Below are 72,089 nucleotides of genomic sequence, written 5' to 3' on the forward strand. Positions count from 1 at the left end.
TGGGGAGCTCTGAGATTCACGGTGCATGCATTTCTGGATTCTGGTTTATCTGTGTTTTTACTATTTTTCAGCGGTTTGATCAGGCAATTGACTGCGTCTGGGGCGCTTCAGCGAAGAATGCTTTGCCCTGCAGCCTTCACTGGGCTAGCAGCCTGACGCAGAACTAAACTAAACGGAATACAACAGGACTCCTGGTTTGATATCTGATATTCTAAGTGTTGTTCGTTCACTTTTCGCTATTTGCGCAATTTGTTTTTTTTGTGCACTGGGTGTTTGATGTTTTCTTGATCGGGTTCCATGGTGTTTCTTTGTTTCATGGCCGCCTGCAGGAGGTCGAATCTCAGGGTTGTATACTTTGATAATAAATGCACTTTGAATCTTTGTATCTTTGATTCAAACACGTCACTGTACATTTCAGCGTTTTGATGCGCATGTGACAAATAAAGCTAATCTTTAGAAAACAATTTTCACATTATCTATGTCCGTGATTCTGATTTTGATTCTGTCTGCAAAGCTGAGTGAAACTGGCTGCAGAACACAGGGTTTCAAGATTGAGGCTGCATGATGTAATAGAAATGTGTTGCCAAATTGTTTTCAATCATGGCCTGTCTCTGTTCCAACTTCATAGCTGCACTGTTCCAAAACTGTTTGAAAATCTCAGTGCCTTCAAAGGAAATAGTTTGATTGCACCTGCAATTAGATTTATAATTAGCTAACTTTTTGGTTCTGTGGGTAACCTTTTGGTTAGAGTGGATCTCTTGAAAACTCTGTTTGAAGTGTGCATTAATAATTTGCTGAACTGATGTGCCCTCCAGTGGCCACACACTTCTTTACACCTTGACGTCATCAAATTAAACAGAATTACTGGTGAGGGAGGCTATTTAGCAGATTTTGATTCATCCTAGTTTTCTCCACCTCAATTAAACCTAAAACTGTTCCTTAAAATATCCACATGCGGTACCACCACTGTCTGCCTGGCAGTTCATTTCCTTCTTCTGCATTGGATCATCAATTGGTTCCGGTCTAGTTTGTTATTTGGAAAAATGGAGAATCTGGAGAATAGACTGGAATGGCTCCCTTTTGATGGATGTCAACCTGAGTCTGTTCTGTCCTCTCAGGTGCACAGAGAACACTAGGAGGGGATTTCTTCCCTGCACAGGCAGTGCCCGAGTTAAAACTGAGCTCTGTTCCTGAGAACTGTTTGTAATGTGAACTGTTCATAAGTTGGAAATGAATAAGGGGGGGTGTGGGACAACAGCGCAGAAACTGGCGTGAGGGGAGAGTGAGCAGGCGCTGGAAGAGAAGTAGCCAGCCAACATCATGGAGTGAGTGAGTGAGCATTCAGTGGTCCCAGCTGCACTTGGCTCGACAGGGCCCAGATTGTTGGTGCTTGTTGAAAGGGGCGGATACAGAAAGAGCAGAGATGAGGCATGTGAAAATGCCTAGTTCCCACCCAGCAGAAGATGCCCACAGGTCCACAGCAGCTAGCAAGTCCACCCCTTTGGTCTTCCAAACCTTTGTTCGTAAGTTTAGGGTGTCCATAAGTCATCCATTCATAACCTTAGGAGAGACAGTTATCTATCCCTCAACCAGCATCATTATCTTGTCATGGTTGATGCTGGGATACTGCTATGCATAGATTAGTTGATATTCCTCCTGCCTCATACTCTGACTGTTTGCATCACCACTTGGTAAGGAGATCAAATATGCAGGATTGAACGCGGATTCAAAGAGTTGTAAAATCCAGCAACTCTATCATGGGCCTCAGTCTCATTTCAGCGCCAAGCCAAGTAAACATCGTGGAGCAGCAAGCGGAACAGGACTGACCCTCACCTCTTGTCCCGATACCCTGCCTTTTCAATCCATATGGCCCAGTGTTCAAATCGTCCAAACATCAGTCATTCCTCGCACCAGGGCCCGGGCTCTGACTCATCAATGGTCTCTGGGCATGGACCCCACCACCACGTTTCGGCGCGCACCCAGCCTTTCCAAATCAGCCTGGTGCTTAGATCGGTCAAACCTCGCTCTCCGTCTGCCTGGACAGGCCTTGGATCGGCCTCTCCTCTGCTCCGCTCACCATGACCTCGCCTCCCTACACTAGTCTCTCCATCGTTTGCGGCGATTGTTTATCAAAAATTCTACAAGAAAAAGTGTTACTACTGAGGTCTTTAGTTGTATTCTTTGTTTTGTTTGCTACCAGTTAGTAGTCACTGGGCTTCAGCAGCACCATCTTAAACCAAAATCAAAGCCTCAAGAAAGGGCATCAATCAATCAGGGCCATCACCATCTTGGATCTGCCTTCTTCTCATTGCTACCATCAGGGAGAAGGTACAAGAGCCTGAAGATCAACACTCAATGTTTTAGGAGCAGCTTCTTCCCCTCCTCCATCAGATATCTGAATGGTCCCTGAATCCATTAGCACTACCCTCTGTTACTTGTTCAATTGATTGATTTATTGATTTTTGTGAATTTCAGTACATTTGACATCTTGCACTGTACTGCTGCTACAAAACAACACAGTTCATGACATATGTCAGTGATAATACACCTTGTTTTGCTTCTGGTCACAATTGTAATGACATTTCAAAGAATTTTAATGGGCTGTGAGGCTTTTTGAAATGTTAAAATGATTGAATATTCACCCAGTGGCCACTTTATTGGATAACTCCTACACCTAATTACATGGTCACTGAGTGTATGCTCATGGTCTTCAGCTACTGCAGACCGTCCACTTCAAGGTTCAATGTCTACTACAGTTAGAGATACTCTTCTTGTCATAATGCACGCTTATTTAATTTACTGTTGCCTTCCATCAACTTACACCAGTCTGGATATTGTTCTCTGACCTCTCTCATTAACAAGGCACAGTGCCCAAAGAAATGCCACCCACTGGGAGTTTTTAAAAAATTTTTTACACTATTCTGTCTGAACTCTACAGACTGTTGTGTTTGAAAATCCCAGGAGCTCAGCAGATTCTGAGGTACTCAAACCGCCCCATCTAACACCAACAATCACTTCACAATCAAAATCACTTGGATAGCATTTTTCCCCCATTCTGATGTTGGGTCTGAACAACAATTGAACCTCTTGATTATGTCTGTATGGTTTTATGCATTGAGCAGTAGCCACATGATTGGCTGATTAGATATTTGCACTAACAAGCAGGTATACAGGTGTACTTAATAAAGTGGACAGAGTGTAAGTGCCTTATTTTGTTTTCACATACTTTGTGAGAAGAATTCCCTGACATGTCTCACAAATGTCGTTTGCTACGTCGAATTAAAAATTCCATAATCCAACTCTAGTTGTTTAATTTGTAAATAAATATCTTTTAGACATTACATTTATTCATGACATGTACATTGAAAGATTGAAACATCTAGCAAAACGTGCAATTTGTGTCAAATCACTTTAGTGAGGATTGTGTTTGGAGAAGCCACAAGTGTTGCCACGCTTCCTGCACCAACATAGCATGCCCATAACTCACTAACCCCAACCGTATGTCTTTGGAATGTGGGAGGAAATTTGATCCAGTGATCTGCAATTGCCTGCTCAATTAATTATGCCAACCACAAAAGATAATACTGTTTGAAACAAGGCCAAAGCCATCAGGTGAGGACAGGCTCAGTCGGATGATTCATGGGTTGAAGGATTATCCTGTGGTTGAGCAGGTTTGGTCTACTCCTGTTGGAGTTTACAAGATTGAGAACTTCTTGCACTGAAACAAAAAGAGGGAGCTGGACACAGTGGATGCGGTTCTGATCGTTCTTCTGATGGGCTGGTTGAGAACTAGCGGATGTGCTCTCAGGACAAGACGGCCCTCAAGAATCATAGAGTCATAGTCATCGAGCACCGCCACACAGAAACAGGAGCTTTGGCCCATCAAGTCCACTCTGACCTGCCTTTCTGCCCAGTCCCATGTACCTGCCCCTGGGCCCTATCCCTCCATGCCCCTCTTACCCATGCACCTATCCAAGCTTCTCATAAGTGTCACAATTGAACCTACATCCACCACTTCTGCTGGCAGCTCATTCCACACTCAACCCATCCTCTGAATGAAGTAGTTTGCCATCAGATTCCCCTTAAGTACTTCACCTTTCACCCTAAATTTATTCACCCTAAATTTAGTTTTAGTTTCACCCGAGGGACGAAAAAGCCTGCATGTATTCATCCTACCTCTTACCTCTTCTGTTATCTGCCTATAGCCTCCCATACTGCCCATCCTCTTTCCCTTTCTCCCATGGTCCACTCTCCCCTCCTATCGGATACCTTCTTCTTCAACCCTGTGCCTTTTCCACCTATCAAATCCCAGCTTCTCACTTCATCCTCTCTCTGCTGTGAATTTAATATTTCAGTAATATTTGAGTAATATTGTAAATATATTGTTTGATTAAGAATTCTTTGTTGTAGACATAATTCATTATGGGTATATGTAAAAGTACACAAATGGCATGCGTCATCATGCCACTATGTCATAGGTACATATCTTGCTAAAAGTAAAACATAACTAAGACTCATTAGTCTCGGCTCTGTGTTTTTCTTACAATTAGTTTTATACCTTGGAGGGACAAACCATAACAAATAGTATAATCTTGGCAGAATTGCTGGGAATAAACTGGTTTGCAGAGGAAATTGGTGCTCGTTGTAGTGCAATCATTTGAGTAGAGTACAATATTCTCCCGAGGGGTTGCCTATTGATGGGTCGTCAGGTGACTGTAGAGGCTGATCCATATCTTCTGATGCAATGTGGACGAGAGCAAGACAGCTTGATTGGAGAACCGTCCTCTATTTGCACACCACATCCCCTGCAACAGAGTCAACTGAAAGCAAATTTAAAAAGTCACTGGATAATGCAACAACAATGTTCAAGGATGACATTGGAAGACTCAACCACATCAAGGATAAAATAGTGTTAAATGAAAATGCCACACCCAAGTTTTACAAAGCCCATCCAGTATCTTATACCATCCGTGATAAAGTAGCCAGTTAACTTGATCACGTGGAGGCTTAAGGAATTCTTTGCAAGGTTGAGTGGAGCCCGTGGACTATGCCAGTGATCCCAATAGCCAAGAAGAATGGATCTGTCAGGATCTGTGGTGATTATAAGGTCACCATCAACCGAGTGCCAAAATTAGATCAATACCCTCTTTGAGGATATCTTTGCAAACCTTTCTGGAGAGAAACACTTCATCAAAATGGACTTAGCTGAGGCCTGTCTAGAGGTGGATATGGAAGAAGAATCTAAAGTGTTTCTCACCATAAACAGTCACAAAGGGTTGTATTGGTATTTTAGACTTATTTTTGGAGTAATATCTACATCTGCACTCTGGCAGAAAGTAATGGAACAGGTGCTGCAAGGCTACACAGGTACGAAGGGTTACCTGGATAACATAATTGTTACTGGGAGGACGACAAGGAACATTTATAAAATCTCCAGACAGTGTTAAAAAAATCAGGAGATTATAGGCTCAGAGCATGAAGCAACAAGTGTGAATTCTTTAAACCAAGCATCACTTACTGTGTAACACCATCAGTGTGTTTACAAGGACTACAGTGTGCCGAGAAAATTCAAGCAGTGGTGGCTGCCCCAAGGCCAAAGGACATGGCACAGTTGAGGTCCTTTTTAGGATTTGTCAATTGTTATAACAGGCTCCTGCCAAACCTGGCAACTGCGCTCTACCCCTTGAACTCATTACTACAGATCAGAAAGAAATGGCAATGGACAAAGCAGTGAGAGCTGGCTTTTCAAAAGGTAAAGGAAATGGTGACATCAGGCACTATACTCGCACATTATGATCCAGAATGTCCAGTGAAGCTTGCCTGTGACACCTCGCCTCATGGTATGGATGGTGATTGAGGGTTGTTGTACCATCCAAGCTGAGAGCTGAAGAGTTGGAGGAGCTACAGGCCCAACATCTAGGCATGGTCAAAATGAATGCATTGTCTCAAAACGTTGTCTGGTAGCCTGGGATAGATCAGCAGATTAAGCAGCTTATCATTCACTGTTCAATATGCTAACATATCCAGAAGAAAGGTGACCAGAGTTGTCAGAACCACTTCCTGCAGTCCCAGAGTCAACGCCTACAACCACCGAGGAGGCCCCAGAACCTGAGAGTGTTTCATGGCCACAGTCTCACTTGCCAAGCGGAGTGTCGCTCCTTTATCAGGAAAGACGTTATCCCACAAGAATGAGAAATTCTCCACAGCATCTAAATCTTATGGCCTGAATTGGACAATTTAAAATTTGTAATCCTGTGGATGGATGTATAGTAGCTGTATCATATAGCATATAAGGTGCACTCTATATGGAGACGGAGCTTATAGCTAAGCAGGGAGGACTGTTCTTTACTTAATATGTCAGTAATATTTGAGTACTATTGTAAATATATTGTTTGATTAAGCATGCCCTGGGGTTTACATGATTTATTACAGGGTAAATGTAAAAGTACACGAATGCCATTTATCATCATGGCATCATGCCATAAGTGTGCGCCTCACTTGAAGTAAGAATGAAACTAAGACGTGTTATACCCGACTCCATGTTTTTCTTTTGATTGATTTCTGGAATTACAAAACATACACTCTCCCCCACCCACCTGGCTTCACCTGTCAGCTTCTAACTTGTACTGCTGCCCCTCCACCCACATCCTTCCTCTAACATCTTCCCCTTTCCTTTCTAGTTGAGATGAAGGCCCTCAACCTGAAACATCGGCAGTTGATTCATTTCGTTGATCTGCTGAGTTTCTCAGCATTTTGTGTGTGTATCTCCCAGCTTCTTACTTCATTCCCCCTCAACCAACCACCCAACTTCACCCTTACCAGGTTTCACCTATCACCTGCCAGCTTGTGTACACACACACACACACACACACACACACACACACACACACACACACACACACACACACACACACACACACACACACACACACACACACACACACACACACACACACACACACACACACACACACACCAGGCTTCAACTTCCTGCCTACTGATTGACCTTCCAGCTCCGCTCTTTGGATTCAACCTCGGTCTAGCCCAGGGGTCAGCAACGTTTACCACTGAAAGAGCCACTTGGACCCGTTTCCCACAGAAAAGAAAACACTGGGAGCCGCAAAACCCATTTGACATTTAAAATGAAATAACACTGCATACAACGTTTTGTTTTGCCTTTATGCTATGTATAAACAAACTATAATGTGTTGCATTTATGAAATTGATGAACTCCTGCAGAGAAAACGAAATTACATTTCTGCATGCAACAAAAATATTTTGAACTCCGAAAAAAAGACGTTGGGTTGAAGGTTACTTTTAAGTAAAATACTCAACGTCTATTTGAGTCCTTCTTGTATTTATGAAAAACGCCAAACTTAAATTTGCCGTCAGCAGCAAACCAAAAATAACGTCAGCCAGCTGTCAACCTGAAAAATAAAAGGACTATTTCACTGAACAATGAAAACATATGAATATACGTAAAATAATAGGCAATTAAAATATTTATCATACTTGTTCAGGTTGACTCACACCTGACAATGCAGTCGTATTCAGTAGGGATGGATCGATGCTTAGGGGAGTGACCGGGAAGGATAATGTGTTTTTTTCCTCTCTGAACTCACAGAAGCGTTTCCCAAACGATGTTTGCATTGCGATGATTGCAGAATGTAAATACTCCGAATTTATCATGTCGTGACCTTGTTTGAACTCTCTCAAATTGGGGAAGTGAGACAATGGGCCTTTCTGTAAATCTCTGGCAAGCACTGTCAGCTTGCGCTCGAATGCCAAAACATCCTCAAACATGTGCAGGGCTGTGCGTCCTTTCCCCGAAGAGCTGTGTTCGGCGTGTTCAGGTGCGCTGTCATGTCTACCATGAAGTGTAGCTTTTCCAGCCACTCTGGCTGTTCCAGCTCAGGAAAGGTGAGCCCTTTGCTGCCCAGACAAGCGACAAAGCGTTTCAGCACCTCCCCTCTGGACAGCCAGCGATAAAAACACGTTGTAGCGGTGTGCTACACGCAGTCAGTAAACTGCAGTCAAAGATAGCTTTATTCGAACTAAACAGCCTTGCTTTTAAGCCTCCCTCAACCCGCCCCCCATGGGCGCGGATGCTGCAAAAGACACGTACTCACAAACCCCCGTAGGCTATCTCCCTTAGCCTGAACGCTGGCTAATTGTGAGCCGGTTCGGATGTGTCAGGAAATGGGTCGCCACAACGTCTTATTTAGATTGTACAAGATCACCATAATCTTCAAATTTAGATTTACATTTCAAAAACTAACAAACTAACATAAAATACATTTTAATTAAATACTGACCATGTAGCGGTGTGCTACACGCAGCGCTAAAATTATGACACGGAGTCGGTAACTGCAGTCGAAGGAAAAAACTTTATTCGAAATCTTCAGCCTCACTTTTAAGCCTCCCTCAACCTGCCCCCCCATGGCGCAGAGGCTCCAAAGCTCTGTGCTCGCAAACCCCCGTAGGCTATCTAATTGTGAGTCAGTTCGGATGTGCCAGGAAAAGGGTCGCCACAACCAATTATTTCCCAAAGTAACAGGGAGCCGCAGCACAGACGTAAAAGAGCCACATGTGGCTCCGGAGCCGCGGGTTGCCGACCCCCGGTCTAGCCGATGACAGGACCTGAACCCTGGGCGTGCTATATACCCATGGTACAGAGTCAGCTGCTATTCAGTTTGCAGCACACTGTCAGAATGCTGTGTGTCCATTTCCACTGGAGGGACTGTGATGCTCGCTGAGAATTTGAAACAATGTTTGCTATGAAGAAAGATCTAGTGCTTTCCCGAAATTTATGACAAATAAACTCTTCTTGGGCTTCCAGCCTGGTACAAGTATCGATTTTAACCAAAGTTTCGATGACAAGCTCTGCCGTCTTCATCAGGGATGATGCCTGGGCATGTCTAGTCCATTGGTATTTATGCCCCCGTCATCTGTCCCTCCTGATTAGTTAGTCCTCATCCAATCAGGTTTCCATTGTCGTACTAACAACACACACAAAATGTTGGAGGAACTCAGCAGGCCAGGCAGAGTACAGTCAATGTTTTGGGCCGAAACCCTTCAGCAGGCCGACCTGGTTTACAGTCAAATTCCAGTTCTTCCTTAGAATGAGACCTTTGTCCTTGCTAAACATTTTTCCTCTAGTTTTAGTTCTATGGCTTCCTTCACCAGGCAGTCCCAAAAGCCATTGGTGTGGCAATGTAGCTTTGTGCCATTGAAGTCAATCTTATGGCCATTGCGAGTGCAATGTTCTGCTACCACCGATTTCTCGGGGTAGCCCACTAAGATACACCTATGTGCTCCTTAATACAGGTTTCCACCGTGCATCCCATCTGGCTGACGTACACTGCTCCACATTCACAGGGAATCCTGTAAATGCCAGCCGTTCTGCGTCCCAGGTCATCTTTGACCCGCATAAGCTATGATTTGATATCATCCACAAACACATAAGCAAACTGAAATTCTTTCCCTCTTAAGGGTCAGTGGGGATGATGTACTTTTTCAAGGAAGCTTTGAGCACATCCTTCAAAGTATCTCCGTGTCCACGTGGAAATTCCACTAAATTACGAAGCTCATGATAGAGAGTCTATTTCAGAAGTCATCCAGTAGGTTATCCAGAACTTAGGTTTGCTGTGGCAACATAAATGCAAATTGCACCAGAGTGAAGGCTGCCAGGAAATCCAGTACTGAACTGCGTTATTCACCACATCTACCCACACGCTCTTCAGATGTCCTGCAAAGCATGTGGGTCAATGTCATTTGCTGAGTGTTTTGCAATCAGTGCATAGCTATCTCTGTTTGCTGCTCTGTAGCAAGAGGATAGGAAATGTGGTTGACTCTTGTTAAGATAGAGAACTTCAGAGATTACCCACCCAACCCAGACGCAAAGTACCGGAAGTACAAAAGGTCAAGCCACGTCTGTAGAGAGGTAGTTAAGGTTTTAGATTAATAACCTCACGTCAGACCGACAAATCATTGCAATCATCTTCACATCCAATCTTCCTGCCGTCCGGAAGAAGGTACAGGGCCTCAGTACCCACACTCTCAGGTTCGGGAATAGTTATTACCTCTCAACAATCAAGGCTCTTAAACCAGAAGGGATAATTTCACTCAATCTATGGACTCACTTTTGAGAATCCTTCATCTCATGTTCTCAATATTTATTGCCTAATTATGCATTATTATTATTTAATTATTTTTTGTATTTGCACCGTTCATTGTCTTTTGCACACTGGTTGAACTCCCAAACTGGTGCAGTCCTTCATTGACTCTATTATGGTTATTATTCTACTGTGGATTTATTGAGTATGCCTGCAAGAAAATGAATCTCAGGCTTGTATACGGTGACATAAGTGTACTTTGATAATTAATCTACTTTGAACATTGGAAGGTTTCTTTGTCAGGGTCACTTGTACAGCTGTTGTCAAAGCTGTCCTTGCCCTGCTGTGAAAGCCGTGCAAAGCAAGGGTTAAAATAAGGATAGTTTACAGATCAACCAGGGCAAGTAAGGTTTCTGAGAGCATAAATTCCCTTTGCAGGGGATCGGAGACATTTGGCATCCCAAGACAAAATAGGGATGTAAAGAATTCCAGGTGGCATTTACTGTTAGTCTGGTATCTTACTAATTCTCAAATATTATTGGCTCTTAATGCACAGACTCTATTGTTTATTCACACTTGTATTATTGTAGTGTGATTGGTGATTAATTATGCGTATAAAGAATTTGACTATCCAGAAGTTTACTAATTTGTTGATATCTGTACTCAACTGGTCAATTTCTGTATAATAATGGTATTTCTTTGTTCTAACTTTAGAACCAAGTTTGCTGGCAGGGGCCATGCTATACACAAGTAAACAGAGTCTGATGAAGTAAATAAAGCAGGTACCACAAAAGCTACCTCCATCCCAGGTGAGCAGTTACGGCCTGTAACAGCAGCAGACCTGAGAAAAACTCTGCACTGTTTCTCTGGGCACACAGACAACGTTCCAGGCTGAGTCCTCGGGGAGTGTGCTCACCGATGTCTTCACAGACATCTTCAATCAGGTTGCTGCCCTACAGCGTTCAAATCAGCCACTATCATCCTTGTTCCAAAGAACTCTACACCTTCAAATTAAACGTTTACAGCCCACTGGCACCGACACCGGCACCAATGATCATGAAGTGCTTTGAATGTCTGGTAACGGCAGATATCAAAAACTCCACTTCTGCCTCACTAGACACTCTCCAATATGCTTATCAGCAGAACTCCTCTATGACTGATGCATCTGTCATGCACCTGACCCTGACGCACCTAGAAAACAAGGACACTTAAGTCAAAATGCTGTTTCTGGATTTCATTTCATCACTCAGCTTTATTGTCCCACAGACACGGATGAACAAACTCCTACTGGCCGGTCTAAATACACCAGTGTGCAACTGGGTGTTGGACTTCCTAACCAAACGATCTCAGGTAGTCAGGATGCACAATCGTTCCTCCCTCTCCATCATCCTCTACGTGGGTGGCTCCCAGCGCTGTGTGCTGAACCCTCTGCTCATACATGACTGCACAGCTGAACCCCGAGTGGTCACATTGTCAAGTTCTGCGATGAGACAACAATGGTGCGGCTCATCACCAACAACGATGAGACAGCCTACTGAGGTCAGGTAGAAGAACTCTCCTTCATGTTCACAAGACAAAAAAGATGGTTATCAACCTCAGGAAAACTCACAACACTCATCCCCCTCTTTATATCAGTGGCAGAGCAGTGGAAACTGCGAGGAGTTTCAAACTCCTGGGAGAGCACATCTCGCACAACCTCTCATGGCCCCAGAACACATCCTACACAATTTAAAACGCTCAACACCACCTTTACTCTTTGAGAATGCTGAAGAGAGCGGATCTTTGCACATCAATACCCATGTTCTTCTACAGATTTGCATTAGAGAGCACCCTAACTGGCTGCATGACTGCACAGTGCAGAAAATGCACTGCAGTAGACAGAAAGGCTCTACAACGGGCTGTCAAAACTGCCCGATGCATCACCAGCTCTGGCTTATCCACCATCAAGGACATACTGTACATAGAGAAAGGAGCTCGAAAAGGATGGGTAACATCATGAAGGATCCCACCCACTCTGCTAGCAGACTGTTAGTCTCTCTCCCATCAGGCTATGAAGCATCCGTGTCAGGACCACTAAACTCAAAAACAGTTCATTTCCGTAAGAAGTACGGCTGATCAACACCTCCACCTATTAATCCACTCTCACACCCCTCAGCACAACTACTTTATCATTTCCAGTCACCTTATAATATTTTTGTGTCTAGTTGCACCTTATGGATATAAAATTTATCAATGTATCTATGGGTAGCTATCTTATCTATTTATATTTATTGTTTTCTTTTATTATAGTGTTCTTTATCTTGTGTTTTTTTGTGCTGCATCATATCTGGAGTAACAATTATTTCGTTCCCCATCACACTTGCGAACTGGAAGTGACATTAAACAATCCTGAATCTTTCATCTTTGGCTCTTGATTGAGGAACAAGTTTTCTCAGTCCAGTTAATTGTTAACGACACTGGGCTGAGGTTAGAACTGTGAGAACAGGAGGACAATTTCTTTGATGGTGTCCTTATTCGCATGTATGGGTCTCACATATATACGGAAAAGGCAGGTAGGTGGAGATGAGTCCATGGTCAGATCAGCCATGATCTTATTGAATGGCGGAGCAGGCTCGATGGGCCAGATGGCCTACTCCTGCTCCTATTTCTTATACTCTTACACTCTTATTATTTTCCTCACTGAGTTACACATATCCACCTGCTGAGAACCACTCTCTGCCTTCCAGCAGATAGCCCTTCTCTGTATGTCCTCTGGTTGATCTCCAGTCCCAGGGAAACTTCTGGAAGGTGACAGGTGAAGCCAGGTGGATGGGGACAGTGTTGGTGGAAAAGGTAAAGGGCTGAAGAAGAAGGAATCTAATGGGCGAGGAGAGTGGACCATGAGAGAAAGGGAAGGAGGAGGGACACAAGAGGGAGGTAATGAGCAAGTGAGGAGAAGAGAAGAGGGGAGCCAGAGTTCGGAGTGAAAGAGAATGAAAGTGAAGGACACAGGTTTAAGGTGCTGGGGAGTAGGAACAGAAGAGATATCAGGGGTAAGTTTTTTACTCAGAGAGTGGTGAGTGCGTGGAATGGGCTGCCGGCAAAGGTGGTGGAGGCGGGTACAATAGGGTCTTTTAAGAGACTTTTGGATAGGTACAGCGACCGTAGAAAAATAGAGGGCTGTGGATAAGCCCAGTAATTTCTAAGGTAGGGACATGTTCAGCACAACTTTGTGGGCTAAAGGGCCTGTATTGTGCTGTAGGTTTTCTATGTTTCTATGTTCTATGTTTCTATGGAAAGGGAAAGAGGAAAAATTACTGCAAGGTAGAGAAATCAATGCTCATGTCATCAGGTTGGAGGCTACCCAGACGGAATACGAGATGTTGCTCTTCCAACCTGAAAGGTTGCCAGACCTGCTGAGTTCCGCCAGCATTTTGTATGTGCTACTCTGGATTTCCAACAGCTGCTGAAACTCTTGTGTTTATGATATGATGTCATATGCCTATGATGCTGCTGCAATTAAGTTCTTCATTCAGCTACTGTGCACACATGACAATAAACTCAACATTGAAAGCAACCTGATGATAAAGTAAACAGGAATTCAATAAATGGGTGTGTGCTGTATGGCACACAAACAAAGTCAATGAAGCAAGGAAAAACACAAAGTCAAATCTATGACAGAATTAATAAAAATCCCCAGCATGAAGCATCCTAGATTCCGAAAAGCATTGGCAGAGGAAGTGCCAGGAAACTAATTCTTCCTGCAAGAGGGTCAAAATAATCAGGGTGTGGCCTCTGGATCGAGAATCCACCATTGACATTAAGAATATTAAACATAAAAGCAGAATTGGGCTACTCAGAGGAATTTCTTTAGCTACAGAGTGGCAACTCTGTGAAATTCATTGCCATAGGCTGCTATAGAGACCAATGCATTGCGAATACTTAAATCGGAGGTTGGTCGGTTTGTGATTGATCAGGTTTTCAAGGGTTATGGGGTGAAGGCAAGACAATGGGGTACAGAGAGAAAATAAATCAGATATGATAAAATGATGGAGCAGGCTCGATGAACAGAATTAGGCCAATCAGCCCATCAACTCTGCTCTGATTCGTTGCATTTCTGCTCCTGTGCCTTGTGCAATCAGGAGTCACAGTACTGAAAGCAGAGCATTGAAACAGGACAAGTGTATAACAAGACTGGAGATGAGGTGGAGGCAGATGCAGACAGTATCACTATAGGGGCAGTACGTGATTACAGGATGGCACAGGCCACAAAGAACTACAGTCTACAAACCAGTGAACCTGAATGAAGTAAGGACAGTGGAAGCAGACAGACCAGTTGCCTTTGTTCTTGCCATGATGGAGGAGATGGAGGCTGCCATTTTATGAAGAGTTCTCCATTTTAAGCTAAAGTCGCTTGACTTGATCAGTGCTTTAAAGTCGACACAATGATGCCTCAGGTAATCTGCTGAAACAAGAATCATTTCCAAATAAGTTATTGGCGAGGTGTTCCTTGGTTGGATATAACATGAGGTTTTTGACTGTTGGGGTCCGTATCTGTTCTGTGTGATTTAAGCTGGTTGCTGATTGAGAACAAAGAACCATAAATGACCGATTATCACTTGCTGGGAAGAGAGCAATAAATGGATGCTGGCCTGGAGCAGAGCCAATACAAAGGCGTTAAGGGTCAGGCCCATGACCTACAGTCAATGACACTGGAATGAAATATTTGAATTGGTAAGCAGTCGCTTCAAGTGTGTTGGCAGCGGTAACTGGAGATCAACTATCGTGGATGTGAGGAGCCCCACGAACACGTGAAGAATCAAACAAGGAACATGTAGTCAGCACAGAAACTCTTTGTTTAACCAGTTTCTCACATTTCAGTTGAAGTTGGTTCATATGCACCAAATCCCTACTCCCCTGTCCCTATAGCTCAATAACATTTCCCTTAATGGTTTTCACTTCCTTCTCTAATCTACCCTGTTTCTCGCTGGTATTCTTGCATTTCCTGCTGTAATCTATCTCTCTCATAATTGGCTTTTTTGTCAATATCCCTTTAAATCCTCAACGAGGCCAGCCATTGCCATTGGCTTCAGTTGCTGCTTGAACCCTTAGTCTTTGTTTCCCTTTGGCAATTTAAAAAAAGCTTCGCTGCCTTCAAGGCTGGTGTGCCAGCATACTCCCCGTATTGTGGTCATTTCCCCAATACGTCCTTCTGGAGGAATCCCTCCAATCAAAACAATCCTAGTCCTCTGGACTTGCAGAATTCCCTGAATTCTTCTTCCTGGGTTGGTACTCGTAAATTACCCAGCCCAAGATCTCTCTGTTTCTCACCAACATGGTCCGACTCAAGTCTCCCCCGATGGAGAGATTTATTCTCGGGCCCACAATGGGGATGCTGATTGTGTCACAAGAATCACACCTCGTAAAGCTGATCAGGGAGGCTCAGTGAGAGCTGTAATTACCTGTAAAGACCTTAATGGAAGAACACAGGAACTTACACAAGCAAATACCTATGTACACATTTGCTAAGTTTTTTTTTGATCTTCTGTGAACAAAGAAGAGAAACTATAATACCAGTTAAAAGGAAGTTTCTGCTGCTGGCCACATGTTATTTGTGGTCCCATATCAAATCTCCACATGTCTGCGGAGTACCTCACGTCCACAATAGTTGGTCTACAGAGTTACTACTGCCGGCACATTTGAAGCGTCTGTTTTTATTTTCATTTCTTACCAATTCAAATATTGCTTTCCAGTGTTGCCGGCAGTACTACCAACAACCTACACCAGTGTCTAAATGTAGTGAGGCCCAGCATAACACAAATAGGGTAGGAACTGTGTTGGAAGGTACAGGGGAATTTGTTAGTTTGGTACCAGCATGCACGGGTCATTTTTAATCTCATGGTTATAGTGGTGCCTGAATGGTGCTCATCTACAATGGGACAATTACCGGCAGACAAATAAGCAAGAGTGAGCTTAAGCCAGTCAAAAATAGTAAAAGAGAGGACTGTTGGAATTAGTGGAAGTATGTTATGCATCAAGGTTCATGATGGTCAATACTTTAGATATAGCAGAGTTAGGAAACCAGATATAGCTCCTTCAGCAGAAAATGTGGAGAAAATGATTGGAATTACAGGCAGTCCCCAGGTTACGTACGAGTTCCGTTCCTGAGTCCGTCTTTAAGTCGGAACAAGTACGTCTAGTATTATTTATTGTCAGTTAGGCAAACGCTTGTCTTAGTATATAGTATATATTTTACCTTTCTATGCATATAAAACACTTAAGAAATGTAATTAAACCACTGCGTTGCTTAGTAATAATTGTAGCTTCCATCAGGGCAGGGCCTTTCACATGCTCCATTATTCTCACTTTATTCATTAAAATTGTTCAGATCGTTGACTGACTGTAGCCTAACGATTTTCCAATGACCTCTTTCCATTGTTACGTATCTGTGGGTATCTTGTACTTGTCACGTGACAGGGGTATTGAAGCTATACTGGACCTAAGGTAATGGTCTTGTGATGGTGAAGTGACGTCATTTTCCAACCAGTAGAGGTCATGTGATAGTTTTTTTTACAGGGTATAAAAGGAGGACCCCTCCCTGTGAGGAGGGGCAGTTTGTGGCTGGATTTGCCATTTTGACTCCATACTACTGCGTGGTCCAATATTATGACACAGTTTGGTTGAAAGGTGGAGTTTTATTTAATGCCTAAAGTTTAAAAGGTCATTGCCGGAAGTTTCTTTACAATACTGCCAGTTAAAAATCAGTGGAGAGTGAAGATCAGAGTTCGGAAGCTAAAAGATCGAGGAAAGTCGATTTCGACGGTGAAACAGGTTGGACCTTGTTTGATCCTCATTCGGAAGGAATTCGTTGGCTGTGCCCGTGTTAGCCCCTGCGATAAGAGCAGAAAGGGTTTGGTGCACAGTTTCGTCAAGGAAAGGTCAGTGCCTTTAAGCCGTTTCATTTTCATCTTCGTAAATTCTCCGGGAAAAGTATAGTTCGACTGGTAACCACAACAACACGACGTGAAAGAGAATTTAAATCGTCTAAAAAAGTCTCTCCTTTAATGGACTGTAAGCATTTTGAACTTTCGCAGTACTACTTTGAAGAATTGTTTTTGCAACATCGCTTTAAGAACTGTTTTCGCTTTATCCCTTTAAGAACTGTTTAAGTTGCCGCACAGCAGCTGACTTCTGGTTATGTTAGTCATTTGTTTACTTTTGGGGTTTGTTTTCTCAGTGTTTAATAAATGTTTTATTTGTTATAAAAAAACCCCTGCCTCACTTATATATTTATTGTTGCTGAATCCGTAACACCATTCAAAAGAGGTGAATGACTGATGGTGTTTCACCTCTTCCCAAACGCTTTATTATTTCCACTTTATTTTCAATTGCGATCACTTCCCGTCAATGGAACAGAAACACTGCGGGCGGCGGACCCCGAGCTCTGCCAGCTCCCGAGGTACGCTGGGTCCTAAACTCCACCAGACTGAGACAGGTTAAATGGGACAAATGGGGGCTGTGCTGGGTTTGGGTATTTGATCCTCCACAATATTCCGCGTGGGAATTTAAACTGGAGGTGGCAGTATTTTTTTTATGAGATCAAGTTGCGAGCTCGACATCAACCCGGCATGGATGGTACAGGAATCACTGGATCGACATCAACCCAGCACAGAAGCAGTCTGTCACTGGATCGAACTCGGGAACCTCCGTTCTCCAGCCAGGCGCTGATCTCACAGCACCACCGGCCAACCGGAATGGGGGGGGTGGGGTCCGGGTGGATCTTACTAAGAAAAATTTGAGCCAAATACAAAATTAAACACTCAACACAGTGTCAATGGCAACAATTTAAAATGGCAGATGGCATCGCGATCTGACTTAAAATGGCCGACAGCCTTCTCCTTCCTCGGTTCATAAGTATGAGTTGTCCATAAGTCGGATGTTCGTAACACAGGTACAGACTGATGAAATTGGTCAGAGTGAATCACAGGTAGCTCTGGATTCAGTTAAATTTCTGAAGCCCCTTTAAGATACCATGAATTTCATAACTGACCGCATATCTAAGGGAATGTGTAATGTGGAGATCAGTGCTACATATACTAGTTGTTTGCTTGCCATGATTGCTACAAACTTATTACAATGATGGACATCAATTACCAGATTGGGTATCAGATGAACAACTAAAATAAGGAGCTGTGGAAAAGTGCCTTGTGCCTTTTTAGAAGTCTTACACTAAACAACAGAGTACTGGGTATACGTGATGATAATAAAGGAAGTTTTTATGTTGGTGTGGTATTTCATATTTCCCGACATGGAAATAATTTAACCTACTTTTTAAAAAGAGTTCACAGTGTGGGCAAATATCATGAGAAGACTTATATTCTTAAGTAACCCACCAACAAATGCTATTCCTTGGAACAAATGCTATTGTTATGAATGGTACCAGGAAAGGGGTAGATTTATCAAAATGTCGTAAAAGGGAAAAACCACTGGGCTTATCCAGAAGTGATGAAGAAACAGGAAGTTCTGGATTGTGGTTTAATACTTACAATAATTGTTCATTGTCTATTCTTCCTGTAAATAATGAGTTTTTCTTATAATATGCACTGATGGGACAGACATATTATAGCAACAGCAACAAGAAGTTACATCAAGAGTGTTCTTTGGAAAGTCATTATGTTGCAATTGGGAGCCTGATTTTAGATTTGGCTATTGGAGGACAGACTTTGTCTCAGCCAGTAATAAATATGGTAATGAAGGAGAAGCTTTCAATCCAACAAACTGATAAAAATGATACTTGTGGGACTATTTTGTTACCAAATTGCCACTGATTTTTCATTTGAATGTAGACTGGACACGAGTTTTGGAGAAGACAAAGGAGATAATCCATCAATGAATTAAACACACTGAAGTTATTAGGACATGCTGATGACTTGCTGATAAAGCAAATAAAAGACTGAGTAAAGTGGCTCAGACTCATAGGATAAGTTTTGGAATTGGGGATCAAATGTTTAGATACATCCATGGGTGAGTACGGTATTGTATGCTGTGGTAATATAAATTTAATGTACGCCAATAATGGTTTTGTTTAGTGTGAATTACCTTAGGTGAAAGACTGAAGCTGTGCAAAAGGACGTGGATAATGGTTTTGCAATACAGAGAAGACAATTGTCTGTAAGCACAGTGTATGAATTCAGTAAGTAAATGGTACCTTTATCTTTGTATAATGTAAGTGTCGCTCACCTGCTTGGGGGTGGGTGTGAGGTTCATAGCTATCTTATGAGTACTCAATTGAATAGAGATGGACAGTAATCCTAAAATAAAAATCTTTGGATCAAGAGGAGAGAGATGTTGGTCAGAAAGAACTACAGTGTACGAACCAGTGAACTTGAAGTAAGTAAGGACAGTGGAAGCAGACAGACCAGTTGCCTTTGTTCTTGCCATGATGGAGGAGATGGAGGCTGCCATTTTATGAAGAGTTCTCCATTTTAAGCTACAGCGCTTGGCTTGATCAGTGTTTTAAAGTTGACACAATGATGCCTCATGTAATCTGGATTATGGATCGTCTCCAAATAAGAGGTCACTTATCAGGTGTTCTTTGGTTGGATATAACATGCAGGTTTTGATTGTTGGGGTCTGAATCTGTTCTGTGTGACTTAAGCTGGTTGCTGATTGAGAACAAAGAGCCATAAATTACCGATTGTCAGTTACAGGGAAGAGGGCAATAAATGGATGCTGGTCTGGAGCAGAGCCAATACAAAGGTGTTAAAGGCCAGGCCCATGACCTACAGTCAATGGCCCTGGAATGAAATATTTGGATTTATAAGAAAAGCAGATTCTTCAAGTGTGCTGGCAGTGGTAACTCTGCAGACCAGCTATCACGGATGTATCACAGACACACGGTTATTCAAAACTGGACTACGAGGAACATGTGGTCAGCAGTAGAAACTCCTTTTTAACTGGAATTATATTTTCAGTTCCTTAACTCTTCATGGAAGGTCAGGAAAACTTAGTAGGTGTGTACACAGGTATTTGGTTGTGTAAGGGCATTTGTTCCTCCATTGAGGGTAATTACTGATTCTCTGTGTCTCCCTGATCATTATCACAGGGGGTGATTTGAATAACATATGAAGGAAAATAGAACACTTAATACCACAAACTATCCAGTCAGTAATGGATGAGGCTGTGGAGTTTTGTGTCGGGGGGAATACAGTGGCTTTATGATCCTACAACATTCATGAAGAGGAAGTGCTGCTTTGGATATGTCAGACACCAAACACAGTCGATTATTTGGTGATGCTTATTCAATTAAAGGAGGAGGGTTAAAATCAATGGAAGGGATTCAACTCCAATGGTTCCATGAGGAAAACCACAAAGAAGGAAGAGGTTATGATTCTCAAGGTGAATGCAACAAAGCGGAATGGAGCAAGGATTGGGTCAGAAGCAATCTAATGCAGAACTCTTAATTATTTGAACCAAAAGTAATTATTTATTTAAAGTCTGCTATATTTATAGTCAAATACATACGACTGAAGGGGTCTCCAACCTTTTTTATGCCATGGACCAATACCATTAAGCAAGGAGCCCGTGGACCCCAGGTTGGAACTCCTGTTACACTGAATAATATACATTGCCAAATACAGATAATAAAAGATTTAAACAAACATCGCTACAAACAATACACTTAAAATGCCTGTCGTATCTTCTCTGGAATACAGAAAAGCAAAAGGCTGTCAAGTAACCCCAAACGCTTTCTACCCAATTAACATGCATTTCAGAACTATTAAATGCAACACGCAATGTTTTCCCCATCAAATACCCCAATTATTAATATTGCTACATGGTCTGATCAAAGCTGATGTAAACAATGCTGAGTTCTGTAACTTATTTGTTTAGAGACATGGCATTCCAGCCTAACGAGCCCATGCCAGCTGGTAACCCATGTACTCTCAGGAGAACTTACAATGACTAATTAACCTACCAACCAGTACGTCTTTACACCGTGGATGAAAACCGGAGCACCCGAAGGAAACACACGTGGTCATGGGTAGAATGTGCAAACTCCTTGCAGGCAGTGCCAGAATTGAAGACCGACCTTTGACATCCTGACCTGTAATAGAGTTGTGCAAACTGCTATGTTACCATGGCGCCCGCTTGTTTGCAACTGCTTGGTGTGAGGGGCCAGCCCACAGCACATTGAAAGAAAGGTTAATGCAGATAGTTGGGGGGGGGGGCTGGTTGGAATACTGAATGCAGGGAAATTATGGTAGTTATATAAAATTCTGGTTTTGTGATGCTCTTCTTGACTTTGCAAGAAAGATATATGATCCTCCTGAGGGTGTTGCAGAGTGCATTGTATCTTATGTTGATGGTTTTCTTGTGCGTCTGATGCGTACATGCCCATGACGCTGCTACAAGTAAGTATTCCATTGCACTTAGGCGTACATATAATGCTGAGGGTTCATAAGGCACTGGTGAGGCCCCGCTTGGTATTGTGAGCAGCTTTGGGCCCCTTATCTATGGAAGGATTGGGTAGAGTTCAAAGGAGGTTCATGAAAATGATTCTGGGATTGAAAGGCTTATCATACAAGGACTATTTGATGGCTCTGGTACTGTACTTGCTGGAATGCAAAGGAATGAGTGAGGGGGAGGGGGAGCTCATTGAAACCTATTGAATGCTGGAAGGCCTCAATAGAGTGGATGTTTCCCATAGTGTGGGAGTCTATAACCAGAGGGCACAACCTCAGAATAGAGGGACGTCCATTTACAATGGGGATAAGGCGGAATTTCTCCAGCTAGAGGATGATGAATCTGTGAAATTCAGTGGCACAGGCAGCTGTGGAGATCAGGATATTGAATGTGTTTAAGACAGAGGTTGATAGGTTCTTGGTAAATCTGGGAGTTATACAGCTCTCGTTACATGCTCATGCAGTTCAACTCTTTGAGTGATTATGCAGAAAGTTTGAAGTTAATAGCTCATCTCCTTCTACCTTAGGTCACGAACTTATCAGTCACCCCTGCTGTGGGCTACTTCTGGAGGTCCAAGACGCCAACTTCTACAAAGAAGGGATCCGGATGCTGCATGACCGCTGGACTAAGTGTGTAAATGTAGGAGGGGACTATGTTGAAAAATAAATGTGCTAGGTTTTCTAAAATTGGCTCCTCCTACTTTAGGCCACAAACTCATCAATCACCCCTCGTATATTCCGCACATTAACAATGATCATGACTTTGAATGACATAGAAGTTAAATTAATGCACATTGACCAAAGGCAATGTAGAGATCATCCAAAGAAAGCACAGATAATTTAACAATGAAGATAGAATCATTATTCTCAAACAAGAAGGCATGAAACTAAATAATCTATAAGCAAAATGAGCCAGAATTCTGAAATAAAGGCATACAATCCTAGGGATGTTCAGCATGTGAGAACTAGACAAGAGGGCATTGAACAGGTTAAAGAAGGTCTTGGCTCAAAACATTGGCTCTTTATTCCTCTCCATAAATTCTGGCTGTTCGGCTGAGTTCCTTCTGATTGTGTGTGTGTTACTCTAGATTTCCAGCATCTGTGGAATCTCCTGTCTACTTCTCCTCTCGCAGATGCGGCCCAATCTGCTGAATATTTCCAGCATTCCTGTTTTTGTTTCACACTTACAGTTTTAACAAGAGTTTCACTTCCACATCTACTTAAAAAGATTTTTAATACAAATTCCGCAAAATATAAACATCTTGGAACAAGTGATCCACCGTAGACAGAAAAATCCATAAAATAATTCATAAAAGCTGTATATAAAATTAAATCATGTAACAAGGATATATGTAAAGTTCTCCAATATTGAGCATATCCGTTATTAACAATCGTTTCAAGTGTAACAGATCTTTGCAGACATTCCCTCGTGAACCACTGAATGTTGCAGTCTGTATTTTCTATAGGAAGCAATCACTCAAAATCAAACTGGAGTGCTGACCTTAGGTCAGTTTCAAAAACACCAAAATGCCAGTGATTACGCCCGCAGAGAAGCCGACGAATGTTGGCCACGTTGCATTCCCGAAGTATGAAAAGATCGTCTCCTAAACAAGAAGAAAAGCAGCTGGTGAATGAATTGCAAAATTCTGAGCATAATGGACTTGGCCTTGCTTAATTCCGCCTGCCACTCCCCTACTAACTTCATGCGGACTCTTGTGCATTTAATGGTTCTTCAACTCCTGAATCCAGAAGTTTGGTTATGAGGGGTAGAGATACCTCACAACAAATCAATCTCTACTAACAGCCGTCACCAGAATGCCGTAACAGCCAATGACAGCCATTGCTGCCAAAGGTCTTTGAACTATTTTTAAACATTACTGACAGTCAAGAACCATACAAAGAAAATTCGATTAGATTTTAAATGAACTAAAAATACTGTGTGTAATAGAAAAATAATGAAATAATTTGTAATATTTATATCGTAAGACACAAGAGCAGAATTAGGCCATTTGGTCCATCAAGTCTGCTCTGTCATTCCATCATGGCTGATTTATTATCCCTCTCATCTCCATTCTCCTGCCTTCGCTCCATAACCTTTGACACCCTGACTAATCAAGAGCCTATCAATCCCCAGTTTACATATACTCAATGAATTGGCTTCCACAGCCATCTGTGACAAAGAATTCCACAGATTCACCACTCTCTGACTAAAGGAATTCCTTCTCATCTCTGTTCTAAATGGATACCTTCTTTTCTAAGGCTTTACCCTCTGCTCCTAGACTCACTTACTAAAGGAAAGATCCTCCCCAGATCCATTCTATCTGGGCTTTTTAATATTTGACAATTTCAATTAGATTTCACCCTCATTCTTCTAAACTCCAGCGAGTACAGGCTCAGAGTCATCGAACACTCCACGTACATTTACTCTTCATTCCTTCTCCAAGGTGCATGACTATACATTTCCCTACACTATATTCCATCTGCCACTTTACCCATCTTCCCAAGCTGTTTAAGTCCTTCTGAAGACTCCCTGCTTCATCAACGCTACCTGCCCCTCCACCTATCTTCATATCGTCTGCAAACCAGTCCATAAAGCCATCAATTCCTTTATTCAAATCATTGACGCATAACATATAAAGAAGCGGTCGCAACATGACCCCTGGGGGACACCACCAGTCAGCCAACAAGAAAAAGCCCCTTTTATTCCCACTCTTTGCCTCCTGAAAGTCAGCCAATATTCTATCCATGCTAGTACCTTTCCAGTAATACCATAGGCTCTTATGTTGTTACCTTTGGAATGCATCTATCCTGCACCTTGTAAATGACCCCCAGGAACTCCAGCCATTGCTGTTCTGTCATCCTTGTTAGTGTCCCCTTCCAATCTATTTTGGCCAGCTCCTCTCTCATGCCTCTATAACTCTCTTTACTCCACTGTAATACAAGTTTAACTTCTCCCTCTCAAACTGTAGGGCAAATTCTATCATATTATGATCACTGCCTCTAAGGGCTCATTTACCTTAAGCTCCTTAATCAAATCTAGTTCATTGCACAACACTCAATCCAGAATTGCCTTTCCCTTAGTGGGCTCAACCACAAGCTGTTCTAAAAAGCCATCTCATAGACATCACACAAATTCTTTCTCTCGGGATCCAGCACTAACCTAATATTTTCAGTCAACCATCATATTGAAATCCCCCATGACAACCATTACTTTACACTTTTTATGTGCTTTCTTTATCTCCCATTGTGATTTGTAACTCACTTCCTGGCTACTATTCAGAGGCCTGTATATAAATCCATTAGGGTCTTCATACCCTTGCATTTGCTTAACTCTTACCCACAATGATTTTACATCTTCCAATCTTTTGTTACCTATTTCTAAGGGTTTAATTTCTTTTTTTCAAACTAACAGAACCTCCCTCTGCCTACCTGCCTGTCCTTTTGATGGAGGGTGTATTCTTCCAATTCTGATCTTCTTTCAGCCATGACTCCTCGATGCTCACATCATACCTGTCAATCTCTAACTGTGCTACCTTATTCCGTTTACTCCCCATGTCACACTTCAATTCATCCCACTGACTGCAGCTGCAACTTTGCCCTATCATCTACCTGTCCTGCCTCACAAGCTCACTACACACTGCATCTAGTTGTATACCAACTGCCCAACCTCAGCCATATCAATTCAGTTGCCATCCAGATTGGAGAAGACAATCTGTTTCAGAGGTATAAATGGCTTAGATGAAAGCACAGAACATAAGATTGCTAAATTTAATTAATCTGGTTGAATGTTGCCATAGCAACAACCTCTCACTCAATGTGATCAAAACCAAACAGCTGATTATTGATTGACAGAGAAAACAACTGGGGTCCATGAGCTAGGCCTGAATATGGGATTGGAGGTGGAGAAGGTAATTTGCATTATCACATATGCAAATCTGTCCTGAGACCAGCACATACGTGCCATCACAAAGAAGGCACAACAGTGCCTCTACTTTCTTAGAAGTTTGCAGAAATTGGCACTTCATCTAAAACTCTGAAGAACTTCTATAGATGCACAATAGAGAGAATCCTGACTGATTGTATCATGGCCTGGTTTGGGAACACCAACTCCCAAGAATGGAAAATGATTCAAATAATGTAAATACAGACCAGACCATCACATGCAAAGCCCTATCCACCATTGAGCACATCTAAAAGGAGTACTGCCAGAAGATAGCAGCATCCACTATCAAGGACTTGCACCATCCAGGTGATGCTCTCTTCTAGCTGCTGCCATTGGGAAGAAGGTACAGGAGCCTTAGGTCCCACACCACCAGGTTCAGGAAGAGTTATTATCCTACAATCATCAGGGTCCTGAACCAGTGGGGATATCTTTACCCACCTCAATGCTGAACAGATTCCACAACCTATCAAGGACTCTAAAACTGTTTGCTATTTATTTACTTTTCTATTATTTACATGATTTGTCTTCCTTTGCAAATTGGCTGTTTATCAGTCAATTTCATAAATTCTATTGTATTTCTATATTGTCCTATAAATCCCTGCAAGAAACAAATCTCAAGGTAGTATATGTGATATATATGTACTTCGAAGTTCATACACATACTATACTGAGGATCATTTTCTTGTAGGCATTCACAGTAGAACAAAGAAACACAATAGAATCAATGAAAAACTACACAAAACAAAGACTGATAAACAACTGATGTACAAAAGAAGATAAACTGTGCAACTACAATATATAAAGAAATACATACTTACATATATATACCCCGACCATGGCAATTTATTTGCAAACATTTTGTTACCATACCAGGGGGCATCATCTCTGTGGTCTCACCCACCATTTTCCTTGAAGGTCTATGCAAACTATCAATGCATCAACTCACCCATCCACCCTGTTGCTCAATCCATGGGATCACACGGACTTGAATCAGATCTAAAGACCAGTTTATTATCTGTTGAATCAAGGCTTTCGCACTTTTTAGGGCCTGCAAAAGAGGGCAGAATTATAAAAAGTAGTATCAGAATCAGTAACAGGTTTAATATCAGCAGCATATGTTGTGAAATCGGCTGTCTTTGTGGCAGAAGTATATATAAAACAAATTAAGTATGTAGTGCAAAAGTAAAAATAAAAAAAAGGTAGTGAGGTAGTGTTCATGGGTTCAATGTCCATTCAGAAATCTGATGACAGAGGGACAGAAGCTGGTCCTGACTTATTGAGTGTTTGCCTTCAGACTTCTGGATCTCCTTCCTGATGGTGACAATGAGAACAAGGCATGCCCTGAATGTCTGGGATCCTTAATGATGGACACTGCCTTTTTTGAGTTATCACTCCTTGAAGATGTCCTGGATACTATGGAGCTGATTAAGTTTACAATTCTCTTTAGCTTACTTTAATCCTGTGCAGTAACCCTTCCATACCAGACTGTGATGCAGCCAGTTAGAATGCTCTCCATGGTACATCTGTAGAAATTCTCAAGTGTTTTTGATGATATACCAAATCTCCTCAAACTCCTAATGAAATATAACTTGTTCATCCCTCAATCTGTTTATCTGCTTCTGATTTTATTGGTTCCTTTTACTTGCTGATTTTGTGTGGGATATGACTCTGTTATCCTATGCATTATTCATAACATGGTGATCAGGTGCTAACAGGCTTTCGATTGGGGGATCACATCCGACACTAACTCTTCTTCTGTGCAATCTCTAACCGGAGCATTCCACATGGGTGGGAGGTAATGGAAGCAGCTGCAGGGGACAACATCATCATTTTGAGACCTGGCCTGGGTCTACAATTCTAAGGCTCTGCTAGATCTCACTAGCCTCCCTAGTATCCAAGACATTATCAAGGACCAGTGCCTCAGGAAGGAGACGTCCATTATTAAGGACCCTCATCATCCAGGGCATGCCTTGTTCCCATTGTTACAATCAGGGAGGTGATACAGAAGCCTGAAGGCATATGCTCAGTGATTCAGGAACAACTTCTTACCCTCTGTCAAGTGTTTTCTGAATGGCCATTGAATCTGTGAACACTACTTCACATTTTTAAATATACAGTATATTATTTGTTTTTCCACTATTTTAATCTATATATACACAAATACTTACTGTAATTGATTTAATTACTAATTTACTAATTCGTTTTTCTCTTTCTATATTATTGTGTATTATATTGAACTGCTGCTGCTGAGTTAACAAATTTCCTGACACATGCTGGTGATATTAACCAGATTCTGATTAATTGCATATGTAATGTAAATGCCTCCACCCTTCACTGGTGTATTGCAATCTGAATGTTAAGGCCCACAGAGAATGAGATGGTGAATATTTGGAATTTATTGATTCATTGCCGTGGAGGGCAAGTCATTGGATATACAGAGGATTCCAGTTAATCGAGTAATTGATTAATTGGGAAGCCATTTATTTGGGCCAACACTTTAAAGAACAAAAGCAAATCGAGAAAATGACTGGGATTCCCTTTGTTTATTTGGGACACTATGCCACTTAATTGGGGCAGGAGACTGCTGCCGAACAATTTCTAACTAGAATCATTCTTGTGCACTCATATGGCTGTTTCAGACACTACACCATGCTTGGAGCAGTTTTTAACTAGCATTAGTTGTGTGCATTTGTGTACAAAGCACAATGATTTTTTTGTCATTGATTGTTGGTGAGAAATAAGCAAGAAGACAATTCTGAACCTTTTTGCTCACCGTGTTTTCAAGAATTCAGGCTTGGAGATGCCAGAAATGGCTGGGAGTGAAAATAAAATAATTTCAATACTTCAACAAGTTAGGACCTATGAAGATTTTGAAAGTATCGACGATTACCTTGAATGTTAAAATGAAAATTTGCAGGATACAATCATCAAAAGGATTGTACAAAGGCACCCCATTATCTGCACTGATTTTGTTCATTTACAGTCAATCAAAAGAACATGGCAACAAACACTGTATTAATTCCTCCGTCAATAAATATTAGGAACTAATACAGTTTAATAGCACTGTAGCAGTACTCAGAGTGTTCTAATTTTTTGTTTTTGTCAGTTAATTACTCAAATGATGGTTTGTCTTTATGATACCTTTTTAATTATTTCCTTGAAACCTTGGCTAATTGGGGCAGCCACTTAATCAGGCCAAAATCAACTGGTCCTCATTAATTGGAATCTACATATTTAAAGTGGAGTATGATAGGTTCTTGTTTAGTAAGGGTGTCAAAGTTTACAGGGTTAAAGCAGGAGAACAGAGCTGAAAATAATAAATCAACTGTGATTGAATGGTGATGAAGCCGCATCAACTAAATTATAGAATCTATAATCTGGTGCCTGATACTTGTAATTAGCCAAAGAAGTATATATTATGTCATCAAATCATTATGTATTTTGCCCCAATGGAATGTACATTGGTGTTAGTAATGGTTTATAATTGCCATGTCAATGGGCTGAATGGACAACCTCTATTTCTATGCCTTATGATCTTATGGAATGAATTTAAAGTCTTACTTATCAGCTAAAAGCTTATTTATTCCATGATTTAGCATGCTTTGCAGTGATTTCAACTTACTTTAAAGACAAGCTTGCCAGCAAAATAGAGGAAGGTCACAATTCGTCCCCAGTTCAAGTCTTCTGCAGTTAATATCTTCACAGCTACTTGATGCAATACATCTCGGATGTCGTCAATGGGAATTACATCGATTACACTAGCATCAGAAAACATTAAAGAGAAGTGTAGTTAGTTAGGTAGATAACTAATCATACCTGCAGATGTAATTTTTAAATCAAAGCAGGAAACACATTGAAAACCTTTCAAAAAGTTTTTCTGCATTTGCAGTCTCAATTACCTGCTCAATTCCTTCAGATTAGATGGTTAAGAAGGGATAGAAGATCATTGCCATCTTTAGTTAGTTTAGACAATATACCAGCAAGGAGGTACGATACAAATGCAAATACATTTGTTAGGTTTCATTGGAATACTGTTCATGATTCTACTCAATACATAAGGAGAAAGTCTACTCAACACAGAATCGGGATCATGTTTATTGTCACTAACATATGTTGTGAAATCTGTTGTTTTGTAGCAGCAATACAGTGAAATACATAACATATAAATTACAGTATATAGTGTATTATTTCTGTTTTTACACTATTTTAATCTATTCAATATATATTATTGAATAGATTAAAATTCAATTCAATTATATATATTTACTAATGTATTTTATATATACTGTACATACATACACTTACTGTAATTGATTTACTTAATTTATTTTTCTCTTTCTATATTATTTGCCTGTCCATCCCTTAATATAAATCATGAACGTCATGTGCTGTTGATCACAACTTCTCCTTCCATCAATTTGTCCCGTCTCTGCAAGATGTTCGAGCTTCTCTTTCCTCAGTACATACGTCAGAAATTCCACCTGCCTTTTCCTGATTGATGATATCAGCTCTCTTCTTATTCCGGCTTTCTGCAACACTTCCTCATTTGGTACTCTGTCCTTCCACCATATTTTCATCATTCTTCTCAAGAACCACATTTCCACAGCTTCAAGCTCTCCCTCATTTTGCTTAGAAATTGTGTAACATTCGCTTCCATATGTCAGTGTGGAATGAACGTAGTGCTACAATACTGAGTTTCGTACCCATAGAAATTAGGTTATTCTTTAGTATCTTGCTCAAGAGCTTGAATGTGTATTTAACAATCCCAGTCATCCTCCTAACTTCAACATCAATCCTACCATCAGATATTATCGTGCTCCCTTAGTGTCTCATCTTATGTGTTTGTTTAATTGTTTCGTTGTCCACTTTCAGTTCCCATTTCTGTATTTCATGCTCCTTTGTGACAACCATACATTTGGTTTACTTGGAGTTGATGATCAATCCTCTCTTTGTACTTTCTTCGATGACTTTTCTACTATTTCTTGGAACCTCTCCTCAGAAGTAGCTGACAGCACTATGTCATCAACGTATCACGGATTGTTCGAATTGTATTCACAAATTATATGATGACACTTTGATAATAAATTTACTTCAAACTTTATTTTTAATTTTGCTTCCAGTCTGGTTCTGATAAGGCCACTGTACAACCTGAAGATTTTACCACAATTGAAACAGGATGTATTGGACTTGTTTGAGAGGTGCTTCCACTGTTTAGAGTGGGTATCTTTGTCCTCTCAACACAAATATATTGGTTTGTCAATGTATTAAAACCACCCTGATACATTCCTCCCACCATCTGTTGTATTCACATGAGGCACTACTTCAAGAAGACATGTATCATCAGAGATACCCACTGTCCAGGCCTTGCCATCTTTTTGCAACTATCATCAAGTAGAAAGTACTGCAGCCTGAAGCACCACATCACCAGATTCAGGAACAGCTACCAATTCATTTCTTGAACCAACTTGCACAATCCTAATCACTATCTCAGTACAGCAACACTATGATCACTTTGCACTGTAAAGCACCGTGTTTCTAATTATATTCTTTCTCACAAGAACTGTGCATAATTTTTATTTAATTTACATTTTTCTATCTGTTTTCTGAATCATTGCTGCTGCTACTACTTAGCTTTTCATTGCATCTGTGCTTACGTGTGCTTACGCACATGACAATAAACTTGAGAACTTTGATAAGTTCTCAATGCCACTGCCAATGCTCTTTATATACAGTTAAGAGTCACTGGCCAGACTTTCCTAGAAAATGTGCTGACCCTTTAACCTGCTCCAAGATCAATCTAACCCTTCCTTCCAACATAGATCTCCATTTTTTCATCCATGTGCCCATCTAAGAGTCTCTTAAATGCCCCTAATATATCTGCCTCTACCACCACCCCTGGTTGCAAGCTCACATATCTACAACTCTCTGAATAAAATACTTGCCTCTGATATCGCCCTATACTCTCCTCCAATCATTTTAGAATTATGCCCCCTTGTAGTAGCCATTTCTGCCCTGTGAAATAATCTCTGGCTGTCCATTTGACCAATGCCTCGTATCATCTTGTACACCTCTATTAAGTCACCAAATTCTAAAAACATACAGTTAGGGTTGGTAAGTAGTGGGAATGCTGTGTTGGTGCCCGAGCATAGAGAGACTTGTGTGCTGCTCAATGCAATCTTCATTAATTTGGTTTCAAAGTTGAAAATAAATCCATTATCAAAGTACATATTAGTCACCATGACTAACCCCAAGATTCATTTTGTTGCAGGCATGCTCAAGAAATCCATAATGGAATCCATAATAGAATCAATGAAAGACCATTTGTCTTTTGGTCAGACAACAAACTGTGCAATTACAAAAAAGAAAAAAATAATAATAAATAAGTAAGCAATAAATATCAAGATAATGAGATGAAGAGTTCTTGAAAACAAGTGAAGTTATCCCCTTTGGTTCACAGTCATAAGTGTAAAGCGAGTAGAGCAGGGAACTAAACAGACAGCCTTTTGGTGCACCTCTGCTGATGGGATCGTGGAGGAGAAGTTGTTGCCAACCCCAACTGACTGAGGTCTGCAAGTGAGGAACTCTAGGATCCAACTGCACAAGGCAATATTGAGGCCAACAGCCTAGAGCTTATTGATTACTTTTGAGGGGATGATGGTATTGAATAGAGCTGTAGTTGATAAAGAGCACCCTGATGTACATAATCTTTACTGTCCAGATGTTCCAGGGTTGAGTGAAGAGCCAATGAGATGGCATCTGCTGTGGACCTGTTGCTCCAGCAGGCAAATTGGAGCAGATCTAAGTCTCACCTCTGGCAGGAGTTGATATGTTTCATCACCAACCTCTCAAAACACTTAATCACTGTGAATGTAAGTGCTACCGGACGATAGTCATTGAGGCAGGTTACCTCGTTCTTCTTAGGCATCGGTATAGTGAAGTCTGCTGGAAGCAGGTGGGTAGCTCAGACTGCCAAAGCGTCACAAAATTACACATTTCCCTGCATGCTTCGATGCACGTGTGACAAATAAAGCAGATCTTATCTTTAAAAATGTGTTAAGTCAGTTACTACGAAGCAATAAAGTAAATGCATATGTCTACACTGTTGTTACTTACTGTTGAAGTTCAGTATTTTTGTCCAACTCATCACCAATTTTCTTTAAACTTTTACATATCTCCTTAATGCCCGGCTCATTAATTTCACTTGCGACCCCACCGACATCCTCTGGGCTTAGTTGCACTTCTGGATCCTCTTCCTGGATTGTCTCCAGAACAAACCTGCACAAAGATTTTTTTTAAAAATGAGCGAGGTGTTCTGTAAAATTCTAACACATTTGGTACATATGATGTCCCATTTTTTTCCATCCTCCTGCATTATTCCAGTAGCTATTTTGAAGGACACCGGGAAGTCTTCACTAGTGTGAGATGCATTTTTGAAATAGTTAATGCTGTAGCCCATCCACGCCAAGGTTAAACGTGTTGGGCATTCAGAGATGCTCCTCTCCATTCCACTGCTGTAACGTGTAGTTATTTGAGTTACTGTCGCCTTCCTGTCAGTTTGAACCAATTTGACCATTCTCCTCCGACCTCTTTCATTAACAAGGCACTTGTCACCCACAGAACTGCTGCTCACTGGATTTTTTCTTTTGCCTTTCACACCATTCTCTACAAATTCTAGAGACTGTTGTGAGCAAAAATCCCAGGAGATCAGCAGATTCTGAGATACTCAAACCATCCCATCTGGCACCAACAATCATCTACAATCTGTTTCCTTTGGCACTTTCTTCGTGAGAAGTAAAACAGTAGATACAACATATTAACACATTTCAATAAGATTCTGAAAATTTGAGCATGCTAGAACGTTTCTCTTCAGAGCAAAGGAGAATGAGAGGCAACTTGATTGAGGTGTATAAGATTATAAGAGGGACAGCCAGAGTGGACAGGTCAGCAATGCAGTAGACATTCTTTTAGGATGAGTGGAGGAAAGATCAGAGGAGATGTCACAAGTAGGTTTTTATTTTACACAGTGATAAGTGCCTGGTGGTAGAGCCTGATAGATTAGGGACATTTTAAGGGACTCTTAGATAGGTACATGGGTGAAAGTGGGTTGTGTAGGTGGGAAGGGCTAGATTTATCATGGAGTAGGTTAGAAGATCAGCAAAACATCATGGGCTGTACTGTTCTATGGTCCAGTGTTTTCTAACTCCCTCAGCTTGTTAAAACCTGAAGATTTGCATTTCAAAAAGAATTAAAGTTGGCGTTCTGCTTCATTAACTGATTAGCAAAAAAAAATCAAACTGTAAAATGAAGTTACACACCTTCGCATGATAGCTCCTGATTGTCTGCGTAAAGTTTCATTGTTCGAGCCTGAAAATAAACACACATAAGAACATTGCAATCTCTGCAGATAGATGACATGGGTTATATCACCAATGGTTATAGGAGTTAAAAGCAACTTATGGTGGGATTCCAAGGACAATATGAATATAAGTATGCCAAGACTCTTTTGTTTTTATGTTTTATCTTCTGTATTCTTTGCAATTTTTTTTGCCATTGGCATGATTTTTGTTTGCACATGGCGGGAGGTGGTGTTTGATGTTTTCCTTTGTACGGGTTCTAGGATTTTCGTTGCTTTGTGGCTGTCTGTGGAGAAGATGAATCTCAAGGTTATTTACTGCATACAAACTTTGCTAACATACGTACTTTGAACTTTGAACAATATTCATGGTGCAGGATACATCCCCATTCCTGGAGCTAGTGTGATTATTACCCTTAATGAGAATCATGTGCATTTGGATGCACAAGGTTCAGCAACACGTTGAAAAGCATCCAGTGAAATTCAACACCACTAATCTTGTGGTAATACAACACTGGGTGTCGCGCAGTGCTGACTGAAGCAGGGAATGATATCCTGAGTATGTACATCCATCCCGCACACCTCAAACATTCGCTCTTCTTCCCTTAGTCCCAGCAGACAGAAGATACAAAAGCATGAAAGCACATCCTAAGGCTGTCATAGGCTACTGAATAGTTCCTTAATACAATAAGATGGACTCTTGACCTCAAAATCTATCTTGTAAGCAACACACACAAAATGCTGGGGGAGCTCAGCAAGCCTGGCAGCATCTACGGAAACGAATAAACAGTTGACATTTCTCATCCAGACCCTTCACCAGGACTGGAAAGGAATGGGGAAGATGCCAGAATAAGAAGGTTCAGGGGGAAGTGAAGGGGAGAAGTACAAGCTAGAAGGGGATTGGTGAAGCCAGGTGGGTGGGAGTGAGGAGGATAAATTGATTTTTCTTCCATAGATGCTGCCTGAGTTCCTCCAGCATTTTGTGTATGTTGCTCTGTATTTCCAGCATCTGCAGAATCTCTTGCGTTTATACCTTGTAATAATCTTGCTGTTATTCTGTTATTGTTTTACCACACACTATGTCATGGGAAAGCAGTACAGAATAACCATATAACATATAATAATCACAGCACAGAAACAGGCCATCTAGGCCCTTCTAGTCTGTGCCGAATGCTTACTCTCACCTAGTCCCACCGACCTGCACTCAGCCCATAACCCTCCATTCCTTTCCTGTCCATATACCTATCCAATTTTTTTTTTAAATGACAATATCGAACCTGCCTCTACCACTTCTACTGGAAGCTCATTCCACACAGCTACCACTCTCTGAGTATAGAAGTTTCCCCTCATGTTACCCCTAAACTTTTGCCCCCTAACTCTCAACTCATGTCTTCTTGTTTGAATCTTCCCTATTCTCAATGGAAAAAGCCTATCCATGTCAAATCCCCTTCATAATTTTAAATACCTCTATCAAGTCCCCCTTCAACCTTCTACGCTCCAAAGAATAAAGACCTAACTTGTTCAACTTGTAGCATACTGGTTAGTGTAACCAGGGTGCAATTCCTGCCACTGTCTTTAAGGAGTTTGTACATTCTTCCCACATCTGCGTGGGCTTCTTCAAGATGCTCTGGTTTCCTCCCAGAGTCCAAAAATATATGGGTTACGGTTAGTAAGTTGTGGGCATGTTACTTTGGTCTGGGAAGCATGGCGACACTTGCAGACTGCCCCCAGCACATATTTGGACCATGTTGGTCATTGACACAAACAACACACTTCACTGTAGGCTTCAATGTTCAGGTGACAAGTAAAGATAATCTTATTTTGATCAATGCACTGTGTAAGGATTTGACCCACGTGAGCAGTATGTACTGCACTTTGGTAACATGTGACAATAATGAACCAGTTCCAATCAAGTCAATAGAGTTAAAGTGGATCTTTTAAGTCCATAATTTTGGAGAGAAATATATAAAAAAAGATGTTTCCATGAACCATGTACAATCTTACCTGTCAGGATCTGCAGTATCTGCCTTGTGTACCCAGAAGTGTTGACTATTTGAATGGAGACTACCTCAACACCAACTATTTGGTGAAGAAAGCAAAGCAGTGTCTCCACTTCCTGAGACTGAAGCGAGCAAGGCTCCCTCCCACAATTCTAACCAAGTTTCACAGGAGCACCACTGAGAGTGTCTTACCCAGCCGCATCACCGTCTGGTATGTGAATTGTTAGGCATCTGACTGCAAGTCCCTCCAGGGACTGAGAGAGGATTATCGGGGCCTCTCTCCCATCCACTGATATATCTATCTGGAGTGCTGTGTACACAGGACGCTAAAATTGTCAATTATCTCTCCCATCTCTCCAACAGTCTCTTTGACCCTCTACCATCAGACAGAAGGTACCATAGCATGAAGACAAGAACTGCTAGTATGGGAAACAGCTTCTTCCCCCAGGCCAGACTTCCTGCCACCAACCAGGGTTCATCATCTGTGAAGAACCAGGAGCATTATACTGTTTACTTTTCAAACTTGTGTCACAAATGCACCTTATTACTTTTTGTGTGTGTGTGTGAGTGTGAGTGTGAGTGTGAGTGTGAGTGTGAGTGTGAGTGTGAGTGTGAGTGTGAGTGTGAGTGTGAGTGTGTGTGTGTATGTGTGTGTGTGTGTGTGTGTGTGTGTGTGTGTGTGTGTGAGTGTGTGAGTGTGTGTGTGTGTGTGAGTGTGTGTGTGTGTGTGTGTGTGTGTGTGTAAGTTAGATGAACAGTGTTGTGCACCTTGGTCTGAAGGAATGTTTACAGCATCAGAGAAAATCTGCTGATGCTGTAAATCCAAGCAACGCACAGCGACACGCACAATGCTGGAGTAACTCAGCAGGTCAGGCAGCATCTGTGGAAAAAAAAACAGAGACCAGGCTGTGTTCTTCTCCATTGATGCTGCCCGACCACCCGAGTACCTCCAGCATTGTGTGTCCGGAGGAATGTTGTTTCGTTTGGCACGTGCATGGTTCAGTGACATTAAACTGAACTTGACCTTGAACAGTGATGATCAGTATTGTCTGCACAGCATTTTAGGCCCACGTCAATGTGATTCTCAAATGTTCTGCTGGCCAATCAATGCAAAGGGGATTAGAAAGAGGGAATAAACAGTGACCAGTTATTAAAGGAAGGCATTGTTCATAAACTCCATAGCTGTTGCCTGCCCGCTTGCTGCTTTATCTGATTTTATTTTTGCTTTCCCCAGTGATGTCTAAATCCCACCAATAAGCATAACCAAAAATGTCACGTTATTCAAATACTTTCAGAATGCTGGCCAATCGTGCAACTGTTCACATATCTTGATACGCAACCAGGTCACAATATGCAAAATTAAGATTTTGAATTTTAAAAGTATTTCCAGTTCCAGAAGATACAGTACTTAATGTCATTCTTGATGTCTGCAGGTCAAGAGAGGAAGGAGTGCAAGAACTTATGTCAGTGTGCACTTAGGCCAACATCCATGAACACGCTCTGAAGAGAAGGTTGGAAAAGTTGGCGAATAGCATTAGTGAGGAGAACAGAGGCATACAGCACAGAAACAAACCCTTCAACCCAAGATGTCATAGACTCAGAGTTATACAGTACTACAGCACATAAACAGGCCTTTCGGCCCATCGAGTTCATGCCAAACTATCATTCTGCCTAATCCCATCGGCCCACCCCAAACCATAGCCCTTTACACTACTCCCATCCACGCACTTATCCATGACTCTCCAAGCTAGTCCCATTTGCCTAAGTTTGACAGTCAGATGCCCAGAGCAGGTTCACTGGGCTGATTTCAGAGATGAGGTGGTTAGACTATGAGATTGAGTCGCCTGGGACTGTACCTGCCGGAATTCAGAAGAATGACAGGAGATCTTACATAAACATATAAAATTATGAAGGGGATAGATAAGGTAGATGTAGGAAAGTTGTTTCCACTGGTAGGTGAGACTAGGACTAGGGGACATAGCCCCAAGATTCGGGGGAGCAGATTTAGGATGGAGATGTGGAGGAACTGCTTTTCCCAGAGAGTAGTGAATCTATAGAATTCTCTGCCCAGTGAAGCAGTGGAGGCTACCTCAGTAAATATACTTAAGACATGGTTGGATGGATTTTTGCATATTAGGGGAATTACGGGTTATGGGGAAAAGACAGGTGAGTGGAGATGAGTCCACAGCCAGATCAGCCGTGATCTTATTGAATGGTGGAGCAGACTTGATGGGCCAGATGGCCTACTCCTGCTCCTATCTCTTACATTCTTATGTTCCTCCCTTTCCAAGCAAGATAGCTGCCTAAATGCCTTTGGAACATTGCAGTCGTATCTGCCTCTACCAGTTCCTCTGACAGCTCATTTCAAGTGTCCTCCACCCTCTGTGTGAAAACATTGCCATTCAGCTCTCATTTTTTAATCTTCTCCCTCTCACATTAAAAGTATGGCCTCTAGTTTTAGACACCTCTCCTCTGGGGAAAAGACTGTGGTCATTCACTTTATCCATGTTCCTCTCCGCTCAGTCACCGATGTTCCAAAGAAAGATGTTCCAGGCTGTTCACCTTCCCCCAATAACTCAAGCTCTCCATTCCTGATAAATTCTCATGAGTCTTTTCTGCATCTCTGCCAGTCTAATGGCATCTTTCCCATAGCCAGGCAACCAGAACAACTCCAAGGATGGAAAGGAAGCAGAATTAGTCCAGTCAGACCTACGGGTCTGCTCCACAATTCAGAAAGATTTTGTCCAATCTTTTAACCACACTCCTATATTAACCCCATATCTCTAGATTCTCTCAAAACTTATAAATTCATTGAGCTCCATTTTGATGAGAATCAGCAATGGCATCTCCACAACTTCATGCATGAGGAAACTTTGCATCTCGCTCTCAAATGAGCAAATCCCCATTTTGAGGCAGCGACTCTCAACGTTAGACAATCTAGGGGAAGGAAGCATCATCTATGTTCTCTACCCTGTCAAGCCTCGTTGGATCCTTGAACAATTCAACGAGAACACAGCTGGGTACGGCAACTGCTCTGCCCGTGAACGCAAAAAATTGCAGGGGGTCGAGGACATGGCTCAGCATATCACGGTAATCGTCCTCCCCTCCACGGATTCCACCAATGCTTCCGGCTGCCTCGATAAAGCAGCTAGCATATTCAAAGACCTAATCGACTCTGAACATTCTCTCCTCTTCCGCCTGCCATCAGGCGGAAAGCAGAGGAGTCTGAAGACATGTTTAGGGACAGAACAGCCCTACTGTTATAATTCTACTAAAGCCTCCATGTACGAGATGGAATCCTAACCTCACAATCTACCTCATTACGGCCTTGCACTTTATTTCTGCCTGCTTTTTTTCCTGTTCATTTTGCTGTATTTGCTTTCTTGCCGCTGTTCTGTTATTGTTGTTTGTGTTCTGTGAACATTTATTTATTTATTGTTTATTGAGATACAGCACCCTTCCCTTGGACAACATCGGTGGTGAGGAGAGGGGAAGGCTTGCAGAATGGGCAACTGCCGGTCTCCCATACAACCCTGCCCAGGCCTGCGCCCTGGAAACCTTCCAAGGCGCAAATCCATGGTCTCTCGAGACTAACGGATGCCTATTGAGATACAGCGTGGAATTGGCCCTTCCAGCCCTTCAAGTCCCGCCGCCCAGCAATCCCCCGATTTAATCCTGGCCTATACACAGGACAATTTACAATGACCAATTAACCTACCAACCAGTACGTCTTTGGCCTGTGGGAGGAAACCGGAGCACCTGGAGGAAACACATACGGTCACGGGGAGAACGTACACACTCCTCTCTGGCAGCGGCAGAAATTGAACCTGGGTCGTTGGTACCGTGAAACGTTCTGCCAACCACTACCCATCATGCCGCCCCATGGTTGGCATTCTATGTTGGCATCAGAACGTGTGGCTTCACTTGCAGGCTGCCCCAGCACATCCTCAGGTTACAATGGCTGTTAACCTAAATGATGCATTTCAAAGTTCAAAGCAAATTTTATTATCAAAGTCCATAGGTGTCACCATATACAACCCTGAGATTAATTTTTTGTGGGCATACTCAGGAAATCTATAAAATAGGAACTGTAACAGGATCAATGGAAGGTCAGCCATCTAGGGCATTCAACCAGAGCACAGAAAACAACAAACTGTGCAAATGCAAATATAAATAACTAGAAATAAACAGCAAGAATATGAGGTGAAGAGCCCTTGAAAGTGGGTCCATCAGTCATGGAAATATTTCAATGATGGGGCGAGTGAAGTTGAGTGAAGTTATCTCTTTTTATGCAAGGCTGAGGGGTAGTAACTGTTCTTGAACCTGGTGGTGTGAGTCCTGAGGCTCCTGTAACTTCTACCTGATGGCAGCAGCCATTGTGTACATTGTGTATGTTTCAATGTATAGTAAATTTTATAAATTAATGAACCTGAATCTGCACTGTAACTAAAACACCATATTCTGCATCCTGTTATTGATTTCTACCACCTTGATGAACTGATGTAATGAAATTATCTGTATGGATGGCATGCAAAACAAAGTTTTTCACTGCGCATAAAACATAGATCAGTACAGGGCTTTCGGCTCATAATGTTGTGCCAGATCAATTAAATTAGTAACCAAAAGACCAACTAGACTGATCCCTTCTGCCTACATAGTGTCCCTAGCTTTCCATTCCTCTCTCATTCATGTGCCCATACAAACGTCTCAAAAAAATTCCTAATGTGTCTGCCTCTTCTCCAATCCCAGACAGCACATTCCCGTCCAACACTCTCTGTGTAAAACAACATACCCCTCATAATTACCCTCTCTCACCTTACATACATGCCCTCTGGAAAAATATTCCAACCCTGGAAAAAGTATACTGTCTGTTTACTGCCTCTCATAATTTTATGAACCTTGGTACATGTGACAATAAAAACCAAGTTAGCAACGCATCTAATTTTTCTCGACTCAAAAGCATAGTTCCTGTTTGACTGTTCTCTCTTCAAATGGTAATACCACCATACCAGTAATCAATCTGGTAAATGTTGACTGCTCTCCTTCTATCACAAGCATATCCTTCTTTGGGCAAGGAGACCAGACCTATGCACAACAATCTAGGGCGTGGCTGACCAGACCTTTTTATTATTACAGCCAGTAATGTCGAGAAGTAAGAAGAGCAAAGGTGGCAATTATATTACATGAATATGAGAGTAAAGTGCTTACTGGAACTGAATTTGCATAGTCACAGTTAAATCAGTTCTATTTATCTTCTCACAGGATCATAGAGCACTACAGCAAAGAAACAGGCCTGATGAGGAGTTTCAGCCCGAAACGTCTACAGTACTCTTATCCATAGATGCTGCCTGGCCTGCTGAGTTCCTCCAGCATTTAATACGTGTTGCTTAGATTTCCAATAGCTGCAGGTTTTCTTTTGTTTGTCCTTCAGCCTATTTAGTCCATGCCAAACTATTGTTCTACCTGGTCCCATTGACGTACATCGGGACCATAATCCTCTATACGCCTCCCATCCATGTACTTATCCAAATTTCTCTGATGTGTTGAAATTGAGCCTGCATCAAATTTGACAGCTGTGTGAGCTGGCATCTCACACAATCTTCTAAGTGAAGAAGTTACCCTTTCACCTTTAACCCATGACCTCTAGTTCTAGTCTCACCCAACCCCAGTGGAAAAAGCCAGCTTGTATTCACCCTCAAATACAAAATAATTTATATACCTCTGTTAAATCTTCCCTCTTTCTCCTACGTTGCAGGGGATAAAGAATTGCAAAAAAGGATTAGAACAACTTAAGAGTCAACTTCCTTGATTGTTCTGCAGTCACACGTAATGAAGGCACTGAAGATAGCAGATGCTGGACATCGGAGCAGCACACAAAATGCTGGAGCAACTCAGAAGGGTCGGGCAGCATCTATGGAGAAAAATGGACAGTAGACATTTCAGGTCAAGACCCTTCAAATGGACTGAGTTTCTCCAACAGATTGTTTGATGCTCCAGATTCCACCATCCTTTTATCCCATTTTCTTTGGTATGATACAGTTTCCATATTCAAAATTCAAAATTGTTTATTGTCATTCTTCAGGGCACATGTGTAAAGGAGAACGAAATGACTGTTACTCCAGGTCTGATGCAGCATTAAAAAAAATCATAAAAAACACAATAAAACAAAAGCACAATGTACAATGCCTATGTGTGGCTTTATGACTGGTTTAAAACACATCCTGCTTCACTAGGCAGGTTCCAGGTCCAAGCATTTCACTGCAGAATTCATCCATATAGAATTGACATGTCTATTCCACTGTAATAGAACATAACTCTTGTACAATAAAAGGCTCTCTTGACCTCACAATCTACCTCATCATGGCCTTGCACCTTGTTGTCTGCCAAAACGCTTTTCCTCTGGAACACTAAATTCTGTTATTGCTTCTCCTCAGTACTAAGTTGATTATTAATCATTTTAACATTTGTATGGACTGCAACATGATTTTCACTGTACGTTTCTCAGAGCATGTGACAATCATAAACTAACATACAAAACTGGGAATGAATCTTCACAAGACCATAAAATGAAAGAGCAGAATTAGGCCATTTGGCCCATCATGGCTGCTCCGCCTTCAATCGTGACTGATTCAATTTTCTGCTCAATCCCCTTCTCCTGCCTTTTTATGTCAGTCTTCACCTTGGACGACACCAGCGGTAAACCAGCAATTTTAGAGGGCCAGAGAACAGAATGGTGTAGTTACTATTACTGACGAGAAGGTGCTTGGGAAGGTAGATAAGTCACCTGGACCATATGGACTACACACTAGGATTCAGAAAGAGGTTGCTGAAGAAGATGTGGAGGCATTAGTATTGATCTTTCAAAAAATCATTAACTTCTGGAATGGAGGACAGGAAATTTTCAATTGCCACTTCACACTTTATGAAGGGAGGGAGGGATAAGACAGGAAATTATAGGCCAGTTAGTCTGACTTCAAGATACAAGAGTCAATACACATTACTAAGGATGAGAATTCTGGATACTAGGAGGCACAAGATAAAACAGGCTGAAGTCAGAATGGTTACCTTAAAAAGAAATTTTGCCTGACAATTCTCCAGGAACTTGTTAAGGAGAACCTATTAACTTTCTACACGCAGTATAGACAAAGGAGAGGCAGTGAATGTTACTTACTTGAATTTTTGTCAAAGACTATGGGGAAAAGGCAGGAGAATGGGATTGAGAGGGAAAATACATCAGCCATGATCCAACGGAAGAGCTAATTGGATGGACTAAATGGCCTAATTCTGCATCAATGTCTTATGATCTTATGGTCCCAGTAACTTCTGTTACACTTTTACTCAAGAACATATCAACTTCAGCTTTAAAGATATCCAATGATTTGGCCTCCACAGTACTTAGCTACAAAGAATTCCAAAGATGCACCACCCTCTGGATTAAAAAAAAATCCTCCTCATATTTGTTCCAAAGGGGCGGCCCTCTATTCCAGGCTGTGCCCTCTGGCTCTAGACTCTCCGACTATTGGAAACACCCTCTCCACCGATATTGTATCCAGACTTTTCAGTATTCTATCCGTTTCAATAGGATACCTCGTTTTCCTAAACTTCAGCGAATACAGACCTTGAGCCATCAAATTCTACTCGTGCATTAACCCTTTCATTAGCGGTATCATTCTTGTTAAACCCTCTCTGGAAAATCTCAGTGGCTAAAAACGCCTCAGTATTATTATTCTTGCTGTTGTGTACTAGAGCTCTGGAAATAATAGCTCACATTGCACTTGACATCCTTACTACCGACACCAAGCTGCAAGTTAGGGAATCCCACATGAGGACACCCAAGTCCCTCCGCAGTTCCAGTCTCCGAATTCGCTCCCCGTTCAGATCTTGTGGGACGTGGAGAGACCGGAACAGACTCAGCAAACACACGGTGCAGCCCAGGCAGCCTAGAAATCAGGATGATGGGTCCCGGACCCGAAATGTCAACTGTCTACTTCTCTTCAGTTGCCTGATGAGTTCCCTCGACATTTTACCGGTCAAGACCAGGTAAGGGGATCAGAATTTTATCCTCCAAGGCCCCGGGCGAACTAGATGAGTTTACCTCCCAGTGGTGAAATTAGATAACTCAAGCCCTACTTAAATACTGAATTTATAATTACAGAGATTTACAGATCAACGCCTGCGATTACCAGCAGCATGGAGCCTCAGACACTTGACCCGGGACAGTGGGGCTCCCGGTAACTCTGCTTCATTGCAGGGGGACGCCGGGCTGGCATCGGCAGCAGCCCATACGAGATCTACCCCGTGTCTTGCCCACTGGATTCACTCACCCGGCGCTACCCTCCGATTGTCCCCACTGCCCGACGACCCATTGAAGCTGGCCATGGTCCGAACGCGGCTGCTTTAACACCAGGAAGCTTCACAAATAACAAAGTCCTTCCGTGCTGGAGTCCGTGTGAGATCACGTCTCACGTCACCGCACCGAAGGGGAATTTTCCCTCCGTCCAAACTTAAAACTTCGGTAACTCCTGGCCAACCCCACCCCGCCTTCCATTGGCTGCTGGCTGCCGGCTCCTGGGTCGGCCCCGGTTTCCCCCCGTTTCATTGGCTCACCGAACTGTCAATCAGCAAGCTCGCAAGTCAAGTCCCAACAAGTCGGAGAAAATGGTTGAGTTAACTGTCCGCTCTCTTTTACACACATGAAAAGAAGAGAATTCAAAATTACTGCGATATAAATAAAAACATTATCAGAAGGAATAGGTCCTGACAACTGATAAGGAAATAAGAAATCTACAAGAGACTGCAAATGCTGGCATCTGCAGCAACATTCAATATATGTAGGAACTCAGCAGGTCCGGCAGCATCTGTGGAGGGAAACGGACATTCAATGACTGGCTGTACAAATGAGGTGCTTTGACCAGAAATGTTGTTTGAACGCCCAAGTTAGTGCGGTCATTTTGGTTGTTATTCTATTATAGATTTATTGAGCAGGCCCACAAGAAAATGAATCTCAGGGTTGTATATGATGACATGTCTGTACTTTGTTAATAAATTAACTTTGAACTTTTCTATTTTTCTCCATGTACGTTGTCTAACCCTCTTGAGTTCTTCCAGCTTTTTGCGTGTTGCTGAAGGAAAGAAAGAAGTTTGGGTGCTAAAAAGATTTGTCCAGCAATGTGCTCAAGCCTTGATTGCTGACCCAATTTACCCACCTAGTCAGAAGCCTTCTAGCCATAACAAGGATTACCAATCAATTCTCTGGCTCAAACCCCGTTTTCGTCCTGAGTGCCGATGAGTGTTGGCCTTTTATTCCTCTCCATAGATGCTGCCTGACCTGCTGAGTTTCTCCAGCATTTTGGGTGTGTTTCTCTGGATTTCCTGTATCTCTTGTGTTTAGCATCTTATAGTAGCAGTTTTAAAAAAAAACCTCGGTAATTTATTACTGTCACATACGATTATAAAATATAGAAGCAGAATTAGGCCATTTGGACCATCAAGTCTGCTCCACCATTTCATCATGGCTGATCCAATTTTCCTCTCAGCCCCAGTCCCCTGCCTTCTACTTGTAACCTTCAATTTTTGTCTTTTTTCTCTCCCATTTAGAAAATAGACTACACTTTTATTTTTTTCTACCAAATTACATGACCATGTACTTCCTGGCACTGTATCCCATCTGCCACTTCTTTGCCCATTCTCCTAAACTGGATCCTTCTGCAGCCTGTCTGCATCCTCAACAGCACCTGCCCTTCCACCTGTCTTTGTATCATCCATAAACTTGGCCACAGGGCCACCAATTCCATCATCCAAATCATTGACATACAATGTAAAAAGAGTGGACCCAACACAGACCCTGGGGAACACTACTAGTCACCAGTAACAAAGCTGAAAAGGCCCCCTTTACTGCTGCTCTTGGCCAACTGCTGATCAGCCAATGCCCTATGCAAACTACAATCTTTCCTGTCATACCATAGGCAGCTTCATGTGTGGCACCTTGTCAAAGGCATGCTGAAAATCCAAGTACACAACATCCACCGATTCTCCTCTGTCTATCCTGCTTGTTATTTCTTCAAAGAATTCCAACAGATTTGTCAGGAAAGATTTTCCCTGAAGGAACCACATCTTTAACAATCAACTCCAACATCTTCCCAACCTCTGATGTCAGACTAACTGGCCTTTAATTTCCTTTCTTCTGCCTCACTTCCTTGTTGAAGAGTGGAGTGACATTTGCAAGTTTGCAGTCTTCTGAAACTATCCAGAATCAATTGATTTTTGAAAGATCATTACTAATGCCTCCACAATCTCTTCAGCCACCTCTTTCAGAACCCTGGGGTTTACACCATCTGGTCCAGGTGACTTATCTACCTTCAGACCTTTCAGTTTCCCTAGTAAAGACAACTTCACTCACTCCTGCCCCTGACACTTTTGAACTTCTGGGTTACTGCTGGTTTCTTCCACAGTGACGACTGAAGCAAAATACTATTCATCTCTTCTGCCCTTTCCTCATACCCCATTCCTACTTTTACAGCATCATTTTTCATTATGATTTCATTATCATTAGCAGCTCCAAGATATAGTGAAAACTTTTTGTTTGAAAGCCAGATAGACCATGCATAGTAGACAAGGGGAAAAAAATGCAGAACTGAAAAGGTCGGGTATGGGCCAAATCCAGGTGGCAGGGCCCAGGCCCGAGAGCATATCAAAGCAGTGGTGTTTGTGTCCAAGATTGAGGAACAAACTGAGGTCTGCAAGATTTAAGCACTGGGCCAAATTGTAAAGGTCAAAGTGTCGGGGCAGAGGCAAGGGACAGACAGCTCAGGTTTACTCATCTGGGTACCGTACTGAGGCTGTGGCCTGCAACCAATGAGCTCCTGAGTCATCAGTGGGGATGACTGGTTTCATGCCTGCGGGCTCCCTTCCGAGAGCTTCAGCTGTTTGCTTGCTTTTGTTTTATGCATGAATTTGTTTTCTGCATGGCGCATGTTTGACAGTCCTTTTTAAAAATAGGATCTATTGTTCCTTTATTTTCTGGCTGCCTGTAAGGAAATGAATCTCAAGGTCATATATAGTATATGCACTTTGATACTAAGGGTTCTCTGAAATTTGAACTTTAAACTTTAAAAATAATGCAGGCCTGTGTGTTACTAGAATATAAAATGAGTAACAAGTCATAACAGCACTTTACAGGAATATAATTAGATTTTAAGAACAAGCTGGCATTTGGCCAAACTCTGCAAGTCAGGAGGCACACTGCGTAGGCGAAGGGAGAAACAAGCATGTGAAGTCCAGGATTTCTTGTCAGCACGAGGAGTTCTAGTGTCCACCCCATCGCAAACATTAACTCCACAGTTGTTGTCTGTCCTGCTGAATTCCTGCAGCATTTTTTGTATTTTTTAAATTTCTGCCTATCGCAAATAGAAAAGGTGGATGGTTACAGTATTTTTCTTTCCAGGGTAAGTGTGTTCCAGACTAGAGGGCACAGGTTCAGGGTGAGTGGGAAAAGATTTTAAAGGGGTTTAAGGGGCAACTTTTTCACTCGGGCAGTGGTGGACGAAAGACTCAAGGATTCAAAGAACATTTATTATCGAAGTATGTATGCAGTACAGAACCCTGAGATTCGTCCTTCCCACAGACAGCCACAAAACAGAGAAAACTCTGGAACCCATTCAAAGAGAAACATCAAACCAGCACCCCTACCCCTGTGCAAAATAAAACCAAATCACACAAATGGCAAAACAAAAGTGAAAAGCACAAAATATAAAATACAAAATCGAAAGAGTCCAGGCATGTTTAGTTTAGCTCAGTTCTAGTTCAATCTAGTGCCAAGTCATTCAATATATGGTAAAACGGCCAGAAGGAGTGGTAAATACGGGTACAATTACATATAGTCATTTCTACTATAGCACAGAATCATGCCTTTTGGTCCATCTAGACCATGTCAGACACAGCAATGAAACCCACATCAACCACTTGTATTGGCAGCTCATTTCATGTTCACACCACGGTCTGAGTGAAGAAGTTCCATCTCTGGTTCCCCAAAAATGTTTCATCTTTCATGCTAAGCCTTTGGCCTCTAGTTCTAGCCTCATACAACCCCAAGGGAAAATGCCTATCTATACACCTCATAATTTTGAATGCCTCTTTAAGAATTCCCCCCATTCTCCCGTGCTCTAAGGAGTAAAGGCCTGACCTATTACAGTTTTCCCGACAACTCAGGTCCTCAACTTGAAAGCATCATCCTCCTAGTTATCATCTAATTGTTCTAATTATTGTCAAATTGTTCTAATTAATGTCGAACTCCTTCACTCCATCCACAACAAGCAGAATCTCTCAGTGGTCAGCCATTCTAATTCCGCTCCCCATTCCCACTCTGATACGTCAGCCCAGGGCCTCCTGTGCTGTGTCAATGAGGCCACTCTCAGGATGGAGGAGCAACACCTCAAATTCCATCTAGGTAGCCTCCAACCTGATGGAATGATCAGCCATTTCTCCAGCTTCCAGTAAGTTTCTCCTTTCCCCACTCTAGCTCCTTTCTTACCTCTTGTCTTCCCCTCACCTGCCTATCACCTTCTCCTTTACCCTTCCTCCTTTCCTTTCTCCCATGGTGCAATCTCCTCACCTATCAGGTTCCTTCGTCTCCATCCCTTCACATTTTCCGCCTATCGCGCCTCCCCTCAGCTTCTCACTTCACCCACTGCCTCACCCACCTGGACTCACCTATCACCTTCTAGCCTGTCCTCCTTCTCCTCCCTCACTTTCTTATTCTGGCTTCTTTCTCCTTCCTTTCCAGTCCCGATGTACGGCCTCAGCCCAGAACCTCAACTATGTATTCCCTCCATAAATGCTGTCTGACCTGCAGAGATCCTCCAGCTCTCTGTGTGTATTACTCTGGACTTTTAGCGTCTGCAAAATCGATTGTGTTAATCCTGACAATTACAATGTTTAAAAGACATGTTGACAGGGACATGGTCAAGGAGGTTTAACAGTATATGGACCAAATGAAAGGAAGATGGACAACCTCAAGTAGACAACGTGGTCAACTTAGGCAAGTTGAGTGAAGGTCCTGCTTCTGTGCTATATATCTTCATGAAAAAATGACAATCCCTCTGTCCTCTCCTTCGTACACCCTTCACAGCACTTTAAAATCTGTTTGATTTCTAAGTTTTCCATTGGCTGGAAGCATAAAATCATTTTGCTTTCTAACTTGCTGAGTATTTCCAACATTTTCTCAACATCTCAGGTTTCAAGCATGTCTGTTATGACGTGACCCGAAGCTTGGTCAAAGCAAAAGGTTTTAAGGAGTGGCTTGAAGCTGACGTGGCATCTATGTTTGGGGGGGGGGGGAGGGAGGGGAAGGGTGCGGGGGAATTCCGAAGGACAGATTCCTGAATGATGAAAGAGACAGCTGGCTAGAATGCAGCAAAAGATGTTGGTATTTCCCAGAGTGTGGAATTGTCAGGTCATGGAATCTTTAGAGGACTGTGGAGCTGAAGGGAGTGACCAGGTTGAGTGTTAAAAATCTGAAGCATTAAGTTAAAGGAACCTTCTATTTAATGTGCTCGAGATGATCAGGAGCACTGTCCACGTGTCTGATTGAAACAAACTGAAGTTTATGTCACAATGACATTTTTAAAGATTTTAAGACAATGGAAGCGAGCCACATTAAACTAAACATTCAACAAATTGCATTTCTCCACAGACCTCATTGTACATCTTGACTAGCCGCACACAAAGACATTAGGACACGTGATGTTACACTGGTCACAACCTCGTGTTTTAGGGTTGCATTTCCAATGCTGAGTCTCCATGGGGAAGAAGAACAGTCTGGGCTCCTTCCACCACCTTGACACCATGAGTCAGGCGGGGTTGCCCCTCCAACAGGCTTATCACCACAGGGCTTTGGGCTCTCTCTCCCTGTTTTGTTCTGCAGTATTAAATGTAACAACTGTGAACGTTTTTTTTTTGCACAGTTTTCTTCTTTTGTATATATATTTTTTATTATGGATAATGTTTTTTTTTGGAAATAAAAAGTAAAGCCTGGCCCAGAATGGGAAAGTTTTGCCCAGCCGTGTCCAAAGTGACAATGGGAGGTGACTTTCTCAAGTTGCTCAGCCTCTCTTTACTAGGTTTATTCCCAAAACTCGCACCTCGACCACAGACACTCGAAAACCACAAAAATTGTACCTGCTGGAAATGGAAAACAGAAGTTGCCAGAAATACTCAACAAGATCAGACCCACTCTGTAGAATGAGGAACAGTTAACGTTTCAGGCCAAGGGTTCTCATTGCACATGGGACTTTGACCTGAAGCGTTAACTCTGTTTCTCTTCCCACAAAGAATTACAATAGACTGGGTAAATGAAAGAAGTCATAGGGTAGGGATAGAAGGTGGAATATTGGGGAACTCCTTCACTCAGAGGCTGGTGCTACTGTGGAATGAGCGGAGTCAGGTTTAATATCATCCGACATTTATGTGACATTTGTTAACTGCCAGGGAAAATAGTAAATGTGGATTCGATTGAACATTGAGATAAGTTTTGGTAAGTACATGAATAGAAGGGGTATGGAGCATTATGAGCAGAGTGCCGGTCAACATCCTGGTGAAGGGTCCCAGACTGAAAGTCGATTGTTTATTCTCTTTCATAAATGCCTGACCTGCTGGGTCCCTCCAGCATTTTGTGGATTTCTGGTTTCTGCAGAATCTCTTGTGTTTATTACCTCTTCAAACAGATTCAGCATCACCAGTTTTTTAAAAATTTTATTTCAGGCTTCTTTATTTCACCATTCAGATGAATCAGGATTCATACATCAGGATTCTCTTCATGATCTACAGATCTGCGTTCAATACCATCTTCCCCAATCAATAAGCTCCAAGACCTTGGCCTCAATTTCTTCCCTTGCAGGCCCCAGTCAGTCCAGATTGATAATAATATCTCCTCCCCAATCTCCATCAGCACAAGAGCACCACAAGGCAGTGTGCTCAGCCCCCCCTGCTCTTCTCACTCTACACTTATGACTGTGTGAATAAGCACAGCTCCAAAGCCAAATTCAGGTTTGCTGACAGTGATGCCCACTGTTGTAGGCTGAATCAAAGGTGGTGATCCATATAGGAGGGAGATTGAAAGTCTAGCTGAGTGGTGCCATAACTACAACCTCTTACTCAATATCAGCAAGTCCAAAGAGCTGATTATTAACTTCAGGAGAAGAAATCCAGAGGTCCATGAGTCAGTCAGTCTTCATCGGAGGATCAGAGGTGGAGAGGGTCAGCAACTTTAAATTCTTCTGGGTTGGTACTTCCGGTAAGATGGCGATTGCTTAGCTGCTTCAAACTTTTGCTCCGTCATTCTCCCTATCTTTGCACTATATGTCTCCATTCTTAAACCTTAGTTAGGTATTTTATTAGGTCTCTTTTACCTGCCTGCGAACACACCTATCTTATAATGTCTACCAAAAGCTGTAAATCCGGGAAAAAGGAAGTTATGGCTCTGCTGACTGAGATTCTCGCTGCTCTGGAGCAACATCGAGAAGACATTTTAAAGGAATTTAGAACCTCTTTCAACCAGCTGGATGCCAAATTGGATCGGACCAACGCTAGAGTAGACTAACATGCTGAACATTTATCTCGCATCGACTCGACCTCTGAAGATTTAAAACGCCACGTCCAATACTTCGAGACCCTCTGTTCCAGCCTAGAGGAGAAGAATAGTAAACCTTTTTCCAAAATGGTGGATCTTGAAAACCGGAGCAGACGTTGCAATCTACGAATTCTTGGTTTGCCAGTGGCCACCGAACAGGGTTCCCTCGTGAAGCTTTTTTCTGATTTTCTCTGTGAGATTTTTGGGAAAGAATTTCTTCCAAATCCACCTGAGCTTGAAAGGGCACACGGGATCTACGCTCCCCGCGCAATTCTGGGTTCCCGCCCACGACCGGTAATTTTGTGTTTTCATCAATACTAGGTGAAAAACCGTTTGATTATGGAGGCACGCCGTAGAGGTACTTTTGCTTTTCAAAATTCAGTCATTCATTTTGTGGAGTATTTTGCCCCCCAGGTTCTGAAGATGCGTACTGAGTTTAAAGGTGTAATGAATGTGCTTTTTGATCGTGGACTTAGACCCTCCCTTCGTAATCCAGCCGACCTTCGAATTACGCTTGCTACTGGAGAATATAAGTGGTTTAAGTCAGTGAAGGAGGTTGAGGCATTTGTTGGAAGTCTTCCGGCCACCCCGTCTTCTTCGGAACCCGGTCGGACCTCCTAAAATGGTGGATAAGTACCTCTCGCAGTAAAATTATTTTTTCCAGACTCAGACTTTACTTGAATAACTTAGACATTATCTATTGAAACTCTAAGGGCTGTAGACAATCTCTCCCTAGACTTGATGCGTTTTTTCTAAATTGATATTCTGTGCTTAATGTTTCCCTGTGGACGTTTAGATTGTACTTGTGTAATCTATTTTATTCTTGTATAACCTTATCTACAGAGATCTACAATTGACTCTAACTTGTTTTGGAGGTTTGGAGTTTTTATTGAAGGCCTCCCTGTTGGTTGATTTACAGTTTAAGTTTTGCTGCCTTTTTTTTTCTGTAAATGGTTGATAAGTACTCTCCTCGAACCTAGAATTTCCCCCTTTTCTCCCTCCTTTTTTTTCCTCTTCTTTTAATCTTCTATAATTTTTCGCGGGTAGGTTAGTTTTGGTTTTCCTTTGATTTTCTTTGTATTAAGTTTTATACTTCTGCAGAAGTTGTTCCTATTTGTAATTATGTTTTCTAGTGCATAAACTAGTTACCATTAGCTATAGTATTTATACAGAACTGTTGTTAATGACACAGATCTGGAAGTCATATTTGGGTTAATTTTTTTTGGTAGAGCTAGCTGCTTTTTTTGGTAGCCATCTAGTTTTGGGTTGCAAGGGTGGGGTGGATTTTCCAGTTCTAACATCACTCACTGTTTCTATTCCTTTCCCTTGTTACTCAGGACATGCTTATGTTTTGATTCTACGAATCTATGTTTACATATCTGCTCCCAGACTGTTATTGTACTGCTTGATTTTTTATATGCCTGCTGCCTTTCATGCATTAACAATTGATAATGGCTAGTACACTTAAATTTGTGAGCTGGAATGTAAAGGGATTGAATCATCCTGTTAAAAGAAGGAAGGTATTCTCACATATTAAACAACTCAAAGCTGACATTGCTTTCCTTCAAGAAACTCATATCCGTTATTTTGATAATTCTCGGCTTTTGTCGAATGGGCGGGTCAGCATTTTCATTCATCCTTTGCCACTAAAGCTGGGGGGGGGGGGAGGTCTCCATCCTTATTAACTCAAATATTCCTTTTGAACTCCATAATAAGATATCTGATACAAATGTCCGTTTTATTATTGTTTCTGGTAAATTATATAATACTAAAGTTGTACTAGAAAACCTGTATGTCCCCAATTTTGATGATGTTAATTTTTTTGAATGTTTTTTCTCCTCACTACCAGATTTAAACTCATACTCCCTTATACTGGGTGGTGACTTCAATTGTTGGTTTGATCCTAATTTGGATCGATCGTCCTCTGTTACTAGACCACCTACTAAATCTGCCTTAGCTATCCAATCGTTTCTCTCTAACTATGGTATCTCTGATATATGGCATTTCCTTCATCCTACTGAGAGAGATTATTCTTTTTTTCACATGTTCACCATACCTTTACTAGAATTGACTACCTCTTACTCGATAACCAACTCATTCCATTTGTCTATTCTTGTGATTATCAGAGTATACTGATTTCTGACCATGCCCCAATTACTCTGTCTTTAAACTTTCCTGGTCTCCCTCAGAGGAATAAACTGGCGGTTTGACTCGACTTTATCGGATGATGATTTTCTAAAATTTATTAAGGATCAGATAACCTTTTATTTTAACACTAATACATCACCTGAAGTGTCATCCCAGATTGTCTGGGATGCCATGAAAGCATATCTGAGGGGTCAAATAATCTCCTATACAGCAAATCTTAATAGAAAGTCCTGTACAGATCGATTAGACCTCATTAACCAGATTAAAGAATTGGATCAACTGTATGCTCCAACTAAGAAACCTGAATTATACAAGAAGCGTGTAGAACTTCAAACTAAATTTAATCTTCTGTCTACTCAACCTGTCGAACGCCAACTTCTTGAAAGTAAGAGTCGCTTTTATATTCATGGTGACAAATCTGGTAAATTTCTAGCCTATCAGCTGATGCGTTCCAAAGCCAAACAACATATTACAAAGATCCGGAAGGAGAACGGAGACTTTACATCGGATCACTTAGAAATCAATGACGCATTTAAAAATTTTTATTCTCGACTTTATTCCTCTGAACCTTTGAATGACAATATCTCTGTTGATCATTTTTTAAATAATCTGAAAATTCCTTCGCTTTCATCTGATTTTAAAGCCAAACTTAATGCGCCCATATCATCAGAAGAAATATCTTTTGCAATTTCTGCATTGTCCTCAGGGAAATCTCCTGGACCTGATGGGTTCCCTGTAGAATTTTATAGATCATTCTCTTCACTTCTTTCTCCTCAGTTACTCTCAGTATTATCTGACTCATTTAATTACGGCAAATTGCCACCCTCTTTTAATGAGGCATCTATTATCCTTTTATTAAAAAAGGGTAAAGACCCAACAGAGTGCTCCTCGTATAGGCCGATTTCTTTGCTCAATGTTGATATTAAAATCTTGGCTAAAGTTTTGGCTTATAGATTAGAAACTGTTATTCCCTCTATTATCTCTGATGACCAAACTGGTTTTATTAAAAACCATCTCCCTTTTTTTAACATTCAGCGTTTATTTAATATTTTATATTCACCTCCAACTGGGATTCCTGAATGTGTTATTTCTCTCGATGCGGAGAAAGCATTTGATCATATAGAGTGGAACTACCTTTTTGCAGTGTTAGAAAAATTTGACTGGTCAAAGTTTTATCTCTTGGATCAAATTGCTGTATTTGTGTCCTACTGCCTCTGTTTTAACTAATTTTCAGAAATCCCAGTTATTTAACCTCAAATGCGGCACCCATCAGGGATGCCCTTTAAGTCCCTTTCTCTTTGATTTGGCTATGGAACCTTTGGCGATAGCATTTCGAAATTGTCCTGAATTGACCGGGATTTGGAGAGGGGGTGTTGAGCATAAAGTTTCTCTTTATGCTGATGACTTATTACTCTTTCTCTCAAATCCGTCTACATCCTTACCTCCAATGTTTTCACTTCTTGACCAGTTTAGCCAGTTCTCTGGCTATAAACTTAATTTACACAAGAGCGAACTTTTCCCAATTAATAAAGAAGCACAAGAATTAACATTTCGTGATCTCCCTTTTAAAGTAGTTCATAATCAATTTACCTATCTTGGGATTACAGTCACCAGGAAGTTTAAAGATCTCCTTCATGAAAATTTTGCCAATCTTTCATATACTATAAAACAGAGTCTGGTACAATGGTCACCTCTATCTATGTCTTTGGTAGGTTGTATTAATTTTGTTAAAATGAATGTTCTCCCTAAACTTTTATACTTATTTCAATCAATTCCAATTTTTATTTCTAAATCTTTTTTTGATTCCTTAGACTCTATTATTTTGTCATATCTGTGGAAGAATGAGCGCTCTAGAATTAATAAAATCTATCTCCAAAAACCTAAAAAAGAGGGTGGCATGGCTTTACCTATATTTCGGAGGACCTGTTCTGAGCCCAACACTTAGTGCAATTACGAAGAGAGCAAGACAGCACCTCTACTTCCTTAGGAGTTTGTGGATATTTGGCATGACATCTAAAACTTTTGACAAATTTGTGTAGATGAGTAGTGGAGAGTATATTTATTGGCTGTACCACAGCCTGGTCTGGAAACATCAATGCCCTTGAAAAAGTAGTGGATACGGCCCAGTCCATCATGGGTAAAGCCCTCCCGACCGTTGAGCACACCTACATAAAACACTGTCGCAGCAAAGCAGCGTCCATCATCAGGGATCCCAACCACCAGCAATGCTCTCTTTTCACTGCTGCCAGCAAGCCTCAGGACTCACACCATGAGAGTCAAGAACAGTCACTACCCCTCAACGTCGGGCTCTTGAACCAAAAGGGATAACTACACTCAACTTCACTTGCCTCATCATTGAAATGTTCCCACAACCAATGGGCTCACTTTCAAGGACTCTTCATCTCGTGTTCTCGATATTAATTGCTTATTTATTTATTATTATTATTTCTTTCCTTCCGTATTTGCACAGTTTGTTGTCTTCTGCACACGGGTTGAACACACAAGTTGGGTGGTCTTTCACTTATTCTGTTATAGTTATTATTCTATAGATTTATTGAGTATGCTTGCAAGAAAAGGAATCTCAGGGTTGTATATGGTGACACGTGTACTCTTTTAATAAATTTACTTCGATATTCTGAATCTCAGATCTCTGCTGTGTTTTTTTTAATTTTCTATTTATTATGTTGTTAAACTAATAAAGGAATGTCACACTGTACTACTTCTGGTAAGATGGTTGCACACGAATATACAATGGGTTCTACAGGGCCAACAAAGATGTTATTGTCCTTTTAAAATGTATTTTATATGATCACAAGACCCTCTAGATGTTAAGACTTAAAGTACTGCAGGCCTACCTCATTAGCGAGTTGCTCATTAGTGGAGAAGCTGAAGGAGGTGAAGTTGGTGAGGATCGCGCTACAGCCTGCTTCAGAGAGGCATTGGACGAGTTGGTATGTGAAGGCGGTGTGTAGACTAACAGTGTGTGATCATCTTAGTCACCTTTCTTGTGATCGCAAGACCCTGTTGGACATGGTTAATGTGGAATGCTGTAAGTCCAATTCACTGGGTTATTGGCAGACCGCAAGGCTGCTTTGTGGCCTCAATATTAGCAAGGTTCAGGACTCAAGCCGCGGTCTTGCCTATTTAGGCCGCCCAGGAGAGGCAGAGGCATCAGAGTCAGCCTGATTCACTAGAATACTGGAGGCAGTGTGGCATAGCATCCATGATAGAGTCAGTGCAGCCCCATCAGTGTTCGCTCAGCAGAAGATGAGCTGTATTGTGTTCAACTGCAGACTGCTGCAACATTTATGGACTCAGAGACTTGGACTATATATTTTTTGTTTGTGACTGTATTTTACTGCAATCTTATATGTGATGTATGTGCCTTATGCTATAGTATGTATGCCTGTTGGTACTGTGTTTTGCACTTTGGCCCCGCAGTAATGCTGTTTCGTTTGGCTGTATTCATGAGTATTCATGTATGGTTGAATGACAATTAAACTTGAACTTGTAGTAATCCTAATGAATTAGTCAGCTCCATCTTGGGCACTAGCCTCCGCAGTATCCAAGACATCTTCAAGGAGCAATGCCTCAGAAAGGCAACGTCCATTGTTTAGGTCCCGCATCACCCATGACATGCCACCTTCTCATTGTTACCATCAGGAAGGAGGTACAGAAGCCTGAAGGCACACACTCAGCGAATCACAAACAGCTTCTTCCCCTCTGTCATATAATTCCTAAGTGGACATTAAACCCACAGACACTACCTCACTTTTTAATTTTTCTTTCTGTTTTCCACTATTTTTAATCTATTATGTATATATATACTTTAATTGGTTTACTTTTTTCTTCTTATACTATCATGTATTGCATTGAACTGCTGCTGCTAAATTAACAAATTTCATGATATATGCCTTTGATAATAAACCTGCTTCTGATTCATTCAACTCTTATATATTTAATTGCGAAATACTTCTTTCTACCACACGAGGGCACTCTCAGTTCACTTTACAAGCTGTTCCCTGCTCAACGGGCTCGCACTAGTCTATATTCAAAGGGTTTCAAATTTTTTTATGTGTCCCTGTTAGCAACATTTACAAACTAGACAAATAGATTTTAAAACTAACAAAATGATACAAACATTAAATAAGAACAAATGATTGAACATATAAAGTAAATTAAGTTTATTAAGGAACAGTATCAACAAGTTTGAAAGAGTGCAGAGAAAATTTATATGGATGTTGCCAGAATTTGAGGACCTAAGTTATAGGGAAAGGCTGAATAGGTTATAACTTTCTTCTCTGGAGTGCAGGAGAATGAAAGGTATACAAAATGTTGAGAGGTATACATTATGTTAGGATTTTGTTCCCTAAAGCATAGGACATTGAAAGTGGATTTGATAGAGGTATACAAAATTATCAGGAATATAGTTAGGGTAAATGCAAATAGATTCTTCCCTCTTAGGTTGGGTGAGACTAAAATTAGAAGTTTTGGGTGAAAGGTGAAATAGTTAAGGGGGTCTACGGGAAAGCATCTTCACTCAGAGGGTGGAGTGAGTGTGGAACAAGCTGCCAGTGAAAGTGGTAAATATGGGTTGAATTATAACATTTAAGAGAAGTTTGGATAGAGGGGTACAGAGGGCATGTAGCTGGGTGCATGTCTGGTGCTCGTCAACATGACTGGATGCATGTAGATGGGACTTGGCAGAAGATCAGGCTGACGTGGGCTAAATGAGACAAGAGTCCTATTTCTGTGTTGTAGTGTTCTACAACTCTGTAACTGTAGTGCCTATGCTGGACAACAAACATTTTACTTCCTGTAATTTTGGGGGCATCTTAAGGATTTTGGGCTGCTGATCATAAAAATCACCATGAACTTTCCCTATCACGCACTATTTTTTTGAAATTGCCCATATTTGTTATTATCTCTATTCGTGATTCAGCTGATTTAAAATGTTGCCCACCATATAAACAGAAAAGTTCTCTATCTTGTCCAGGCTTGCCTGAGCATTCTTAGACAGGGCAGATGCTGCGTGGCAGGGCAGGTTTTAGCAAGGCTATAAATTTCCAAGAAGGATTTCAGAATTTGAGACAGATGTTTCCCAGAATAACTGATGCCAAGACTGAGGAAAGCGTTTTTGTTGGTCCACAAATCAGACAGGTCATCAGTGACAGACTATTCAAAGAACTTGTAGTGGGACCGGAGAAAATCACATGGAAGGCACTCAAGGATGTTGTTGAAAAGTTTCTTGGCAACTACAATACTACTGATTAGCAACATGTTTCAAGCATACAAAACCGTGAAGTACAGCATGTCACTAAAGATTCATTTTCTGCATTCCCATTTAGACATCTTCCTTGCAAATCTTGGTACTGTCAGTGACGAGTATGGTTAAAAGGTCCCGCCAGGACACTGCAGTCAATGAGAAACGGAATCCATCAGTGCTGCCTGGTTATTGTCGGGCACTTAAGCAAGAGGCCTCTGACACTGAGTACAAATGAAAATCGTCAACAAAATATTTGTAGCTTAGTTGAACTATTGTAAAGCATCAGCACCATTATGCAATTAAACACATTATATTCAATAAAAGTTATTTTTTTGTTTCTCCAAATTCCTACATGATACAAGTTACCTGAAATTATATTTGTGTTCAGCTTCAAGCAGTCTATCATAAACACTTTAAACAATTCTGAGGAAGCAACACTTTGAAAAAACTTTTTTGTCCAGTGTTGCTTGTATTTACAATTTTCCACAGGCTTGACAATTCCCATTACAATGAACTGTTCGTAGGTCAGACCTGACATAGAGTCAATAGAAATTACAAAGGGTATCTGGTTCCTTTTTTCACAGATCACAGTTCGGCCACCAGGTTCGACTATGAAAGGGAGATCCAATCAGCAGCTGTCTTCCTGCTGAATTGGATCATTTGCAAGAGTGCAAGACCCACTTGGGCCCAAGTGCTAACTTGGCATATAAAAGTAACAATATATACCTGGTGTCTAACATAATAAAATCCCAATGAACCTCACACAACCCACAGAATACCATAAGAACTCAGCTGGACAGGCAGCATCTAGGGAGGGAAACGAACTGTCAACCTTTCAGGTCAAGGCCCTTTATCTGGACTGGGTAAGTAAAGGGGATATAGCCAGATTATAACAAAAGAGAATGGTAGTTTTTTTAAAAATGATATGTCAGTTATCTGCCCTCTAGCATTCCAGTTGAGATGAAGGGTCTTGACCAGAAATGTCAACTGTCCATTTCCCTCCATAAATTCTGCAGACATGCTGAGTTCTTCAAACGCTCACAAAATGCTGCAGGAACTCAGCAGGCCAGGCACCCTTCCAAAGAGTTTCGGCCTGAAACGTCAACTGTTTTCCATGGATGCTGCCTGGCCTGCTGGGTTCCTCCAGCGTTTTGTGTGCGTTGCTCAGATTTCCAGATTCTGCAGACTTTCTCTTGTTTGTCTTCCAACACTCTGAGAGTTGCTCCTGACTTCCAGCATCTGCAAACACTTGTCTCTCCAACGTATCTCACAGGAGTTCATCGTGGCAAATTTTACGTCAAGGTAGATAAAATGTTGTTATGTGGACAAAAGCTTTGTTAAAGAGTTAGGTTGTAAGGAATGCATTAAAGGAGAAATGAGAGCCCTAGAAACAGAGGAACACACACAGAATGCTGGAGGAGCACAGCAGGCCAGGCAGCTTCCATGGAAAAAGAGCCAAAATTTCCGGCATCTACACATTTTCTCATGTTTGTGGACCGCTTACTCTTTTCCATAGCCTGGCCTGCTGAGTTCCTCCAGCATTTCCTGTGTGTTGCTCGGATTTCCAGCATCTGCAGGCTTTCCTATGCTTATAGAAACAGGGAACTTCTAGACCATGAGACGTAGAATTAGGATCAGATGACGTAGAACATAGGAACAGAATTAGGCCATTCTTCTAAAATCCATTGAATATAGGCCAAGAGCAATTAAACACTCCTCATGTATTAACCCTTTCATTCATGGGATAATTCTCATCAACCTTCTCTGGGCCCTCTCCAAGGCCAGCCCCAAACAGCTCTCTATACTCCAAGTGCAGTCTGACCAACGCCTTATAAAGCCTCAGCATTATATTGCTGCTTTTATATCCTAGTCCTCTCGAGATCAATGTGCAAAACCCAGAGTTTTGGGGCTAAACAAGGGACATCGACTGTTGGAGGAGTTGTCTCAGGCAATGAAGTGTAAGAAGTCAGAAGTAGAGAAGCACACAGATAAAAAACAGATTAACGAAGGTGAGGAATGAGACAATGGTGGGATATGAAAGCAAGAACATAAGTTACTAGATTGGAATGTTGCCTCACTGTTTGGAAGTAGCCCACTGTGTGCTAAGTTCTGTTAGATCAATTAGTGTCATGAAACTATCATAGAGCTACAGCACATATTCTTGCCAGAAGATGGCAGATTGTTAGATTGAGTCTCCTGTCACGTATTGTTTCCACTTGCTCTCCAGTCTTGATATTACTGGATCTATCAGTTTGTGGAGAATAGGACCAGACCCTGTAATGGCTCTTTAGTCAAGTCATGGAAAAGCACAGCACAGAAGCAGGCCTTCAGCCCAGCTAATCAGTGCCGAAACATTGAAACTGCCTAATCCCACCCATACCATAGCCCACCATACCCTGCAATCCATGTACCTATCCAAACTTCTCTTCAACATTGAAATCAAGCTTGCATGCACCACTTGTGCTGGCAGCTCATTCCACTCTCTCACCACCCCTCCGAGTGAAGAAGCATGTTCCCCTAAAATTTTTAACCTTTCACCTTTAACTGATAATCTTGTATACCTCTGACAAATCTCTCCTCTAAGGCCTTCTGAATCTGAGAGTCAATTTCTGTCTAACTGCTAACACAAGTATCAAAATGGCCATTGAACCCTACCTCACTTTCTTAATATATATTATTTCTGTTTTTTGGACAATTTTTAATCTATTCAATACACATATACTGTGATCTATTTATTTATTTATTTGTTTGTTTGTTTGTTTGTTGATTGATTGATTGATTGTTATAATTTTTTCTTCTAGATTATGTATTGCATTGAACTGCAGCTGCTGAGTTAACAAATTTCATGACACATGCCGGTGATAGTAAACCTGATTCTGAGTCTGATTCTGATATCCAAAGGCATGAAGTTCAAAGTTTAAGTAAAACTGTTTATTAGAGTACATACATGTCACCACATACAACCCCCGAGAATCTTTTTGCCATGGGCATACTCTGCAAATCTACCGAACAGTAACTGTAAACAGGATCAGTGGACAACAAACTACAAATGCAGGTGTAAATAGATAGCAATAAATAATGAGCATGAAATAACAAGATAAAAGAATCCTTAAATGAGAGTAGTTGACTCTTTTTGTTCAAGAGCCTGATGGTTGAGGGGTAGTAACTGTTCTTGAACCTGCTGGTGTGAGTCCTGAGGCACCTGTACCTTCTTCCTGATGGCAGCCGTGAGAAAAGGGCATGGCCTGGCTGGTGAGGATCTCTGATGATGGATGCAGCTTTCCTGCAGCAACGTTTCCTGTAGATGTGCTCGAAGGGTGGAAGGGTTTTACCCCTGATGCTCTGAATCCACTACCTTCTGTAGGGTTTGCCACTCAAAGGCGTTGGTGTTCCCATACCAGACAGTAATGCAACCAGTCAGCACACTTTCCTCTACACATTTATAGTGGTTTAACAAGGTTTTCGAGGGCATGCCGGATCTCCACAGACTCCTGAGGAAGTACAGGTGCTGTCGGGCTTTCTTCGCAATTATATTTATATGATGGATCCAGGACAGATCCTCTGATATAGAGACACCCTGAGATAGTAACAGGGAGCCCTGGGACTTGTAAACTATAGTTTGGTGTTATTGGTACTGGAATTGGTTTATTATTGTCACATGTACCAAGCCAGAGCAAAAACCATGCCTTGCGGACTGTTCATACAGATCAGATCATTACACAGTGCTTTGAACTAGAAAAGGGGCTCCCAACCTTTTAAGCAAGGTGTCTGTGGACCCCAGGTTGGGACCGCTGAACTAGGATAAGGTAAAAGTTCGACAATCCACATGAAAGGTGCATAAAATGAGCTACCTTTAATCAAGAGGGCTAGCGAGATTGTAAAAGCAATGTTTTGCAGCAGCTCCTCTGAGCTGAGGAGCGACCAATCAGCAAGGTGGATTCATTAGAGAGGGCCAATAAAAATAATTCAAGAGCAAGTGCAGCCGCCATTGTTTTGGAGTTTGCCAATGCTTAGGATGGCTTTGGCTCATCAGGTCTGGGCGAGGTCAGGTTTGCTTGAGGTTAATTCTCATGGAAGTTACTCTCTCACTGTCCTTATTTGTTCATTGCTCGTCTGTCAGGGCACAGTAGATCGGTGAGAATGGCTCCAGGGACAGTGTTTTGTGCTCTGTGTGGGATGTGGGAAGCCTGCGAGGCCTCCGGTCTGCCAGATAAACACATCAGCACCAGGTGCACCCCGATGCCGCTCCTGGGAGAATGCGTTAAGGAACTGGAGCTGCAGCTCGATGACAATGGCCTCAATTCATATGGGAGAATGAGGAGGTGATAGGCAGGAGCTACAGGGAGGCAGTCACCCTGAGGATGCAGGAGACGGGTAACCAGGTGACTGTCAGGAGAAGGAGGGGAAATGCACAGCCAGTGCAGAGTACACTTGTGGCCATTCCTCTCAATAATAAGCGTACAACTTAAGCTACTGTTGAGGGGAGTGACCTACCGGGGGGAACCACAGTGACCCGGTCTCTGGCACTAAGTCTGGTGCTGTGGTTCAAAAGAGCAGAGAGGTGAAGAGGACTGCAGAGTTGATAGGAGATTCTTTAGTCAGAGGAACAGAGACGAGGTTCTGTGGAGGCAATAGAGATACCCAGATGGTATGTTGCCCCCTGGTGCCATGATCAGGGATGTCTCGGTTTGGGTCCGTGGCATTCTCAAGGGTGAGGGTGAGTAGCCATTAGTCTTGGTACATATTGGCACCAATGACATAGGTAGATAAGGTGAGAAGGTACTGAAGAGAGATTTTAGGGAGCTAGGAAGAAAGCTGAGGAACGGGATCTCGAGGGTAGTAATCTCTCAGTTGCAGCCTATGCCAATTGCCAGTAAGGGTAAGAATAGAATGATTTTTCAGGTGAATGCGTGGCTGAGGAATGGATGCAGGAGACAGGGGTTCAAACTCTTGCATCATTGGGATCTCTTCTTGGGGAACATGTGACCTGTACAAAACAGATGGGTTACACCTGAACCCGAGGGAGTAAAATATCCTTGCAGGCAAGTTGGATAGAATTGTTTGGGTGGGCTTAAACTAATTTGGCAGGAGGATGGGAAATGGAGTGATAGTGTTTAAGATGAGGTAGTTGGTTTAGAAACCGAGGCAATATGTGGTGAGTCTCCCAGCAAGGAGAGACTGATGATTGGGAAAAATTGCAGTCAGCAGGATGAGTTGCAACATAAAAGGTGGACAATATCGAAAAGGGTGAATACAGTACTGGAGGTGTTATATTTGAATGCATATGGTATATGGAATAAAGCAGATGAACTTGTAGCATAGTTACCAATTGGCACATATGACGTTGTAGGCATCACTGAATCATTGCTGAAAGAAGATTACAGCTGGGAGTTTAATGTCCAAGGATATAAATTGTATCAAAAGGACAGGCAAGTAGACAGAGGGGTTGCCAGGCTCTGTAGGTAAAAAATGAAATCAAGTCATTAAAAAGAGGTGACCTAGGGCTGGAAGGTGTTGAATCATTGTGGCTAGAGCTAAGGAACTGATGGGAGTTGTATACAAACCCCCAAAAAGTAGTAAGGATGTGGTCTACAAATTACAACAGGAGATAGAAAATGCACGCCAAGAGGGCAGTTACAATAGTCACGGGGGATTTCAATATGTAGGTAGAATGAGAAAATCAGGATGGTGCTGGATCCCAAGCGGGGGAATTCCTAGAATGCCTACAAGATGGCTTTTTAGAGCAGCTGGTGGTTGAGCCCACTGGGGATCAGCTACTCTGGATTGGGTGTTGTGCAATGAACCAGAATTGATTAGAGAGCTTAAGGTAAAAGAACCCTTAGGGGTAAGTGATCATAATATGATCAAATTTACCCTGACATTTAAGAAGGAGAAGCTAAAGTCAGATGTATCAGTATTACTGTGGAGTAAAGGGAATTACAGAGGCATGAGAGAGGATTTGGCCAGAATTGATTGGAAAAGAACACTGGCAGGGATGACAGCAGAGCAGCAATGGCTGGAATTTCTGGAAGCAATTCGGAAGGCACAGGATACATTCATCCCAAAGAGGAAGTATTCTAAAGGCAAGATAACACAACCATGCTAACAAGAGAAGCCAAGGCCAACTTGAAAGCCAAAGAAAGGGCATATAATAGAGGAAAATTAGTAGGAAATTAGAGGATTGGGAAGCTTTCAAAAACCAACAGAAGGCAACTGAAAAAAGTCAGTAAGAAGGTAAGGATGGAATACAAAAGTAAATTAGCCAATAGTTTTAAAGAGGATACCAAAAGCTTTTTCAGATACAAAAAGTGTAAATGGGAGGACAGAGTGGATATGGGACCACTGGAGAATGGAGAGGTGATAATGGGGGACAAGGAAATGGCGAATGAACTGAATGAGTATTTTACAACAGTCTTCACTATGGAAGACACTAGCAGAATGATGAAATTTCCAGGTGTCAGGGGTCATGAAGTGTGTGAGGTTACCTAACTAGAGAGAAGGTTTTTGGGGAAAATTGAAAGGTCTGAAGGTAGATAAATCACCTGCACCAGATGGTGTACCCCCTAGGGTTCTGAAAGAGGTGATGGAAGAGATTGTAGGGGCATTAGTAATGATCTTTCAAGAATCACTAGATTCTGGAATGGTTCCAGAAGACTGGAAAATTGCAAATGTCGCTCAACTCTTCAAGTAGAGTCAGGAGGAAGAAAGGAAATTATAGGCCTACTAGTGGTTGGGAAGATGTTGGAATCGATTGTTAAGGATATCGTTTCAGGGTACTTAGAGGCTCATGATAAAATAGGCCATAGTCAGCATGGTTTTCTCAGGGGAAAACCTTGCCTGACAAATCTGTTGGAATTCTTTGAAGAAACAACAAACGGGCTAGACAAAGGGGAATTGGTTCATGTTGTGTACTTGGATTTTCAGAAGGCCTTTGAGAAGGTGCCACTCATGAGGCTGCTTAACAAGCTAAGAGCCCATGTTATTACAGGAAAGATTCTAGCATAGATAAAGCAGTGGCTGATTGGCAAGAGGCAAAGAGTGGGAATAAAGGGAGCCTTTCTTGGCTGGCTGCCGGTGACTAGTGGTGTTCCATAGGGGTCTGTGTTGAGACCAGTTCTTTTTATGATATATGTCAATGATTTGGATGATGGAATTGGTCCCTTTTTTACAAAGTTTTCAGATGATGTGAAGATTGATGGAGGGGCAAGTAGTTCTGAGGAAGTAGAGAGGCTACAGAAGAGACAGACTAGGAGAATGGGCAAAGAAATGGTCATGCTCTTTTGTAGAGGAAATGAAAGGGTTAAATATTTTCTAAATGGCGAGGAAATACAAAAATCTGAAGCACAACGTGACTTGGGAGGCCTTGTACACAATTCACTATAGGTTAATTTGCAGGTTGAGTCTGTGGTGAGGAAGGGAAATTCAATTTTAGCATACATTTCAAGAGGACTAGAATATAGAAGCAAAGGAGTAATGCTGAGAACTTATAAAGCACTGGTGAGGCCTCACTTGTATTGTGAGCTGTTTTGGGCCCGTTTGATAGGATGTGCTGAAACTGGAGAAGATCAAAGGAGGTTCACAAAATATATTCCAGGTTTGAGTGGCTTGTCATATGAAGAGCATTTGATTACTCTGGGCCTGTATTAACTGGAATTCAGAAGAATGAGGGGTGATGTCGTTGAAACCTATTGAATTGTGAAAGGCCTCATAGAGTGGTTGTGGAGAGGTTGCTTCCTATGGTGGGAGAGTCTAAGACCAGAGGTCATCTCAGAGGAGATGAGGAGAGATTTATTTAGCTAGATGGTGGTGAATCTGTGGAATTTGTTACCACATGCTACTGTGGAGACCATGTCTTTATGTATATTTAAGGCAGAGTTTGATGGATTCTTGATTGATCAGGGCATGAAGGGATATGGGAAGAAGACAGGAGATTGGAGCTGAGAGAGAAAATGGATCAGCCATGGTGAAAAGGTGGAGCAGACTCGATGGGCCAAATAGTCTAATTCTGGTCTTGTAGCTTATGGTCCAATTGTCATAAAACAATAATATTCCAGATTAAAGTGTAAAAGCTACAGAGAAAGCGCAGTTCAGGTAAAAATATAAAGTGCGAGATCATAACATGCTAGACTGTGAGGTCAAGAGTCCATCTTATCATAGACGAGGTGTGTTAACAGACCGATAGCAGTGGGATTGAAGCTGTCCCTGAGCCTGATGCTTTCAGTCTTTTGTATCTTATCCCTGATGGGAGGGGGGAGAAAGAGAACATCTGGGTGGATGGGATCATTGATTATGCTGGCTGCTTTACTGAGGAGGCAAGAACTATAGGCATTTTCACCCTCAGTCAGACCCTGCCGGAAGAGAATTTCAAATGTCAATTTGTGCTGCTGTTACGTACTCGTGACACATGACAGTGGAGCCCTTGTCATGTGACTGGGGTTGAAGCTGTACTGGACTTGAGGTGATGGTCTTGTGATGGTGGTGACGTCATTTTTCCGCCAGTAGAGATCATGTGATGTTTTTTTTTACAGGTTATAAAAGGTAGACCCTACCCTGTGAGGGGGGGGGGCAGTTCGTGGCTGGATTTGCCAGGTTGACTTCATGCCACTGCGTGTTTTAAGAGATGACGCAGTTTAGTTGAAGGATGAAGTTTTTATTTAATGCCTAAAGTTTAAAAGGTTATTGCCAGCAGGTTCTTTATGATTCTGTTAGTTCGAAATTAGAGGAGAGTGAAGATTCGAAGTTGGAAGTTAAAGATCGAGGAGAATCGCTTTCTACGGTGAAACGGGGGCGACCTTTGTTTGATCCTTATTTGGAAGGATTTCGTTGACTATCTTCGTGTTAATCCCTAGGTTTACCTAGAAAGGATTGAAGGTAGTGGAGAAGGAAAGGTCAGTGCCTTTAAGCCGTTCTGTTTCGTGAATTCTTCGTGGGAAGTTCGATGTCGGGGATCGAAGCAAGCGACGTGAAAGAGAACCTAAATCGTCCTATAAAGTCTCTCCTTTTAAATGGACTGTGAGCATATCGAACTTTTGGCAATACCACTTTAAAGAACAGTTTTTGCAATATCACTTTACGAACTGTTTGAACAGCCGCTCAGCAGCTGTTTCCAGTTACGGTAGTGTTTGTTTACTTTTGGGGGGTTTGTTTTCTGTGTTTAATAAACGTGTTGTTTGTTATAAGAAACCCTTGCCGAACTCATATATTTATTGTTGCCTGAATACGTAACATTAAATATGGGGGCTGCGTCTGGATCGAAACTTTTGAGTTTAAATGCTTGCTGACTTTTAAATCGGTGTTTTGGAAACGGGGATTACTCGGTTCTTTTGTTTGGCTCGTTGTGGTATTCGGCAGCAATGAATATTGATGAGTTTCTGGCTTCGCCAGCTGCGGAGGTGTTGGCGAAGGCGAAAAAAACTGAGGTGTTTGAGATAGCTAGTAGATTGCGACTTAAAGGTATTTTGCAGACTACTGCTAAGGCTGTAATACAGAGGAAAATCGCGTCACACTATGTGGATTCGGGTGTTTTTGATGAATCGATTTTAGAGTCGTTTCAAATAAGTACTCTGGAAATGCAGTTGCAAATCGAACAAATGAAATTGGAGAGGTGTAAATTGGAGATGGAACAAAAGCAGAGAGAATTTGCATATGCAATGGAGGAATTAAGGACTGGAAATCAGTCTTCTGGTTCTAAAAAAACGTTTGTTGCTAGTCAAGAAATTAAATTGGTCCCTCCATTTAGTGAAACAGAAGTGGAAAGGTATTTTCAACATTTTGAAACTATTGCTCGGATGTCAGAGTGGCCGAAAGATAAATGGTCAGTGTTGTTACAGAGTGTAATTAAAGGCAAAGCACAACAAGTTTACACAGCTTTAACAGCTGCACAAGCTCTTGATTATGATATTGTAAAGAGGCATATCTTAAACGCATATGAGTTAGTCCCAGAAGCATATAGGGAAAGATTCAGAAGTTTGAAAAAGTCTGTGGAAAAAACTTATGTGGAATTTGCCTATGATAAAGCTATGTGTTTTGAGAGATGGGTTTCTTCTAAAAATGTAAATGGGGACTATGATACATTGAGAGAGCTGATTTTAATGGAGGAATTTAAAAGAAGCATTCCTGTTGAAGTAAGGACCTACTTAAATGAGAAGGATGCTGATAAATTGCAGGACTGTGCTAGATTAGCTGATGAGTATGTTTTGATCCATAAGAACAAATTTCCTCAGGGCAGAATTTTTAAGAGGAAAAATAACACGGAGACTCCAGGTAAATTTGAAATTAAATCGGAGATTAATGAGAAAGTTGATGAGAAAGGAAAGCCTGTGAAGGAAAGACAGTTTGGTCTTACTTGTAACTATTGTAAGAAGCCTGGCCATGTAATAGCTAACTGTTTCAAATTGAAAAAGAAAGAGAAGGAAGCAGTTCCAGATGCTTGTGTGCAACATACTGAAGCACCTGTAAAGTTACAGGGTTTGATAAACACAAATGAGGCTTTGTTAGAGTCTGACCAAGTTAGAAAGGGATATGATCATTTTGTAACTGAAGGGTTTGTATCCTTGAAGGAAGGATCTACTCTGGTGCCAATAAAAATCCTTAGGGATACTGGTGCTTCTCAATCATTGATGTTAGACAGTGTGTTGAAGTTTAATGAAGAGTCTGATACTGGTGAGGTAAATTACATAAGAGGTGTTGGAAGTGATTTTATGCCTGTACATTTACATAAAGTAAATTTAAAGTCAGGGTTAGTTACAGGATTTGTTGAAGTAGGATTACAGCATAGCTTACCTGTGAAGGGTATTTCTTTATTGTTAGGTAATGACTTGGCAGGTGGACAAGTTTTTCCTGAAGTGCATTTGACAATGGAGTCAGGGGAACCAGAGTTGAATTCTAACACAGATTCTTCCTGTGTTGTGACTAGAGCTATGGCTAAAAAGATTGATGCGCAGAATGAGGTTGTTATTCAGGACTGTTCAACTCAGGATTCGAGTTTTGAGGATGTGTCAGAGACTTTCTTATCTTCGTTGTTTGAACAAGATTCTGGGAGTAAGTCTGACTATAAAGATTTATCTTTGTCTCGGAAGGAGATGATAGCAGAGCAGAATAGAGACTCTGAGATTATAAAATTAAGAGAGCAGGTTTTACTAGATAGTGAAATTGATAAGGTGCCAGTAGGATATTACTTGGAAAAAGGAGTGTTGATGAGGAAGTGGAGATCGCCTACAATTCCTGCAAGTGAGGATTGGAATGTTGTTTACCAGGTAGTTGTTCCAAAAGCTTATCGAAATGAGATTTTGACTTTAGCTCATAGTGTGCCTTTAGTTGGACATCAAGGGGTAAGGAAAACTGTTGGCAAGATTTTAAAACATTTTTACTGGCCTGGTCTAAGAAAAGATGTGGCGATGTTTTGTAAGATGTGCCATACTTGTCAAATTGTGGGTAAACCAAATCAGGTTACACCAGTAGCTCCATTACAACTTATCCCAGCATTTGGTGAACCATTTTCTAAAGTTATTGTAGATTGTGTTGGTCCATTACCAAAGACAAAAACTGGTTATCAGTATTTGTTGACTATCATGTGTACTTCTTCTAGGTTTCCAGAGGCAGTACCACTTAGGAATATAAAAGCTAAGACTGTGACAAAGGCCCTTATAAATTTTTTTACTTATTTTGGATTACCTAAGGAGATACAAACTGATCAAGGCAGTAATTTTATGTCTGGATTGTTTCAACAGATAGTTTATAAATTGGGAGCTAAGCAAATCACTTCGTCTGCATACCATCCAGAATCGCAGGGTGCCTTGGAGTGGTTTCATTCTACCCTCAAGAATATGATTAGGACATTTTGTGTGGAAAATGAAAGTGACTGGAATGAGGGTATAAACTTACTTTTATTTGCAGTAAGGGAATCGGTACAGGAATCTTTAGGTTTTAGTCCATTTGAACTTGTGTTTGGGCATAGAGTTAGAGGACCTTTAGCTTTGTTGAAAGAGTGGATTAATAAGGAAGTACACACTAATTTGTTGGACTATGTGTTGAAATTTAAGGACAGGTTACATAAAGCTTGTAGCTTAGCTAAGGAAAATTTAAAGTTGGCTCAGGAGAAAATGAAGACTTGGTATGATAAAGACGCTAGGATGAGGATGTTTAAGCCTGGAGATAAGGTGTTGGTTCTTTTCCCAGTGCAGACAAATCCTTTACAAGCTAGATTTCATGGTCCTTATGAAATTGTGTCTAAAATCAATGATGTGGATTACGTGGTAAAAACTCCAGATCGTAGAAGGTCAACACAACTTTGCCATATAAATATGTTGAAACCATATTTTGAGAAACAATCTGATACTGTGACTGTTGTGGTTAGTGAGAATGAGTTTGATTTAACTAGGAACATGATAGATGATTCATCTGACTTTCATTCTAAATCCAACATTGTTTCTGTTAGGTTACCAAATTCAACCATTCTGGAAAATATTGATGAAAAATTAGCACATTTACAGTTAGAGCAGAGACAACAGATGAAGGAGTTGATTTTTAAATTTAGGGAGTTGTTTCCAGATGTTCCGAGAAGGACTACTATAGCTTCACATGATGTAGATGTTGGGGATGCCAAACCTATTAAACAACATCCATATAGGATGAACATGGAAAAATGTGAACTTGTTGAGAAAGAAATTGAATATATGTTAGAGAATAATATCATTAGACATTCTAACTCGAATTGGAGTTCGCCATGTGTTATGGTGCCAAAGCCAGATGGTAGTATTAGATTTTGTACGGATTATAGGAAGGTGAATGCTGTAACGAAAACAGATGCATATCCAATTCCTATAGATGATTGTGTAGATAAAGTTGGAAAGGCAAAGTTCCTTACAAAGATTGATTTATTGAAAGGGTATTGGTGTGTTCCATTAACGGACAGAGGTAGAGAGATTTCTGCATTTGTAACTCCATCTGGGTTATATGAGTATAATATTCTTCCATTTGGGATGAAGAATGCCCCAGGTACTTTCCAGAGGATGATTAACTTTGTGATTCAGGGATTGAAAGATACTGATGCTTATATTGATAATTTAGTGACAGGAAATGATACTTGGGAAGCACACATTATTGCGATGGAGAAATTGTTTGACAGGCTTTCAAAAGCTAACTTAACTATTAATTTAGCTAAGAGTGAATTTGGACATGCCACTGTGACTTACCT

General features: G+C 41.5%; 1 protein-coding gene across 1 annotated transcript; it reads right to left on the bottom strand.

Annotated features, from left to right (window-relative positions):
- Positions 1-22,776: 22,776 nt before the first annotated feature.
- Positions 22,777-44,316, bottom strand: zgc:153993 (uncharacterized protein LOC767645 homolog). The gene is made up of 6 exons (XM_059976064.1): positions 44,180-44,316; positions 33,818-33,866; positions 32,616-32,777; positions 29,125-29,260; positions 26,449-26,550; positions 22,777-23,163 (listed from the first exon to the last, which is right to left on the bottom strand). Exons 1-6 carry the CDS (start codon positions 44,232-44,234, stop codon positions 23,062-23,064), a joined length of 606 nt encoding a protein of 201 aa, XP_059832047.1. The 5' UTR covers positions 44,235-44,316; the 3' UTR covers positions 22,777-23,061.
- Positions 44,317-72,089: the final 27,773 nt, after the last annotated feature.

Source organism: Hypanus sabinus, chromosome 7 (genome assembly GCF_030144855.1).
Source record: "Hypanus sabinus isolate sHypSab1 chromosome 7, sHypSab1.hap1, whole genome shotgun sequence".
NCBI classification, from domain to species: Eukaryota; Metazoa; Chordata; class Chondrichthyes; order Myliobatiformes; family Dasyatidae; genus Hypanus; species Hypanus sabinus.

What these genes read in the sequence shown, in the direction of transcription:
- zgc:153993 (XM_059976064.1), bottom strand. Translation starts at nt 44,234, where the DNA reads ATGGCCAGCTTCAATGGGTCGTCGGGCAGTGGGGACAATCGGAGGGTA. An exon ending in AAAAATACTGAACTTCAACA is followed by an intron (nt 29,261 to 32,615) that starts GTAAGTAACAAC and finishes TTCTGATGCTAG; the next exon opens with TGTAATCGATGTAATTCCCA. An exon ending in CTGGCAAGCTTGTCTTTAAA is followed by an intron (nt 26,551 to 29,124) that starts GTAAGTTGAAAT and finishes CCTCTTTTGCAG; the next exon opens with GCCCTAAAAAGTGCGAAAGC.